The sequence below is a fragment of the Capsicum annuum genome, chromosome 12 (genome assembly GCF_002878395.1).
Source record: "Capsicum annuum cultivar UCD-10X-F1 chromosome 12, UCD10Xv1.1, whole genome shotgun sequence".
Lineage (NCBI taxonomy): Eukaryota > Viridiplantae > Streptophyta > Magnoliopsida > Solanales > Solanaceae > Capsicum > Capsicum annuum.
This window is the reverse complement of record NC_061122.1, coordinates 6,836,384-6,900,059: the sequence shown is the minus strand read 5'-3', so window position 1 is coordinate 6,900,059 and position 63,676 is coordinate 6,836,384. Positions and strand designations below refer to the sequence as shown.

General features: G+C 32.9%; 4 protein-coding genes, 1 long non-coding RNA gene, 2 other non-coding genes and 1 pseudogene across 23 annotated transcripts; 6 read left to right on the top strand and 2 right to left on the bottom strand.

Moving 5' to 3' along the window:
* The first annotated feature begins 6,255 nt into the window (after nucleotides 1-6,255).
* On the top strand, nucleotides 6,256-13,024 carry LOC107851147. The gene is made up of 3 exons (XM_016696073.2): nucleotides 6,256-7,168; nucleotides 10,271-10,381; nucleotides 12,501-13,024. Exons 1-3 carry the CDS (start codon nucleotides 6,536-6,538, stop codon nucleotides 12,702-12,704), a joined length of 948 nt encoding a protein of 315 aa, XP_016551559.1. The 5' UTR covers nucleotides 6,256-6,535; the 3' UTR covers nucleotides 12,705-13,024.
* Nucleotides 13,025-14,877: 1,853 nt separating this feature from the next.
* LOC107850617 lies at nucleotides 14,878-30,200 on the top strand. Of its 9 annotated transcripts, XM_016695267.2 has the most exons (16): nucleotides 15,000-15,138; nucleotides 17,783-17,965; nucleotides 20,078-20,222; nucleotides 20,477-20,542; nucleotides 20,616-20,664; nucleotides 21,455-21,594; nucleotides 25,951-26,052; nucleotides 26,352-26,432; nucleotides 26,541-26,644; nucleotides 27,208-27,289; nucleotides 27,922-28,014; nucleotides 28,461-28,525; nucleotides 28,666-28,678; nucleotides 28,764-28,844; nucleotides 29,215-29,323; nucleotides 29,468-30,200. In XM_016695267.2, the coding sequence occupies exons 2-16, from the start codon at nucleotides 17,952-17,954 to the stop codon at nucleotides 29,590-29,592; spliced, it is 1,269 nt and encodes a 422-aa protein (XP_016550753.1). In that variant the 5' UTR covers nucleotides 15,000-15,138; nucleotides 17,783-17,951; the 3' UTR covers nucleotides 29,593-30,200. The 9 variants fall into 9 exon arrangements, with proteins under 9 accessions (XP_016550755.1, XP_016550753.1, XP_047256623.1 ...); XM_047400667.1 differs by lacking the exon at nucleotides 15,000-15,138 and having other exon boundaries at nucleotides 15,629-17,965; nucleotides 20,135-20,222; XM_016695268.2 differs by lacking the exon at nucleotides 15,000-15,138 and having other exon boundaries at nucleotides 15,629-17,965; nucleotides 26,352-26,426.
* A 3,537-nt stretch (nucleotides 30,201-33,737) lies between these two features.
* LOC107850861 (F-box protein FBW2) lies at nucleotides 33,738-37,704 on the bottom strand. Of its 9 annotated transcripts, none has more exons than XM_016695654.2 (5): nucleotides 37,429-37,704; nucleotides 36,078-36,111; nucleotides 35,934-35,978; nucleotides 35,113-35,439; nucleotides 33,738-34,604 (listed from the first exon to the last, which is right to left on the bottom strand). In XM_016695654.2, exons 4-5 carry the CDS (start codon nucleotides 35,418-35,420, stop codon nucleotides 33,947-33,949), a joined length of 966 nt encoding a protein of 321 aa, XP_016551140.1. In that variant the 5' UTR covers nucleotides 35,421-35,439; nucleotides 35,934-35,978; nucleotides 36,078-36,111; nucleotides 37,429-37,704; the 3' UTR covers nucleotides 33,738-33,946. The 9 variants fall into 9 exon arrangements, with proteins under 9 accessions (XP_016551140.1, XP_016551141.1, XP_016551142.1 ...); XM_016695655.2 differs by having other exon boundaries at nucleotides 35,113-35,436; nucleotides 37,429-37,699; XM_016695656.2 differs by having other exon boundaries at nucleotides 36,078-36,127; nucleotides 37,429-37,647.
* A 12,963-nt stretch (nucleotides 37,705-50,667) lies between these two features.
* Nucleotides 50,668-51,636, top strand: LOC107849907. The gene is made up of 2 exons (XR_001668325.2): nucleotides 50,668-50,922; nucleotides 51,111-51,636. It is a non-coding gene; the product is annotated as an uncharacterized LOC107849907 (long non-coding RNA).
* Nucleotides 51,637-53,963: 2,327 nt separating this feature from the next.
* On the top strand, nucleotides 53,964-58,298 carry LOC107851695 (haloacid dehalogenase-like hydrolase domain-containing protein At4g39970). Its single transcript, XM_016696782.2, has 11 exons — nucleotides 53,964-54,403; nucleotides 55,675-55,768; nucleotides 56,043-56,087; nucleotides 56,193-56,243; nucleotides 56,433-56,507; nucleotides 56,598-56,631; nucleotides 57,238-57,293; nucleotides 57,386-57,445; nucleotides 57,712-57,771; nucleotides 57,846-57,892; nucleotides 57,995-58,298. The coding sequence occupies exons 1-11, from the start codon at nucleotides 54,033-54,035 to the stop codon at nucleotides 58,041-58,043; spliced, it is 942 nt and encodes a 313-aa protein (XP_016552268.1). The 5' UTR covers nucleotides 53,964-54,032; the 3' UTR covers nucleotides 58,044-58,298.
* Nucleotides 58,299-59,210: 912 nt separating this feature from the next.
* On the top strand, nucleotides 59,211-59,294 carry TRNAY-GUA. The gene is given in 2 exon segments: nucleotides 59,211-59,247; nucleotides 59,259-59,294. It is a non-coding gene; the product is annotated as a tRNA-Tyr (tRNA).
* A 904-nt stretch (nucleotides 59,295-60,198) lies between these two features.
* Nucleotides 60,199-63,676, bottom strand: part of LOC107849500 — a 6,919-nt pseudogene continuing 3,441 nt past the window's right edge.
* TRNAY-GUA lies at nucleotides 62,167-62,260 on the top strand. The gene is made up of 2 exons: nucleotides 62,167-62,203; nucleotides 62,225-62,260. It is a non-coding gene; the product is annotated as a tRNA-Tyr (tRNA).

Here is a 63,676-nt window from a genome sequence, read left to right as displayed (position 1 = left end):
TAGTGGTTCGATGAGACTACTGGGTTATTTTGTGGTCAAACGGGCGAAGCAATACTTTTTGCAACTTTCAGTGGGTTTTAGCCTACGATTGCGAGGGAAAGCTTAGGGATCGATCTCGGATTGGAACAAATATCGACCGAAGGCCCTCCGACTAGCTGTGGAACGGGTGAGTGTAGGCCGGTGGGGCCATTTTAATGGTCAAATGGGCAAAATGGTGCAAATATTTTTTTACGACTTTCAATGGGTGTTTGCCCACGATTGCATAGGTGGGGATGGGGACGAAGCTCGGTTTAGGGCAGAAATCGACTGATGGCCCCCGACGAGATGTGGAGTGGACCTAGGTGGTCCGATGCGGCTATTGGGGTCATCTTGGTGGTCCAACGGGCGGAACGGCTTAAATAGGCCTTTTTTGCAACTTTTGGTGGGTGTTAGCCCATGATTGCGGAGGTGGGATCGGGACCCGGGATCGATTTGGGGTGAAAATCAATTGGCAGCCCCCCGACGGGCTATGGAGTGGACTCGGGTGGTCCGGCAGGGCTGCTAGGGCCATTTTGGTAGTCAAATGGGCAAAATAGAGCAAAGAAACCATTTTTTATGACTTTCGATGGGTGTTAGCCCACTGTTATGGGGGTGGGACGAGGGCTCGGGCTCAGTTTGGGTTTTCCAAAAAAAAAAAATGATGGTGGATTATATATGTTTCTATCAGCAAGATGGCATAGGTATATCAATTTAATCAGAGATAGTACATAAAAATCCTCCTAAACCATTCAAGTTTTACAGTTTTCATGCTTAAACAAGAGTAATGGACACAACAACCTCCTATATTTTTGTGTATTTCAAATACATTCGAAATTTGGCCTGTGTATCTAGGGACTAGGATGGTTACTTCGGTATATCTTGTGATTAATATTAATTTTAGGAGGTTCCTTGTAATTAGGTGTCAAACCTCTTATATTTCTGATGTTTGTCCATAATACATCTACATTACCTTGCTCACACCTTTAAGTATGCAAATACATTTACCGTTCTATTATACATTTATATCCTTTAAATTTTGATGATATTTTTCAGTTTTCAACTAAATCATCAAAGTAAAGATGCTTTTACTCTAGATTTTTTTTGTTGTTGCCCCGATAAAATGCATTCATCAAGAAAACAATATTGTATGATTCAGGTGTATGGTGCTATATGAGCAAGATGTGTCGTCGAACTTTTATATTGTCGAACCAATGACATATAGTAGTGGAATCATTAGTGTATGTAAGGACTTGGTTCTATGTGAAAACTCGACAACACAGCTTGCGAGTTGCAACTATAGCACCATAACCTGGGTGGCACGATTTTGTCTATAAATGAATGCATTCTTTAAGAACTAGAGAGATGGAGGGGGTGAGGGGGGGGGGGGGGAATAGTTACGTGTGTTGAAACACGTGTCATGTATTTGCAAATAGGTGTAATGGATGTGTGAGAAGAAAATGTAAAAAAAAATTTATATAACGACATGTTTACTAATACTTACTAAAAATTTCAACTATTCTGCAAGAAAATAATGGAAAAGTTAACAGAAGGATGTTTGAAACTTAAGGGTTGTTTCTTGTTAAATGGAATACCATAAGTAGAGGTGGCATAGTTTGGCGAATCCGAAATTCAAACATTTTGGATATTTGATTTAGATTTTTGGATTATGAATTAGACTTCAGATTTTATTTTTGAAATATATGGATTTTAAATTGGATATTTGATATAGTACTGCATATTTTTGAATACCTGAAATCGAAAATTTTATACCTTATATATTTAGCCCTGCCTATATCAAATGTGCCCAATACTAATAGGTTCAATTTTTAAAGGTCCAATATATTATTACTCTATGACAATAAGTATTAAGTCCAATAAAGAATTGTTTGGCAGGGGCATCAGAGTGACCTCAATCATTTTTAATCATAAAAAATTGACCCTCGAAAGTTACAGATTTTAAGAAGCAAATTATTATGTCAATTCAGACTGTTAATTGTTATGGCCTGCGTTAAAGGTTCAAAATCAAACCAAAAAATCTTAAATATCCAAAATAATTAATCCAAAACCAAACTTAAAAATTCAATTCAATCAAAGTTTAACTGAATTAGATTGCAATTTCTTCAATCTAAAAATGGAAAATCAAAATCAAAATTTTCATATCCTATCTGAATGATCAGAACGATCCTTCTAACCATAAGAAGGTAATGAAAGCACAGATAAGAAAATAGAGATGATATTAGTTTAAAACTCATTTTTGAATGTTACAAAGTATTCAATAGGAAAAAATCTTAAATAATTAATATGTCAAAATGAAAAATGCAAACAAGTTTAGGGGGTTACTAATGACTTTAGCCACTTTTTCGGCTCATTTCTAGATGTTAGATTTGGGTATTTGATTTGCTGTTGTTGGTAGTGAAAGGATAACTAAATCTAGGAGTGGAAGACTAGGTGATATTTTTTTTATTTTTTTTTTGGGTGAAAATCATTTTTTCCCCTTAATTTTACTTTAAAAATTAAATTTTTCCTCAACTTTAAACAATAAACATTCTCCTCCCTTAAAATTTATGCAGATTGACCTGAAAAAATGGAAAGTGACAAGTAAAGAAGAATGTGCATATATATATATATATATTGCACGCACACTTAATGCATGTAAAATAAGAGATAAGGTATAAGGTATTCGTGAACTATACATGAAGTTGCTATAACACACTTAAACTTTAAAGGGAGCTTATTACCACCTAAACTCATTTTTATTGATCTGATTGACAAATATCAAAATATTTTTGTACTCCTTTTAGCCAAGTTAGCACGCAAAATGAGTACAAAAAAATTCCAATACTTGATCATTATGTCAACAAAAAGGAGCATAAAATATAAAAAAGATGAGTTTAGGCAATAGAGTCCCCGTAAAATTTACGTGTGTCATAACAACTTCGGGTATAGTTGAAGAGGAGGGGGAAGGGGGGACGAAAAATACTTGTGATTTATCTCAGTAAAATAACAATCATTAAAAAAAAAAATTATCTTTGTGACAAGTTCATTAAAAAGGTTAAATTAAAAAATTTAAATAAAAATATATAAACACTTGAATAAAGTAAATAATGTATACTATAAGAAAATATTGCAAATGCCAAGGTTAAAATAGACATTATCAAGGTAAAAGTGGGGAGGATGCTTATTATTCAAAGTAGAGGGGAAAATTTAATTTTTAAAGTAAACTTGAGGGGGGAAATGATTTTCACCCGTTATTTTTTTGATAAATGATTTCCAAATATTAGAAAAATAAAAAACTTATTTAAAAAAAAAAATTTCAATCAAACACATTAGAGAGAAGTGTTTTTCATTTTCTCACTTTATGTTCGCATATGCTTTAAACTTTGACTAATTTAAATTATCATCAGGTGCAACATAACGCCATGGTAGCATTAATTGTGCGACTCAAAGCAACATAACTCTACTAGCGAGCCCCTATGTGATAACTAGACTCAGAGCGAGACTCTCAGATTGACTTGGCGATTTTAGTGCCCAGTGAAACTCAGAAGAGAACCAATTCTTCCTTAATTAAGTCAAAGAAAAGATTCGTATTATTATGTTAAACAATCGAATTATCGACCACGTGAGTGCCTTAATGGTGTCACTCATAAATCAGCAAATCCATACATTTGAAGTCTTGAATTCACATAAAAAAAAAATCTTATTTTAAGAAAGGGAGGATAAATCACTCCTTATCATAAGTTATTAATACTAAAAATTACATATATGTATATATATACACAACGTAACTTTACCTTATTACATAAAATTCCATGTTGAAAAAGAAATTACAAAAATCTCAAAGTAATTACTTAAATCCCTTAAATTCACTCTTTCTCGATCTCTCATCCCCTCATACATATCAAAGTATCATATTTTGCTCCTGTTTTAGTGCACTGATTTCTGCTCCATATATGTGCTCCTTTATTTACGCCTATAATCAAGCTAATGTAATGTTAATACTCTCCTATCCCGCTCCTATTTGCGTCACTTTTATAATTGGAATTGAAGATGAACACTTTCAATTCATGTAATAAAGGAAATTGAATAATTCTTTTTTTATACTTATTATTGTGTAGCCAATGTAATGTTACAATAACACTATTTTTCTTTAATTATAATCTTTTAGATAACTAATGTATAAGGTGAATATTTTATATGTATAGTGTGATATTATACATTTTGAAAGATTATATTTTAATGTAAAAGTAATAATATATCAGGCATTATACATTAGTTATTTTTTGAAGACTAATGTATAATATAATTCTTCTGCTATATATTTCATTATGTTATTAAGAAGTTCTTATTACATTTAAGAGGCATTTTATGTATTATTTGGTATTATACGATTAGAAAGTATTAATATTAATAAGGTTACATTATAATTTCTGATAAGGAAACAGAAGTATACATATATAATGTTGATACTTAAATGTATAGTTGATTTATACATTTCAATGTCAAGTTGATTCATATTAAATATTAAATAAGTATATTGACAACTCTGGCGACAAGAATAGTGGTTGGATGAATAAGATTTCTCCTTTCTTACGTAAAAAGTTATGTTTGAGCCTTGAATTGGAAAAATTCTTGAAAATGAATATTTTCCCATTCAATAAGTTCTACACAATTCGACTTTCAAATCAATCAAACCAATAAATAATTCCTAATAGTTAAACAAAAAGACTATTAATCCTGACTTGATTCGTTTTCAAATACTTAATATAAATTTGTGTGGATGATGGAAATAAACAAATAAAAAGAAAGAAGATCTATAAATAAAGAAATTAAATGTTGGAACATTCATTAGAATGCAGAGTCTGAGAAAAATAAAAATATACCATTTATATTAGATGCAAATTTTCCTTTGCTTATTCAATTCTTCGTCAATATACAATTCTTTTACGAACTTTATCAATATTCAATTCTACCGCAATTGTAGCAATCAATTTCAAGAATGTTATACTTTCGAAATAATAATTGCATCACTTTTGTAGGATTGATAAATAATTATCGACTCCCAAATATCCGAATGACTCAACAATATGGGGATGTTCATATTGATATTTTTGAGAATTGAAGAAAGCAGTTGAGGGCCCTTTTTTTTTTCAGAATATAATTCAACAAGGAAGAAAATTTACTGTGATGTTTTAGATTTTTTTTGAATTTGAATTTCAATTACTATATTTAATCATACACTACATAATAATCCGTAATTAATGACGTTAATTAAGAAAGAGAAAGATAGTAGCAAATTTCTCTTTCTATAAATATAGACGAATCAGTTTTCTCATACATTCCAACAATGTATGAGGGACGACCTAATGCATAAATATATTTCTCAATTTCGGGAAAGAGAAAGATAACAGAGATTTTAAGTAATTAGCTTCACTAGGGAAGAGATTTATTTAGTTTATACTTAAAAACTTATTAAAGTTGAAGGTACTATAATGTCTTATTATGAAACTAGTCACCAATAGCCCGTGCAAGGCACGGACCCAACGAATATTTAAAAATAAAGTTATTTTAATTATTGAGATTTATAATATATTTTAAAAACATATAACAGTTTTTTAATAGATATTTTAAGTTGTTAACTATTATAATTTATAATACTTTTTGAGTAATTTTTCAATAATATATATCGCTCTCATTGTTTAAATCTTTGTGCATTGATAGTCAATTATATTTTTTAAATAATTTAAATTTCACATTATTGTAATGTATAATACTTTTTCTTCTATTCCAATTTAAGTGTCATGATGCTTAGATGAATATTATAATTAATTATGAGTGATATAGTAAAGTTACGTGTCTTAATAACTCACAACAACTAATTAAAAGTGATATAGAAAAAAATTACTATAAAAACTACCTGCGAAATTTTTTTGATTAACTTATCATTTTATTTCTATTTTATCTTTTTTATCAAATATTATTAATTGATACAATGCTTAAATGGTCATAATAATTAATTAGAAATGATATAGTAAAATTATGATTGAAACAGTAAAGCAGACACGTCTAATTAGAAGCGATATAATAAAATTACTATACAAAAATATTTATGAGAAAAAATTAAATGATCTCCTATAAAATGTTAAGTAAATTTAATATTAAATATTATTAATTTTTTTAATATACTTAGATGATTTTATAATAATTAATTAAAGATAATATAATAAAATTATGGAGAAAGGAGAGGCAGGAGAAGCAGGCGACGGAGAGGTATATAAAACATTTCACAAATCAGGTGCATTTTAACCCCTCAAAAACACACAAACTAACGTGAGCTCTGTGCGAACAATAAGCGTCCTCGTATTTTCAGAGTAGTCGTCTTCTCACCTACCTGAATTTTTTAGTTAATTTTCTCAACTGGGTTTTTCCCATAGCTATGAAATCATCAATCTTAAAAATTAAAATCCCAAAATATTGAAAAAAAATTTCACCTTTTTATCAGTTCTTGAAATTACAAATAATGTCAATCATAACCCAGAACATTTTCACAATTTCACACTCTAATATCAAGTCTTTTTACTTCAAGAACCCCAAAAAATCAACCCCATTAATCCTTAAACCCTTGAAAACCCATTTAATTTTCCCTACACAAAAACCCCATTTGGAAAAAATTGAGTTTTTACAATTTAAAGTTAAGGCCTTTAATTCTGAGGGAACTGTAAATGGTCAAAATTCAGCTGAGTATGAGTATGATTTTGATTTTGATGGTTTACTGACAGTTCTTGAGTTTTGTTGTTTGTTATCTTCAGCTGTTGTGGCGATTTGTTATGTTGTGAATTCTTGTTTTTTGGGGTCTATGAAGTGGTTAGGGAATAGGGTGTTGGCTGTTCAGTGTGTTGTGTTGGTTAGTGGAGTGATTATTGGTTCTGTGATTAGGAGAAGGCAATGGAAGAGGATTTGTATGAATACCTTTTCTAGGTCAGGGAGTGGTGGTGGTGGTTTAAGAGGGGTTAATTTGTTGGAAAGAATTGAGAAGGTAGAGGAAGATTTGAGGAGTTCAACTACGATTATTCGGGTTCTATCGAGACAGCTTGAGAAACTGGGAATTCGATTTCGGGTTACAAGAAAGACTCTCAAAGATCCTATTACTGAGGTAATAGTGTTATTTTACACTTTTGTTTGGATGGTTATCACGTATTGTTTCAAAATGTATCCTATTGTATTTTGTTTTTACCGAGGTAATAATGTTGTTTTACATTTTGTTTGGATGATTGTTACGTATTGCTTAAATATGTATCCTATTGTATTGTGTTGTGCTGTATTCTATCAGATTGTATTGTTTTAATGAATGCAATGTTTGGATGGATTGTATCGTTTTCCGTCATTGCGTAATGTCATATATCAATAGTTTGAATGATAAACCTACAAGAGAAGTCGGTTAGGAGCTAGAGCAGCTATTACAAAAAAGTAGGGAAAGGATAAAATGAAATTACTAAAGAAAAGTAAGTTGGGGATTTGTTTTGTTGTGAATTCTTCGTTTTTGGGGTCTAAGAAGTGGTTAGGAATAGGATGTTAGGTGTCCAGTGCGTTGTGTTGGTGAGTGGAGTGATTATTGGTTTTGTGATTAGGAGAAGGGAATGGAAGAGGATTTGTATGAGCAATTTTTTTAAGTGTGGGAGTGGTGGTGGTTTAAAAGGGGTTAATTTGTTGGAAAGAATTGAGAAGGTGGAGGAAGATTTGAGGAGTTCAGCTACGATTATTCAGGTTCTATCGAGACAGCTTGAGAAGCTGGGAATTCGATATCGTGTTACTAGAAAGACTCTTAAAGATCCCATTACTTAGGCAATAATGTTGTTTTAAGCATATGATGAGGTGAAATGGATTTGGAGCACGAATGGTTGTTACATATTGTATCATATTTGTATTGTGTTGTATTCTACCGTTATGTATTTTTTTTAATGAATACAATGTTTGGGTAGATTGTATCGTCATCGTTATATGATGTTATACATCAACAATTTGAATGATAAACCTACAAGAAAAGTAGGGTACGGATAGAGTTACTGTGAAAAAAGTAGGATAAAGGATAAAATAAGATGGTTGAATAATAAGAAAAGACAAAATTAGAAAAAAGAAGAGGTACCGAGGCGTTTACACCAAATTGGTCGTTCCACAAAATGAGACTGGTGATACAGTTAGTATTATCCTATAAATAGAGGGTGGCGATGTTGTTTCCCTGATGTCATCTCTAATAAGCATCGTGTGCATGCTAGAAAGTCCTTATTTAAATTTTGAATGATCATTAGATGATTGATTCATGAATCATGATTCGTTGTTGACACCAGTAGCTTCATTTTCAACCATGTCGATGTATTCATTCTATATCAATAACTGAAGTTTTGAAGTTAGGTTGCCACTAGCTTTTGATCTTTGATGTTGCTGCGCTCACATGTAATATACTAAGTGCAGCATATAAGTCTGAGTTTGGGTGGTTGTAAAATGCAAAGAAGTTTGTGGATCCTTGGTTTAAAGGTGGATGCTTTGGTTGGATTTATAAATGTTTGAACTGAATAATATATGGATTTGTGGAAAAATGAATCAGAGACCATACATTTGCAATTTTTCTATTTAATATGTATCATAAAATCTGATTATGTTGATCTCTTACTCATAAAGTTCTTTACTTTAATCTTTGTATGATATGATAACCTTATGAAAGAAGAAGAAATTTCCGTTATCTTTCCCAAAACGACCAATGTTGACCTCAGTGTCTGTCTGTCTGTTTGCTTGTGAAACTTACTTGTTAACCATGTGTATTTCTTTTTGTTTGTTTACTGAACTTTCTTTAGAAAAGGTAATGTAGTGTTGTTTGCTTACTGAACTTAATTGTAAGCCATCAAATTTTTAGGTGAAATATCCATTTATATTAGTATGCCTCACTTCTATGAAGTGTAGGACAAACAATTACCTGAACACTAGAGTGTACTTGGGAAACTTAAACCTGAGAAAATAACCAAGAGTGACTTGGCATATTCTAGTTGTTAAGCTGTAATAAGGATTCTGCGTTTTATCATAATGCCAACTTAACCTCTTTTTTTTCTTTTGCTAAGAGTTGCCTCATTTAAATTTTTGTGTGGAATGTATACAGAGAATTCATGTACTCCATCCCATCAAAAAGTGTGATTGAGGCATATTTGATTGATTATATATTCTATAACTTTATCCAACAAGCTTACATGGAGTGCTTACCTTTGAAAGCCCCCCTCCCTCTCTCTTGTTGACCATCAAAACCATAAAGTAGACATATCTCAGAGAGTTATGCCAGGATGAACCAAGTACAGACACTTGTTGAGAGGTGTCCCAAATTATACTCAAATGTCATTCCCAGACGAGGTCACCTTGCATTTAAGAGAGAGATAAAGCTCCTTCAGAAGGGACAGTTTTCTGCCTACCTTAATGGGTGAAGTGATGTGCTTTAGAGATCCCCCCTTTATACGACGAGGTGCAAAAGCAAAATGATCTATATAGAAGGGGTCACGTCACCTTTTCCGAATCTAACTTTATTCTCTAAAAAGAGGAAATATAGGGCCTTTTTGCTATTTGAGTGTTAGGATTCCATTCCATGTACATTTCAGCATTTTCTTGTTGTCAATTTCTTCTTTTTCTTGTAGTATATGTCATGCCTTTTCTTCTACTATTAATTTTTAAAAATAAGCAATTAGAGATCTTATAGATGAACTTGCACTAAGCCAGTGCATAATTCTTTATCAAAAAAAAAAAAAACAAGCCAGTGCATAATTACTTCTTCTACGATTATGTTTCTCTGCTACTTTTGACTAAATATCTTTCTTCTTATTTCTTCTTTTTTAGCTTGTTTCTTCTCCTAGTATATGACTGCTCTTGCTTTTCTTTTACCACTTCGGATTCTGAGCTACAAATGGTTCCTTTTTATTTTGTTTAATTGAAGTTGATGAATCTGGAATTTCATTGCAACTTGATATCATAAGTAACAAATTTTTAAGTCATAAGTATTTTTTGTATTTGGGTAAATTCTGCACTTCATCTTGAAAAGGTGTAGGTTTGACCTCTCACTTTTAGCTTAAAGCCTCGAGTGCCTTGTCGTTTTTGACGCTTTCATTTTTAACAGCACTGTTTTTTTTTTCTAAAATAACTTCTAACCATTTCTTGCAGATGATATCTTTGTGTGTTATCTTATACTCTAGCATTGTTGTGACTCCATTTTCTTTCTGTCCAGACTGCAACATTGGCCCAAAAGAACTCTGAGGCTACTCGAGCATTGGCATTGCAAGGTGAGCGTCTAGAGAAGGAGCTTGGTGAAATACAAAAGGTTCTTCTGGCAATGCAGGTAACTGCTGTTTAACTACTTTTCCAAGATTCACGTGCTTATTCCAATTTCCAAGGGGCATTCTTTTTACAAGAAAATTTTCCCCGGTGGATTTACATCTTCAAGATGATAAAGAGCGCTCCCATCAGACAATTCTTTTTCTAGGTTGTGTCTACCGTACAATGTGAGGGTTTACTTTTAGGTTCATTCTACATCTCCTTTATTGGCTGATTCTAAAGTTTAACCCATTTAGACGTCAACTCATGATATGCTCAACACAGTTTTGTGCATGATGAGAGTTAAGCTATCCGCATCGGTCGTGAGATGTGGATTTTGGTCTTGGAATATCCTCACCTTATGAGCTAGCTTTTGGGTTTAAGTCCAATGTCAATTTCTTTATATGGTACTGAGGCAGACCCATGAATTCTTGATTTACCCGAAATTGAGCCCCCATATTATGTTTCCATGCTTTAGTTGGCAAACGTGGGCATGGAAGGGGGGTGGGGGTGGGGGTGGGGGTGGGGTGTTAAGTTGTCCCACATCAGTTGTGGAATGTAGATTCAGTATATTTGGTCTTGGGAAATCCTCACCGTATGAGCTAGACATTTCTAAGGTTGAGTTAGGCCAAGGTTCATTTCTTTCTATTGATGTTTCGGACCATCTCATCTAAAAGCTGAAACTGTTAGTAAGAGCACACTTTGAAATAGTGTTTTAAAATGGAAGCATACTTTCAATTACTTAATTAATATTATGTGTCAACGCGCCCCTTCACATGTCAGCTTGATTATTTTTCCTGAGCCAAACACGTAAAACATTTTTCTTTTTGTCTTTTCTTTGGGGGTCTGCGGTGGTACCATCATGAAGTTTCTGACCATCTTATCTAAAAGTTCAAACCAGAAAAGGTCATCTGTTCATAGTTTGCTTAAAATCTGGAATCGTATATTTCGAGTCTGGTATCTGCAGTTTGGTAGGAAAATATTGGTGGAAGTTTTCCTGTTCATTGTTTGACTTGCATCCTTTTTCTCTTATCTTCTTGTCTTATCGGTCTTCCAATTGTTCCTGCATTCTTTTTCTGATTATTTGATTTCTCTATAAAAGCTTAGAAAAAGTTCTTTTATTGGAAAGGAAAAAAGAAGAATACAAGTGCTATTGAAGAGAGTTTTCATTTCTGCACCCTTCTTTTTGCTTATTAAGATGCTATGAATTGAAAGTTGCCACTACTTGGGAATATCAAAGGTGCACAAGAATATGTTTTAGCATAGCCTCTCAATATGATATCTTTTCATTGCTGTTGTAAAATTGGAATGAAATAGGTTTTCAGAAAGGTCTTGCTTTTATTTCATTCTCTCTTTCTTTTTCGTTTCATATTAGTTATTGTCGGGGAGGTGAGTGAAATTGGAAAAGGAGAGTTGAATCCCTAATTCGAATAAGATACGAAACGCGATGGAGAGGGTCAAAACCTTGAGCATGGGGTGTTAATGACCATTATTTTCAACTGTGTTCTTGATAGCTTTTTAAAATGGCGTGTTGAGCACGGACATGGCGCAACTTTAGCTTGCTGAGGACATAACCTTAGATAGGAGGGTATGGAGGTCGTGGATTAGGATAGAAGGTTAGTAGGTAGTGGAGCATTAGCTTGCTTTTTGATGGGATTAGGCTTACTGGTAGTCTAGAGCACCGTATCTGTTGTAGTATTAACCTTATTCATGTAGTTTCTTGCTGTTATTATCTGTTATCATTTGTTGTTTATTGTGTTTCGATGATCACACATTTTTGCTGACGTTACTGTTCCTTTCGAATGCTCTTCACTGCTTTCCTATAGTTACCATGTTTTCTTCATTGCCGTTTTCCTTTTTGTTACTTTTTTGATTTGCTACACTTGAGCCGAGGGTCCTTCAAAAACAACCTGTCTACCTCCAGTGGCAGGGGTAAGGTCTGCGTATGCTCTACTCCCACTTGTGGGATTTCACCGAGTATGTTGTTGCTTATTTGGGTGTTAATCTAGCATATGCACACTCTTGCCAACTTTAAAATGGCATATTGATGGTACAAGTATAGATATCTAATCAACTATGATTTGTTTTAGAAGTTGTGTTAGTTGTCTTCACCTGACTCCTATTTGTTATTTACTCATCTACAGGACCAGCAACACAAACAGCTCGAGTTAATTCTTGCAATTGGGAAAACTGGAAAGTTATTTGAGGACAAGCGAGGACCTAGTGAAGATCCAAATCAAAAAACAAATGATGCGTCTAATACAGCCGTTGATGGATTTCCACAGTTGGGAGTGAATCAAATCGAGGCTTTGAAGAGAGAACGAGAAACCAATACTGACAGAATCTAGTTTCTTTCAATATAGATGATTTAAGATTAAATCAAACGACGAAAAGATGCTATATGGTCACACACACATACGGTTGAAGATTGACGAACATTTGAGGGATCATATAATACACTGGTGCAGTTTTTTTTGGCCTGGTTTTTGTGAGCAACATCTCTGTAGGGGAGGGGAGGGACAGGAGAAAGATGAAACTCGATGTTCTTGTTCACGTTCATTTGACAACGAATCTTTGTGTATTATGAAACCTAATCGATCATTCTATCTACTGTAGTTCTGATGCTTGTTAAGAGAGTCATTAATTGTTAATTTTTGTTTTTGTTCTCGAGTGCTATTTTCTTCGTTAATGCAAACATGGTTCGAGAAATGGAAAGGTTTATTTTATAACGCTTTGGCGTGCTTTATTTAGTGTTTTGCGCTGCTTGTTTTCTTTTCTGAAACTATGAAATGTTTTCACGTGAGCTGAGGGTCTGACCTCTCAATGTAGGGGTAAGGTGTGCGGAAACTCTATCGACTCCACTTGCGGCAGCAATCTCAGATTGGATAAATGCAACAACACTCTTCTTGTTCATGGGGATTGATTTCAGCAGCTTAAACACCAGAAATTTATCAAACTTCTATGTTAAATTTAAGTGCAAACAACATAAATTCCGACAGTTTGGAGCTTAATTACTGAAAATTTTGATATTTTGCATAATTACTGAAAAATCTCGATTCTGAATCTGTAGAGATACATAATTAACTCCCTATACATTCAATGAAGATATATTTTTTCCTTTATAACGATACATATTAGCTCACGGTATATTTTTTCTAATTTTAGATTTGTCGAGATATATAATATATTCAATTAAGATACAGTTTTTCTTAGTAAAAATACATAATTAGCTTTCAATATATTTTTTTGATTCTGAATTTGTCGAGATACATAATTAGCTTTCGATATATTCAACAAAAATATATAATTAATTAAAATTATTATAATTATTTTATAAGGATGAAAATTTATGTAAATATGATAAATTAAGGGGTTTGTTTATGTTATTTTTTCAATTATTATTTTGACAAACTTAAAAAGAAACAAAAGAAACAGCTCAGAAGTGACAAACTTTGGAGAGTACTTGTAACCTTATTACATCAACTAGTCCGCTTACGCCGTACTAAGAAAGATCCAATTTTAATCCTTAAAAATTTTACGTTATGTATAATTCTATCATTTAATTAAAATTTTTATTTGTTTGGTTGATAAAATTTTAGGTTAGCCATATATTATTATATTTAGATTGATGAAATTTATATAACAATATTTTATGTTGTTTAAATTTCTGTGGCATTGATAGTCAATTATATTTTTCTTAAATAATCTAAATTTGTAATTATTGTGATATATAATATTTTTTCTTCTATTCTACTAATTAATAGTGACATAGTAAAATTATTATAGTAAATACTTGTGAAATTCTTTTGTAAGTGAGACGCCAACTTAATTTAAAACATTAAAAAATAATTTATCATTTTATACCTATTTTGTTCTTTTTACTAAATATTATTAATTTTTTAATAAGACTTATAAAAATATTAAAAAATAATTTATTATTTTATGTCTATTTTTTAATTAAATATTATTGATTTTTTAATATTTAAATGACTTACAAAATTAATTAGGAGTGAAATAGTAAAATTATCATTGAAATAGATAAAACAGTCATGTCATAAATGTCTATTTTAAATTTTTTAATATATAAATAGTTTATAAAAATTAATTAAAGATAATATAGTAAAATCACGATTGCAGACGAAAGAGGAGGACTTTGAATTAGAAGGGACAAATAAGTTTCTCAATTAAGTAAGATTCCTTTAAATTTTAAAAATTAGGTAAAGAGACAAAAAAAAAAAATTTCACTTGTTTTTTTCAAATATTTTCGTTGCAACAACTTTACGTAATTGTCGAATAACTTTGACAGCTTTGCGAAGTTATTTAACAACTGTTAAAGTTATTTGACAACTACATAAAATTGTTTGATAATTATTAAAGTTGTTCGACAACTGCATAAAGTTGTTCAATAACTGCTTGAAATTGTTGAGACAATTAATGCATATATCGAATAAATGTCCCAATTGTTCAAGTGATTTTATTTTTTTAATTTAATAAGATTATAGGATCCACTTATTTTTTTTGTTTTAATTGAAGACTTGGGAGGATTTATGGAATCATTTTTCTCGGAAAGAGGCATGTTGATTATTAGCAGCTTGCTTCAGCCGCTGTAGTAGAAAGTACTTTACAGATTCGTACAAACACTCGTTGCCACAAAGAATGGAAGGATTGAGGAAGCTAGAAAATGTACAGAAAATTATACAAATAATGGAATCACATGCTATCATTACTGACACCCACACTGCCACCTCTCTTCGTTTTCTTGCTGATCTAACCCTTCTTTTGGTAACTAAACAGACATTTCTTTCCTTTTTTGATTCTTGAATTATTTTTTACTGTTCAAATTTTCAGTATGTATCTATGTATATTTCAGTATGGCGTAGCCACATGTAGCAAAGGGTGGCTAGTAGAACACCCTTTGTGATTTTTTTTACAATCGTAGTGTCTCAAAATTGTATGAAGTAATATTGATTAAAAATTATCTTCTACCAATATTCACAATGCCAGCTCTCTTCATTGTCTAGCAGATTTTTTTCCTTCTTTTGGTAACTAAATATTCATTCTTTTTTTTAATTCTTGAATTAGTTTTTAACTGCTCCAGTTTTCAGTATGTGTGTAGATTTTAGTGTGGTGTAGCCACGTCTAGCAAAGGGTGACCAGTCAAACACTCTCTATTGAAAAATTATACTATGTATATTGATCAAAAACTAGTTTTTTATATGTATACATTAAATCTGGAACACCTTTTAACGAATTTCATGGTTTGTTACAGTTCTGCTGGAATTAACTCACAAAAGAAAGATCTGGTTCGAGGGTTGCCTAATCTTAAAGCCAAAATACCAGGTTGTAGAACTTGTCAATTTGGTAAGCAAGCAAGACTTCCTTTCAAGAAAGCAACCTGGAGAGCCACTAAAAAGCTAAAAATTAATTCACACAGATCTGACTGGTCCTCACCGAACTCAAAGGAGTTTAATATTTGGTTTTAATTGTTATAGATCTTGAAAGGTTGTTGTTGTGTTCTTGTTGTTCATTACAACGTTCACCTCTTGTTAAAACCGAAAATACAACACTAAAATAGCCTTAATCGATTGTGTTGGTATCTAGAGTTCTTGGCCGTGATTGGCCTTGTTGTTGTTGGAGGTAGACGTTTGGAGTGTTGTGTTCTTGGTGATTGTTGAAGTTGTTATTGATGTTCTTCACAACCTTCAGTGCTATTTGAACTTAGTTTAATGAATAAATTGTAGCTCATGTATTACGAGTTGGTTTTTAGTACGAATGTAAGTTTGAGAAAGAAAAATAAACAAAAGTCAAATTAAGCAACCAGCCATAGAAGCTACTGAGGCCGTAACTTGAGTCCAACAGAACTTGATCTCTCCTGCTGCTCCTGCATCACAAATAGATATCAAATCAAACATCAATTAGAGAACAAATCCCAATATAGAAACATTAAAAGCAACAAACCTCAGGAACATGGGGCTGAGGGGAAGGATGATAGGCTGCCGGAATGTTCAAATCAAAAGGCGAAGGCTGAAAAGCTAGAGTGTTCGACTCCAAAAGACTAGCATCCTGCACAAAACATTTTTCAACATCAAATTGCAAAAAAATAAAGAGAAACTTAAATGAAAATAAGTCATCTATCAAAAAAACAAAGGGAATACCTGCAAGTCCAAGGAGGGGCAAGTTTCCCTCATAGAATAGTATTGAGACTTAGCTTTTAAATACTGATCGAACACAATATCATAATAAGCTGCAAGTTCTGCTTCTGTAGTAAAAGTAGCAATAACAGCTTTCGCATTGCTTATGTCCAAAGGGGAGCATCACCTATAGATTTGGATTTCCCTTTGAAGGACAAAGGAGGAGCATCACCAGTAACTTTGTACTTACCTTTGTCCTTCAAAGTAGGAGCATCACCAATCACAATGAATGTCCATTTGCCTTGGACACATTTACCTTTGTCCTTAGCACCAACATCGATAGGCTCAGAAGAAACGGTGTCTTTGCCAAAACTAAACAAGTGCTTCAACTGACTTTCATAGATTTCATTTTTTCACCAATGTCAAAAATGGTTCATGAATAATATTCGAGAAAATCATCACACCGAAATGATGCTCATTTGGAATGGACTATCATTTCCTTATTTAGACGATCAAGATCACGTAAAGCCATATGAGAGATAGTCTTTATATGACCTTGGCCAAAGAAAGGGGTCAAGGGACACCCAGTATCATCCAAGGAACAGGCAACACATGCACTGGCTTTTGTCTGGAATAAAATAAGAGTAATATGACAAACTAAAAAGTGTTGAATGTTAAGGTAAACCTACTCAGTTATATAATAACCTTAAAACACATCTCAAACTTGCATTCGTATTAAAAACCAACTTGTAATACATGAGCAGTCAATTTTGACAATTTATTCATTAAACTAAGTTCAAATAAAACGAAAGGTTGTGAAGAACATCAATAACAACTTCACCAAGAACACAACACTCCAAACGTCCACCTCCAACAACAATTCACGGCCAAGACCTCTAGATACCAACACAATCGACTAAGGCTATTTTCGATTTTAACTAGAGGTGAGACTAAGGCTATTGTAGTGTTGTATTTTCGATTTTAACAAGAGGTGAAGGCTGTGATGAACAACAAGAACACAACAACCTTTCAAAATCTATAACAATTAAAACCAAATATTAAACTCTCTTTGAGTTCGGTGAGGACCAGTCAGATCTGTGTGAATTAATTTTAGCTTTTCAGTGGCTCTCCAAGTTGCTTTCTTGAAAGAAAGTCTTGCTTGCTTACCAAATTGACAAGTTCTGCAACCTGGTATTTCGGCTTTAAGATTAGGCAACCCTCGAACCATATCTTTCTTTTGTGAGTTAATTCCAGCAGCATGGTTGAAATGTCCGAAACTTATGTATTGATCTTAGTTGCAGAATAAGTTTTTTGTTCATGATCTAAAAGTTCTAATATAAAGCTCCTTCCATTCATCATAACCTTGAATAAGTTTCTCCTATCTTCATCCTTGATTTGACTGTAATTGGAGTCAAAGAGAAGTTTGAAACCATTCTCAAGCATCTGGCCAACACTTAACAGACTATGACTAATATTAGGTACAAAAAACACATCTTTGATTAGTTTTATACTTGAGGAGCATTTCATTTCCACAGTACCTTTGCCTTCAACAGAAATATAGTCTCCATTACCAACTTGTACTTTGGAAATTACTAAAGTATCCAATTCCTTGAAGAGATCATGATCCCATGTGGTTTGTGCAACCACTGTCAATAAGCCACTTGTCACTCGAGCAGCTAGTTGTCAAACATGTCGCTACAAAGAGCTGCTCTTCATCTTCCTGATTAACTATCTGTGCAGCATTAGTTTGCTGATTGTTGTTCTTGCAAACCTTCTGATGATGTCTCATCTGCTGACATTTCTCATACTGTTGGTCTGGCCTTTTCCAACATTTGAACGGTGGATGATCCTTCTTTCCTCCATGTTTGCAAGGAGGAAAATCATGTTTCGCTCCCCTATTGATCCCAGGAGAATGAGGACCTGAGTTTTCCTTGTTGTTCCACTTCTTCTTTCCTTGGTCTCCCTGGTTTGATTGAACTTTTGCAGGTAGTGCACCCTCAACAGATCCTTCGGACCTTATAAGTCTTCTTTGTTCTTATGCCTGCAAAGCATTCAGTAGTTCTGCCAAACTAATCTGTGACAAATCCTTAGAATTTTCCAGTGCGGAAGTAGTTGTTTCAAACCTTTCGGGGATTGTTACTAGAATTTTTTGAACCAATCTAGGATCAGGAAATTCAGAGCCAAGTAATCTTACATTGTTGGCAATGTTGAGTAATCTATTAGAATACCCTTTGATTGTCTGTGAATCCTTCATGTTCGGAAGTTCAAATCCTCGGATCAGGTTAAGAGTACGCATACCTTTGATCTGTTCATCTCCTTCATATTCTTTCTTTAGGAAATTTCAGACCTCAAAAGTTGATTTCAATGTCATAATCCTGACAGATTTCAGATGAGACTGCAGCGAATAACGTTGCTCTAGCCTTTGATTTTCTTGTTTTCTTTTCCTTGTGATTCCTCATCTGCGCCATGGTTGGGTTTTCAGGCAAGGGAGAAACTTCGTAGTCCTCCTCAACAGTTTTCCACAAATCGTTTGCCACCATATGTGCCTCCATTCTTGCTGCCCAGACATGATAGCCTTCACCTTTGAAGACAGGTGGTGCTAGTGCAGTGAAAGAAGTCTCTGAATCCATAGAAGAAAAAACAAGAAGAGAAAGATATGTTTCCCTCAAATGTAGGTCTCTCAAGAAGAGAGCTCTTGATACCAATTTGTTAGAGTTGTAAGGTTAACTTCAACTCTTTGAAGTGAAAACAAAGAAAGAAAGAAGAGAACAAACAATTTACTGCAAAAAGATTGATTTTTCATTAATTTGAAGTGGTGCTTAAATACTAAAGAAATGCAATAACTAAAACCTATAATTAAGCCACTACTTTGTACATGATTCTATGGTCAGCAATATCCAAAACAACTAAACCACTGACATCTAAAAATCAGCCACTAAACTAAACTAACAGAATGTGGCTTAAAAAACTGGATAATGTCCAACATGGCTAAAACAGCTGGATAATGTCCAGCAACTGCTTCAACTTAGGCAATTAATCAACAGGAAGTTTCAAAGTGAATAAAGGAAGGGGCTTTGATGTGGTTATTTGTGCTGAGTTGAAATTTGAACTTAACTCCATCCCTTTTGAGTTTTCATTAATTTTTGTTGTTGTTAGTCATTGAACACTTACTCGTAGGATCACCAAAGCCTGCTCCTTTAGCGAGGCTTGGTTTTACTAATTTGATCTCAAGTAAAGGGAAACAATGTTTTAGAGGTCCTCCTTTGATGGAGATCCTTTCTTATCTGACAACTGGAGACTAAGTTATAGCGGACTAACCAGCATCCAACATATCCCTTCTAGTGAATATTAGTCGTCACAGTTTGAGTTCTTGCTTTCAATGCAACTTTTTGCTTGTCAAGCTTTCTCTCCTACACAAGGTAAGTGAATTAATAATCAAGATCATTTTGTAGCTTAGTGCCCATTTCATAGAAGAAGAGCAAATGAGGTTATGATTTCAATTCTAGTTGGATGCAGAGCGACCCTGTATTTGTGTATATATATTCTTCCCCTAAATGTGGTTAACTTGGTAGATATCATTGACTTTGTAGCTCTTTGAAGGAAGAGTGCTTTCTGTACGTTGTTTGTAAACTACTAAATTGTTATAGAGCAAGGATAACTGATGCATACTGTAACCAATTCAAGATCTACATAATGATAATTGCCAATTGCGAAAGCAATATGAAGACTCTGAAGGTGAGATAACAAGCCACCTCCATCTTAATTCTCTTCGATATATTTCAATGCTGATTAGTGATTATTCGGTGGTACATTCAATTGGTTGTGTGTCTCTTTTTTTGATCCTTTGTACTGCTTTTAAGTTGGTTCTGTTAGTTGGTTGGTGTGTTTCTCCTTCTGTAACTATATTGGTATTTGCACATCAGCATGTAGACTAAGAGTTGTTCGCTACTTTCTAGCCGCTTTCTAATGTCATTCATATATCAATGAAGGTATCGCCATGCTGTGAACTTGACATTGATGCCAAGTGCCAATTGATTATTGACCATGTGCCAAAGGTTTGCGTTAGATTTAAAAGCCCTTTCAATTGTGTGGAGGATGCAATGAACATACATATTGTTTCTTTGGCAGTTTTCACATGCGTTCTTTGAGGAAGCACTGCAGTGCACTAGCGAGCAAGGTGTGTTCCACAAAAACGGAGTCATGCACAATAGATTTTCTTTGATTCGTCTTCACTCCATTTCATCCCTTGAGATTTTGTTCCTTTAATTTGTGTAATTGTCTTTTCCTTGGAAGTTTGATAAAAAACTTGTTTTGACTAGATCCTGAAAATTACTGATCCAAAAAAAGGCAAAGAAAATAAAAATTCAAAAGATCCGAGCGTTTTGTTAACATCTTACTTGCTAAATGATGTACTTTTATGGAAATGTGCTGGCTTTTAATGCCTTTTATTTGGTGATCGCCTACAAAACATGAAACATAGCTTGTTCAAACATGGGATTAGTTTGTTGTTTTATTTCTTTACAATTACCAGGTGCTACTTGTATAAGTCAATCTTTGACCTTCGCTCTGTTTCTCCCCATAATTTTCAAGAAGTAGGTAGTGTCTTACAGAAGCATGAGGTTTCTATCTTGGTCGATTTATGAAATTAACATTAATAATTCACTAATGAAATGAGCGCAAAGGAGAAAAATAGTAGGAGTTAGGCGAGGAGGGTTGACAATATCTTTGCATTAAAATATGATGAGCCAAAATACCACAAGCATGTCGTGTCAGCTGGAGGCATTGTTTTTTTTTTTTTTTTTTGAGAAGGTAACATTAGAGGCATTTCAATAGTAATAAAAACATGTGATTTTCCAGTCCCGGAATATTCATGTGAGAAGTGTATTGTTTTTCCCGGAATTAGCTTGCTTTTTCTTTTTACGCGAGCAGAGAGAATTAGCTTATTTTCACCTTTAACTTTCTTGCAGGTGTTGAAGAAATGGTAAGTACTAGCCCACTTGATTGTGGTGATAAGATTATACCTGATCCATCCAAAGTAAGATCCGACGATTTGCCAATGATTGGACTTGAAGCCATGCAACGAGCTAATTCTACATTAGAAGATTTTGTGAGTATTTATTTTCCTTGAGGATCTTAACGATTGCTGTTTATCATGCCATGTTTGGTCTCTAGACGTCTTTCTGTACATTGCTGGCAAACAACCCAAAATTCTGAAGATAAAACTCACAATTGACCATAGGATTTTGCTTTCTTGTTCGTATGTTGGGGAACCATCGTAAACAGCTTGTCGGCAAGTTGATGTTCGATTATAGAGTGAACATCTCATCAGTCTAGGACTAAGTAGTTTGTATGTTGGAGCATGAGAGTGACCTCTGATCATGTCCCAATAGCTCTGCTTTGTGGACACTGGGAGCAATCTAAATCCTACTTCAAGTTTGAAAATTGGTGGCTGAATCAAGAAGGTTTTGTTGAAAAAGTCAAGAATTGGTGGAGTGAATTTGAATTTTATGGGAAGCCAGACTACATCTTAGCATGTAAACTCAAAGCTCTCAAAGGGAAATTGAAACAATGGAGTAGACAAGAACAAGGGAATTTGAAATTACAAAAGAACATTAGAGCCTTGACAGAGGAGGAAATTGCCAAGAAAGCAACACTGTTTATGGAGTATGAGGGGTGTTTGAAGTTATATACAGAACCTGAAGACTGGAGACCTTCTCAAAATATTAGAAATCATCCTACCATCACAGAGGATAAGAAAGAGGCACTGCAGGCGCATTTAAGGAGTAAGAAGTTTTTGAGTGCTTAAAGATGTGTGCTATTGACAAAGCCCCTGGCCCTGATGGTTACACAATGGGGTTCTATCTATCATGCTGGGAGATAATTAAACAAGACATTATGAAGGTTTTTCACAATTTCCATTCAACTGGGATGTTTGAAAAAAGCTATAATGCAACATACATAGCACTGATTTCTAAGAAGATAGGAGCAAAGGAGCTCAAAGATTTTAGACCCATCAGTTTAATTGGAAGTTTTTACAAGTTGATCTCCAAGGTATTAACAAAAAGGCTGAAGAAAGTTGTGGATAAGTTAGTAAACAAGCAGCAAATGGCTTTTATCAGAGGCAGACAGATAATGGATGCAGTGCTCATAGCTAATGAAGCAATTGATTCTAGAATGTCCCATAGTAAACCTGGTATATTATGCAAACTTGATATCGAGAAAGCATATGACCACGTGAATTGGGATTCTATTCTAAGTATGCTGAGACAAATAGGGTTTGGTGAGAGATGGATCAGGCGGATCAAGTTTTGTATGTCAACTGTGAAGATTTCTGTGCTTATCAATGGTTCACCTGAAGTTTTTTTCAATGCACACCGAGGGATTAGGCAGGGAGACCTTATCTCCCTTCTTGTTCATCATAGCTATGAAAGGGCTAAATAACATGCTGAATATAGCCAAGGAAGTAGGAAGAATCCAAGGATTTAAAGTTAGCAAGTAGTGGGAAACAGTGTGGAAATCACACATCTGCAGTATGCTGATGATACACTAATTTTTTGTGGAGCTGAGGAGGAGCAACTGATGATCTTAAGACTTATACTGGTTTACTTTGAAGCCGTATCTGGGCTCCATATAAATTGGAACAAAAGCCACTTGTACCTAATTAATGTGGTTCCAGAGATGGATCATCTTTCTCGGATTTTGGGAGGAATGGTGAGAAATTTGCCATCAGTATACTTGGGCATGCCTTTGGGTGCAAAATCAAGATCCATAAACATTTGGAACCCAATTCTAGAGAAGTGTGAAAAGAAATTAGCTAGATGGAGATCCCAATATCTTTGGGAGGTAGACTAACCCTGATAAATTCAGTTTTAGATGCTCTTCCTACATATATGTTATCTATCTTTCATATACCTCAGTCAGTAATTCAGATGTTGGACAAAATCAGAAGAAACTTCTTATGGCAAGGCAATAAGGAAAGGAAAGGCTTTCACTTAGTCAAATGGAAGAATATCATTAGAAGCAAGAAACAAGGTGGCTTAGGTATCAAAAACCTCAAAAACCAGAGCAAAGCTTTGAAGATGAAGTGGCTCTGGAGGTATCATCAGGAGGATCAAGCACTTTGGTGTAGGGTGATCAAGAGCAAGTATGAGGAACTGAACAAATGGATGACTAAAGAGGTAAATGCTCCATATGGTGTCAGCCTGTGGAAGTCAATCAGAATCTTCTGGCCTTTCCTCAATAATCAGTCAACTGTCAAGGTCCTAAATGGTAGAAAAACTAATTTTTGGGCTGACAAATGGATGGGTGCTGAGAGCCTCAAAGATTTCTTTCCTGACATCTTTGTTTTGGCTCAACATCAACAAAATACAATTGCTGATATGTGGTTGCAACAAGGATGGAATTTGGTCCTGAGAAGAAATCTAAATGACTGGGAAATTCATAGAATAATCGAACTTTACAAACTACTGGAGAGTTTTCAAGGAACATAGGCTGGTGAGGATTATTTATGGTGGCATGGGCACGACAAAGGTAAATACAGGGTAAAGGAAGGGTATAAACAGACAAGTCTTAGTGACACAAATATTAGTGATAATCAAGACCTCAAATGGCCTTGGAAACATCTCTGGAGAGTCAAAGTGCCACATAAAGTGGCATGCTTTTCTTGGTTGTTAGCCAATGAAGCAGTTTTGACATTGGATAATGTGGCTAAGAGAGGTATCTCTCTATGCAATAGGTGCTCCTTATGTGGAAAGGATACAGAGATAGTGAGACACCTTTTCCTGCACTGCAATTTCACTGTCCAGCTGTGGCAGATTTTCCTAAATCTCAGAGGCATTTCCTGGAGTATGCCTAGTAAAATTGATGAGACTCTTTTCAGTTGGGAGGAAGCTGGAGTTGGGGTTACTAACAAAGAAAGATGGAGGATGATCCCTGCTTTTATATGGTGGACTATATGGAGAGAGAGAAATGATAGATGTTTTGAGAATAGGAACAACAGCCTACAGGAAGTCAAGCTTAAATGTATTTTGTTGTTTTGCTTTTGGTGTACCACTGTTTACTCCAATGAGACTGAGTCAATCATAGATGTATTAGGGTCCATCTAGATTTTGGTTTTGCTCTGGGGAAGATTATACTTCTTTCTCATATTTGTAAAAATGGTTTTTCAGTACTACCTTAGTACTGATTTAAATACAAATGTTACCAATGTCAAAAAAAAAAAAAATGTTGGAGCATGTTTTTTCTTTTAATATTACTCCACCACTACTTATGATATCGTATCAATTGTAGTTTTCATCTCCGAACAAGTTATGTTGCTTAGGATTTGGCTAATTGTACTTATGATAAGGTGATTTGGTAGTTTTCAAACTCATCTTTGTTACCATCTTCATTGTAGCAATAAGAAGTGGGTAAATGAAAAGGTTGGTGGCTTTAACTGGGTGCATGTTGTGTTGGTGAACGATAAAGCAAATGAGTCTTCGTCAAACAAGATTTGTCCTATTTGTGATAAATGTCTGATGATACTCTAGATGAAGGTTATCTTCTTACTAAGTATCCTACATTCATATTGGTTAAAATGGGACAAAGATTGATAAGGACAGCTGACTAAAATACCGCAGGCATTAATGCTGAATTGGAGGAATTGTCTGAAGCTGCTGGAAAAAATTAGTGCTGATATATATTAACATTACCAACGATAAATCGAACCAATAAAATATTACCTTTTGTGAAAGAAAAAAGAAAAAGATAGACAGAACCAGCTAAAAACCTTATAAGTACTCATTATTTTCTTATACCTTCTCCAGCAGACCTGTGGCAGGTACTATAATAAAAAGAAAATTTAACTATGAAATAAAGAAGATCCGCCTAGATGAAAGGAGGTTTGGTATCATTCATCTGGTCATGCACTTTTGCATCCATAGGCAGGATGACTGTCGTGAGTCATCTTGATGACATCACATTCCTTAACCACCGGAGCACTTGAACTTTGGTCATAGAGTTGCTCTACCCCGTAAACTATTATTGATAAGCCAACAGAATGGCTTATCGCTTTTGGTGACCACCTTTTAAGCATATATTGAAAGAAACTCTCTTCTTTCTTTGTGCTAGGTCCTTCTATCTTGGAATAAGTGAGATTGATCTTATGTTCTTAACCTTTGTAGTACCTGTTGGCGTTTTTTTAATTTCCTTCTAGCTTGTAAGAACTTGGAATGGTGTAATGTCTTGACTACTATAATTCTTAACTTCCACTCTTGAGTTAAACTTTTGCATTTCGGTTTTCCAAATTTGACTTAATATCTCAAACATCTTGTTGTAAATTCATCTGTTGTCCTTACCCTGATATTGGAAATTTATGCATATGCTGACTTGCATCAAGTATTGGTGTTGGCCGACCAAATTTTCTGTTTTTCGTTGTTCTAGGACCTTGTAGAAATAATAAGCTGATGTTGGTTTCGTGTGCCAGTGCAGGTCCTATTTTATGTTTCACAAGATGGATCCTCACCAGCCGCAGTCTATATTCAAATACCTACCGATACTTTCATTCACTGAAAGTTACATTTATCAGGTAAGGTCACAAGGATACTGACAGGCTGCCGATCATTGTGGTTTGAAGCATTTGTATAAAAGCTTGTAAAACGTAACACATCATGGAATTTCGTCAAATTACTCGTTGATCTCAACAGGAGATACTTTCCTTATTAACAACTGTAACTTCTTTCCTCTGCTGTTCACCCCTTTTTCTCCCCCTTCTTTGCTTTGTTTGGGTTAAAGCTCACTAGGGTAAATTTATTTCTTTTCTCTTTGGGTAGCTAAGAAGGGGAATATTCCAACCTCTTCCTAATCAGTATACCTTTCTTGATGCAGTTAGATAATTTAAATGAGAAACTGCTGCAGCCATCAGTGGGGAAGGATCGATCGTCATATTTTGAATTCAGTGTGGTATTGGTACAGGCACATAAGGATTCTCATTAATAGTATTTAGGAGCATTTCAGTTATTACTTGCTTATTAGTTGAAACCAATTCCTTGTTTCTGTGTGTTCCGTTTCGTACAGGAAGCAAAACAAAGCTGTGAATGTACATCTGTGAGAATGATGACCAATGACCCATTTAGCCCTCTTTGTATTTTACTTCAGCAGCATGGGCTTTTGACAGCCAGGTCTAACTTCTTATAGTTATTTCCTTCTGTTTGTGAAGCTCCAAACCGTGCTGGGATTATTTTTCTCCCTAGGAACATTTTAATAAGTCTTTGCTTACTTCGCTTTCACTGACAACTTCCCAGAAAATCTTTTGGAGACCATTTCACTCGGAATATCTATCTGACTTCTTTCTTTTACCGTTGTCTTTGTTACATCCATTGTTCTGTTTACATTTCTTTTAATAAGTCATTCATTTGACCTTTCTTACTCACCGGCGTACTCCTCCCTAAAGAACTTCTAGAAGAAGGTGCTTGCGTAGGAATGACAAAGAAAGAGGCAGAATCTGTCTACAATACATCTTCTTTTTCTCTCTTTTCCTTTCTCTTTGTCTCCTTGTTTCGTGTGTATGCTCATTGAAGTTTGATTTCTTGTTTCGTGTGTATGCGAAGTTTGATTTCTGTTTCTGTGCTAAAGCTAGTCCTTTTCTAGGGTAAAATACTCTATAGATACTTGCTGGCCGACTTTCCATTGTGTGGGTTGATACTTACGCCGTGACATTTAAGTGTTTATTTGCTTTGTTTAGGATAAGAGAAGAGTTTAGTAGTGGAGTAGAATATTGGTCTCTGGAAAGAAAGCTGTGTCGTGCCCTTGGGAGTAAACAAGAGGTATGGATTCCTTATGCTGAACAAATTGAGATCTACTATTCCTTTCTGATTAAGATTTACTGGGATATAATCTTCTTGGATCTAATTATGTCAATGCCATGAACCTCGTGGTCCTTTTGGTTATGGTCTTTTGTTTACTTGATTTTCATTAGGTTGTAAGAGTAATAATCCTATATTTTTGTGTCGATGTTTGGGTGAACTATATTTTGGTTGATGAAGTACAACACAGGAATTAAGGGCCCAAAAGGAATCCTTAGAACGAAATATACAATAAACAAACTCGTTTGCTGAATTTCTGCTGTATAAAATACCTAGTGGGTTCTAGCATAGTGTCAGCAAAGTTCTTTCTACGATCTCTGTGTCCCACAACTGGAAATGTTATGGGATAGATATTGTCTTGATAAGTGTACTAGTCAATGAAGTCATGATCTTTTCATGTGTTTTGGAGTATTAAAAAGGCAGTTTCAGTACGTGTTTATTTAGAACTGAAATGCTCTAGTGCCTGACATGCATTTGATTCTTACGTCTCAAGATTAGCTATGATGTATTATCTTTCCTTTAACTGTGACTCATCTTCTCCGAGCCCCTATCTTATTTCCATGGATGATTTTAATCAATGATTCTTTGAATAGATTTCTGTTGAAGATGTGATGACGGCAATTCATCTGAAGTCCTTTGATTATCGGGTGCTGAATCTTCTGTTGTATCAACTGAGAGGTGAAAAGGTATACGTCATTAGAAATAGTGGTCATGTGCTTCTTTAACATTTTGCTTTGACTCGAAACTTTGTACCTTTATCTTTAAAGTGTAACTTCAGTATAATTTTCCTTTCTTCTCTGTAAATGGAAGTATAATAAGATGTGATAAAAATGTTTATACTTTACGATATTTGTATATTCTTTGGTTCTTGCGATGTCAGCCTGTCACTGTACATTGGGTCACGGATCTTGGTTATATGAAAAGGACTAGAGTTACTCGTTGTGAAGTTGACTCCATGCATATCATTCATAGTAGAATTTTTTATTGAGTAGTGCAGTAATCAATTGTTTTATGTTGTAATTTCCGAACATAATTTTCTCAGCAATTAGTTGGCAAGGCTTTTATCGATATGCGTTAATTATTTTATGTTATGATTTCATGTTCATGTGTTTCTTTTGAAACTGTTCTTAAGGTCAATGATATGCATATGGAATTTTTGTCAACGTCAGAGTTGCTTGTGGAGATATCCGATGACTTGTAAGTAACTGGTGAATTATGTTAATTACTTCCATTCTGATAGCGAAAATTCTTTGTGCTTCCCAACTAATGTGGGTTCTCTGATTTTCTTGATGTGATAAATCTGGATATCTTACTAATGTATGACCGGATGATGCCAGGTTTGATTATGAGGTGAATCATTTAATTTTCAATGATTTGTTTACCCTCTTAAGGCATTCATGCGGAAAGATGAACTGTTCCTTTTTAATTTTCATAGGATGATGTGTTAGAGAATAGTTTCAATATTCTGCGCATGTTCAGTGGAATTTATGGGGCTTCGGCAGCACCAGCTATGCTGGTAAGTAACTGTGTTTGTTCTGATAAATGCTTTGAACATTTGCCGGTTTGAGTCTTCACAGAAAAAATACTATTTGAATGGTCATATACGTTGCTTTTTCGTCTTATATCATTTGTTCTTCCAAAAAGGAATTTAGTACAGATTGAAAACTGGTTGAACACCTGCAAGCCGCCTATTTGTTGATACGTGAGTTGAGATGAGATCTTTAGGTTTGCACTTGCACAGGGTGGTTGAATCCATTTCTAGTTATCTAATATATGGCGAAATAAGGCTTCAACAAAATGTTGCAATAAGTAATTGAAACGTGAGGGAAAGAATGCGCTAGATTTGTTTTTTCTTGATGTAGAAGCTAACTAGAAGTGAATTCCAGGCAAAAGTTATCACTGAAGCTGAAGAGAAGTATGATAGTTTGTTGAAAGCTCTCGATCCCGACCTCTCTCAGAGCTGTCAGAAGAGATGCGAAGAAGCTACTAAAGAAGGTAATATTTTGGCCCGTAGATTTTTTAACGAGTCCTTCAACTATTTGATCCTTCACGGCTTCACCTATGATCTTTCTTATCAGTATTTTGCTCTATTCCTTTATAATTCTTCCAAATTTTAGCTAGCTTCCTTTTAATTATTAGGCGGGAAGACGTCAGGTCCATCTCTTGGAACATGGAGTATACCTCCTGTTATTGAAGATGAGGATCATTATCGATCCAATATTTTGAATTCGAAGCCATCCACTATACCAGAATGGAATACCTGAGGAAAAATTCTGGATCCAGAATTTTGAGATACTATCAGATAGGCTTTTACAACACAACTTATTTCTTCTCATTCCTAATTTGCTGTTGCCCATCATAAAAAGCCTCCCTATGTCTCTTGATCCCTCATTCCGTCCGAGGAGGGGCTCACATCTGATTAGCTAGTTGGGTAGTATTATTGAAGCTTGTTACGTTATGTTCTACAGCTAAACAACAGCAAACTCAATGTAATCTCAAGACCAGGGAAGATGTTCAACAACTATTTATTGAAAAAGAAAAAACACTAGATGATTTCTTCCTCCCTTCTGCGTAAGCCTTGGCCGCAGAGTCACCAAGTTCCTGTACTAGTGGAAGGTAACATGTTACCGGTAGATTAGTCAAGGTGCACGACAAGCTGACCTGAACACCACCAGAAAAAGAATATTTATCAAAAAGGTGAAAAGTTTGCTAATTCATGTTCTGAAATTAGGAGTGGATATTCCGAAGAATTTTACTTTTAAGGGTTGTTTTTTTATACCCTCTTGTGACTGGTGTTACAACATGTATTGCAGTAGATTATTTATTTCCCGAAGAATGGAAATTATGGAGGACACGAATGTTGCCTTTTGCCCTTCGGTTTTTGTTACTATCTGTTGTTTCCTATATTCGTTTCAGAATGTTTGTCTCGGTTTCTACAGTATTTTGCCATGGTTTCTTCACTTCCGTTATTTCCTTTTCTCGCCTGCTTTGATATGCTTTTTTCTTGAGCCAAGGGTCTTATCGGAAACAACCTCTCTACCTCCCAAGATCCCACTTGCAAGATCACTCGGGTATGTTGTTGTTGTTTTATATGTATTTGGGAACAAATGACAGCATCCACATGTGAGTGAAGATGTAAAATTTATGTTTGTATGCAAAATATTCTTCAAGATCTGACATGAATTGGCATTTCATCAAGAAAGCATCTTCAGCTTCTGCTACACACTGCAATAGTAGTAGTAGCCAAGAAGAAAAAACAAATCTTTTTTTTTTTTGTGGGGGGGCATTTTTACTGTTGTCTTCTTCTATGAGTCAATAAAAAGGAATCTTTTTTTCACTTTTTTCTAAAATGGTTGGCCACCCAATTCTGTAAAATTCCTGTTTTTTTTGTTTGACTTCTATGGGCGCTCTGTGATCAAAATAATTCATGATACATATTTTGATTTTTGATTATGGTTTCACATTTGGTTTTGTTTTCCACTGAGTATCTGATACTTGCATTGCAATCGATTAGATTTGAAGTCGTGCCGGAAAGTTTCACAATGAGTGTAAAACGCTTTCTAATAAAAGTTATTTTACATAGCTCGAATTCGAGTTCGAGCTCTCTGATTGGGTACTTAACACAGCTTTGTTGGGAAGGGGGGTTAATTTCAATTCAACATTAGTGTGTTGAAATTTAAAACTTTTCATAGAAATTTGTTGATTATTTCTTTTTTGTGAAGCAAATCGACCTCGATTCTTGAATAACTCTACATCACTTTTATTGGATCACAAGATTCCATTTTTCTGCATCAATAATTTTAAGTAATTTAGATAGTCTATTCTAATATAGATATTAGTGGTTGCTTTTGCGACTTGAACGTGTAACTTATCAGTCACACAAAGATAATTTTATCTCGCTCTCTCTTTCAATTCCATAAAAGGGAGACGAAAATTAGAAAAGAAATACTTATTCACATTAAAAAACAAATAAAGTAAATTATGAATACATGAAGGAAATAAATTAATAAATGAACTTCCATCCTTTTCCCTTTCCTTTATTTTCCAACAAGGTAAAATTTGTTGGTTAAAGAGATTATCAAATGAATTTAAGAAAAATAAAGTGATTGTTCATTCCATATTGGTCATTGTCAATTGCTCATAAAGAGCATTTTACATGTTTTTAGGTCCAGAAAATTAGGCCTTTTGTTTTCTCTTGAATTTGAAATCAATGAAATAACTAAAATATACGTAAATTGATTCGAACACCATAGAGATATTAACTGAAAAACACATATGTTCCAAAAGGAGGAGAGAATAAAGTGAGTCCAAGAATAAATCAATTAGCACAATGTGATAGTTAACTACTCAATCTTAGAATTTAGACCTCTCCACCAAATTTATATTCCATTCCCTAAATTGGAAATTCACTTTTTCCTCAAAAAAAGAAAAAAAATCATTTTGTTCTTTTATTTATTTCCCATCAATCATTCTTATTATAAGATGACAAATAATATCATTCAATCAATCAATAATTAACCATGTCTTAATCCTTAATTGATCAGGGTAGGTTATATGAGCTCTTTTTATTATTTTTTTCTATTTTTAGAAGATTAATCGAAATTCCATAATATTTATGTTGATCGTCAACTTATTGCAGTATTCCTTCATCATCCATGATATACGAATCTCATCTAGATCGAGTTAAATAGGGTATGTCAAACATAAGCCTCAAGGGTTGGCTTCAATTGGCAAAGGTTGAGTCCATCATCCTCGAGTTTCAAAAATTACAGCTGACTCAAATAAATTGACTCCAGATGAATTTCTCGATCGTCGAAAAAGAGTGTCTTAATATAATAAAATGTTTAAAGATTTGATGCATATGATTGAGTTCCTAAGTGAAAAAAAAGTCAAGCCACACTTCAATAAGATGTAAGATTGTTTTGTGGTCCATTAAGTAAACATTAAAAAAAAAGAAAGTAGACATGCTTTTTGAACACAAAGTCAAATGAATTATTTTTCATGTTTGTTGCTTTAAGGTGTCTCTTTTGAGGGACCATGAAAATAACTTTGAGATAGTATCAATATTTGGTTTGGGATTATTCTAGCTTTATATTCACTCTTCCACTTTGTCAATCTTTGCTTTTTTTTTTCCTTTTGTTTCTCTCAAGTTGTTGGAATTTGGAGGAAAATTACTATCTCTACATTGCAATCTTTGCTTTCACTACCAAAGTTGGATTTTAACTTTCTCTTCGTTTTTCCTTTTGGGTTGGGATTAGTTGAGCAACCTCTTTTTTCCCTTTTGCTCCTTTTTTACCAACTTAATATAGCCTTCTTTTATGTGCTTTATTGGTTTCCAAAGCAAGTTACTTTTGTCGGGGTCTATCGAAAACAGTCTCTCTACTACATATGAGATAATGGTATGAACCACATACGTTGTACCCCCGACCCCACTTTATAAGAATACACTGGGTATACACTTACTTTTGTCGGGGTCTATCGAAAACAGTCTCTCTACTACATATGAGATAATGGTATGAACCACATACGTTGTACCCCCGACCCCACTTTATAAGAATACACTGGGTATACACTGGGTATGTTGTTGTTGCTGTTTTTGTTGTAAAGCGAGGTACCTTTGGCCTATGTTGCTCGGATATTTCAAAATGTTGTGCTAATATCATACCCTTTTTCTTTTTGATAACCTATGTTGCTCGGACTGTTCAAAAAATTCAACGGATGCGTGTCGGATCTTGAAAAAGTAGCGCATTTTTGGAGGATCAGACATGGGTGCGGCAACATTTTTGAAAAATCCGGGCAACTTAGTTGATAACTGTGGTATTCAAGCCAAATTGCACGCATTTCGACAAATTTCATGGAATACGTATCACCTCCCACCAGCACCATGTATCAAATAACTAGATCCACCAAAGCTAGGATAGATGAGAAGAAACACCCATACCTTACCCTAAAAAAATACACTATTTTTGAAGGATCTGACACGTGCCTTGTCAACGTTTTAAGTACACTATTTTTGAAGGATCAGACACGTGCCTAGTCAATGTTTTTGAAGGGATGGAGCAAAATAGATTTTGGCCCAAGCCAAGCTAATCACAGTTGAGAATCCCACACAGAGGGACCAGAAATCAAGTTCCTTTGGCTAATGTATGCGGCCATTGATGAAGAAAAGATGAACTTCAAACACAGGTGATTACTGGAGTTGACTATAAATAGGTGAAAAATGGACTTGTGACATTGAAAATAACTATGGCTAAAATTGCGATAGAAAAAGGAAGATCGATAGCAGAACACCTTGCACCGTATCAAAGAGTAACATGAGTTCAACGATAACAAAGAACTGTTTCATATGGATACATCGGAACACAACAAAGAGAAAACTGAAAAGTACTATATGGTTGAACTGAATCAATTGATACAATGACAACTTTTTATTATATGATTCCAGGAAGTACATATAATTCGACGAGAAAAGGACACAGAAATCACATTTACATCTTAGAAAGCAAGCAAACTTTCATTTAGATAGTAGCGTATAAGCTGAGTCATTAGCAGATAGAAGAAAGTAGTATATATGAAAACTTCTGGAAATTGAATCAGCAGAACTTTGTTCATCAAACCTCAAGGAGATTGGGGCCAATCGTATCCAGCATCCACAGCATTTAAGTCATCGTAAAACCACATTTCCACATCCTCCAAACGTTCCTCGTCTTCCCAGTACCCATCGGACACCTCATCATCGTCAAAGTCATCGTCAATGTCGCCTGCCACGAAGTCCCACGGTATATAGCCAGAAGAACCTGAATAATCCGAGCAATTATCCCAGCCATTCTTATCATAGTAATCCACGACAAGGGGTCCAACAACCTTTAGCTTGTGGAATTTCTTGACAAAGTTCTCATCAAGATTCACATTCCAACAACCCCTTACGTCCAACAGCTCGAGCTGCTTACAGTTTTGAAGAACCTCCGATACACTCAATGTATCAACCAGCATGTAAGCAATTTCCAGTTGTTTGAGCTTAGGCATTGTCGTAGCTATTGCAAGGGCTTCATCATCTTGCGAGAGCTTGTCAATAACCTCGAGTGGATGCATTGTTCGACGCAAACCAGTCAGGCATTTACAGTGCTTCCCTATGGCTTCCAGGGCTCTCGCCCCTATTTTTATGCAGTAGCTTACATCCAAAAACGTAATGTTGGAAAATGTTCCTGCAACCTGTTCCACTACGGAATCGCTTAATTCACACTTTGGCAACCGCAATGTCTGCAAAGATTTGGCACTAACAACCAAAACAGAGAAGTTTATGCTCACTTCATGTAAATATTTACTTGCTATGGGAGGGGATAATAAACATAATGACATGTTCTTTATTGCTATACGACAAGTCTACCGAAAGGGAGGCGATAATAAACATAACGACGTGTTCTTTATTGCTATACGACAAGCCTACTGAAGAGGAGGAAAGGGAGGGGGGATGATAAACATAACGACATGCTCTTTATTGTCATACGACACGTCTACTGAATTCCAACTACATCATCGACAAAAGCAATAAAACTTCCCTATTTTCCTCTTTTTCTATTAGATGTACTATTGATATCATCCAAGGACTTGGCTTCCTTATAGAGATTTGTATCTAGTACATTGAATCAGTAAATTTATACAACACGAGTTGAAAGAATTTGAACTTCTAAAAAATGCATCATTACGATTTACGTGAGCCATAGTATCTTAAACTGATGTCTAGATTCAATGATAAATAGATAAGATAACGATGATATACTAACTTGTTCGCAATGAATTCGAAGCTCGATTTGTCCGAGAGACCAGAGACACAGAGTTTGCGGAGGGAACCGCAGCTTCTTGGAATAAGCAAGCGAAGCATCCGATCAAGGTTTTCAGGGCAGCGATTTTTGCTCCATTCCTCAATGTCAATCTCTTGCCAACAATAAGGCCCCTTTACTGCTTTTTCCCATGACTTGCAAACCCTTGGAACTACAGTTAACAACTCTTGAAGTGAAAGGTTTCTAAATATTAGCCCGAGCGCATCGGGTAACAATTCGTCCCACTGCCTGAACTCGAATTCTTCCTCCATTTGAATTCTTATTTCTCTGCTGTAATAATAATGAAAAACATTCAGAACAGAAGTTTCACAGCTCACGAAGAAAAAAAGATCCATTCATGTTATTCCAAATTCTCATATTTAAAAGACTCGGCCAAAAACTAAATAGAATTCATGCAAGTTCATGTGGATTAGATTTATACTCTTGTTTGGTTGCCGGTATAAATTTATACCTCCAACCAAACAGAATATAAATCTAATCCCAAATATAGTTCGCATACCAAACGATCCCTTAACAGACTGGAATAGTTATATGATATCAACACAAAATCATTCTAAACATAGTAAAAAAGATGAAAAAGTAGTGAAAAGTTAGCAACCTAATACAGAACCAGAGGTAAAATCAAATTGGTGACACAAACAACAAAAAGTCACAAACTTTTCAAGAGAAACATGGTAAAACGGAAGCTCGGTACACTAGAGCTCCCGATATGTGTGGGGTCCACGGAAGGACCTGACGCAAGGGTCTACGGTAGGCAGCCTTACCCTGCATTTCTACAAGAGGTTGTTTCCACGGCTTGAACCGGTGACCTATAATTATGGAAAAATCAAACACTAAGAACGAAAACAAGATATACATCAAGTATCAAGAACAAAGAAAAGAGAAAATGGCAAAGATATGGAACCTACCTTTACACAACCATATTGCCGCCACCAAAACAACCTACAGATTCAAATGGCTACACAGATCAGCATCACTCAAAATTAACCAATTCTATTTTGAGGTAATGCTCAAATCAGGATATAAACATCTAAATAAACACAGAAAACCAAAGACATTTTGGAAATCTTTGTAACAACACACAAACAAAGAAAGGACATTTGCTTTACATCAACAAATAATTACTTCCCAAAAAGGTAAAATCTTTCAATAAATGTCATTTCAAAACTAAACAAACACCCTTATGAAACTTCTAAATAACCCCATAAAAAATAGTTTTGGAAATCTCAAAAAAAAAAAAAAAAATACTGCACCAGCAGTAATCACTTTTTCAAAAGGCATGATCTTTCAAGAAAAGTCATTACAAAACTTCCCAAACACCCTTATGAAAAATCTAAATAAGCTCAGAAACCAAATACATTCTGGAAATCCCTACATACACAAATCAAGAAAGGAAAAAAAAAAAATTACACCAGCACAACAATTAGCTTCTCAAAAGGTTCAATCTTTCAAGAAAAGTCATTTCAAAACTTCCCAAACACCCTTATGAAAAAACTTGCAGCAGTATATTTCAATACACTAATCAAGAAAGGAAAGGTTATTACACCAGCACAACAATCAGTTTCCCAAATGATAAAATCATTCTAGAAAAATCATTTGAAATCTTCCCAAACACCCTTATGAAAACCTCAATACACAAATCAAGAAAGGAAACAAATTTACAACAAGCACAACAATTAGTTCCCCAAAAGGTAAAACCTTTCAAGAAAAGTCATTTCAAAACTTCCCAAACACCCTTACAGAAATAACTGCAGCAACACAAATCAAGAAATGATTTTTTCTACACCAACACAAACAATTAGTTTCCAAAAAGGTAAAATCTTTCAAGAAAAGTCACTTCAAAAATTTCCCAAACACCCTTATTGCTGCAGCTCATATGAGAGATGTAACGTTCAACACACAAAACAGTCGAGAAATATAAAATTTACACCATCACAACAATCACTCCCCCACAAAAAAAAAAAGATAAAATTTTACAAGGAAACTAATTTCAAGAAAATTCCCAAACACCCTTGCTGCAGCTCACATTAGATACGACATTCACAACACAAACCAATCAAGAAACAGATAAATTTTGGAAATCTCAAAAGTTAAAATCCTTCAAGAAAAGTCATTTCAGAAACTTCCCAAACACCTGAAAGAAGCTTAGCTTAGCTAAAAAAAATTCAAGAAAAGTCATTTCAACACAAAATGTGTTGAGAAAATGTAAATACATTAGAAAAACATTCAAGAACCCCATGTCAGAAAAAGAAAGAATACCTCAAGACATTGGATCTGTGAAAAAAACCAGCGGTTTATCCGCCTAAAATGCAGGGTAGTATATATGAAGAGTTTCAGTTAAGTAGCTCAGTTCCCCTTTTTAGCTTTTTTGTGTTGTGGGGTTCTTAACTTTATAGAGAGAGGGAGAGAGAGGAGAGGGAGAGAAGCTAAACTAGCTAACTAGTGTGAAACAAAAGAAACAACAAGTGAAACAAAAAGGAAACAACAATTTGATTACATATACTCAAATTATAGAGAGATAAGCACGCACTATTTGTTCCAATTATTATGAAAACTAGTGAACTTATATTATAAACTTATGACAATTAGAAATTTATATAAAATACAAAATAAAGATAATTCATGGAGAAAATATATAAATAAATAATATAACATTATTTTTATAATCTTAATTAATTATTAAAAGTGGAAGAAAAAATACAAAATAAATGCATAATCCTCTGAGTCATCGTCAACATTCACTCCCACAAGCCAATCTCCATCTCATTCTCTCGATCAAACTGAAACATGAATATAATAAGAACCAAGTCTTAAAAAGCTAATGTGATCATTTATATAAAATTTTATAATGTCTCTATGTGTAGGATTATAACATGAAGTACCAATTAATGTCATAAATATGACTATTAATTATTTTATAATTATGATAATAGAAAGCTATGAGTTTAATGAAAATAAAGACAGTAAAATTTTGCACTAAAGAAATTTAAATCTCATAACCGTCCAGATTGCAACTGTTGTTAGAATTGATTGTTTCAACTGATCCACTCTCTTGGAAGAACGTGATTTTTGAGAACATAATAACAATCATAAATGAAGTTTTGTTTGGTAATATAAGTAATTAAAAATAATTAAGCGAAAAGAGAAAAAAAGGTAAGAAAATTAAAGATAAATGGCAAGTAAAAGAGAGAATATATAAATGGCAATTTCTATTACATATTAGGCTTTATTAAAATTTATCTAACTAAGAAATTAGATTCGAGGAGTAAAAGTAAAAAGTAAATAAATGTCATTTTAAAACAACTAATACACACACAAAACACTTAACCTATTAATACTTGTACATTGAGGCTAAGAAATTATATAATAAAATATAAATTTATATTAGAACTAAATAATACTTCATCTTTTCCTTGAATCACAATTCAAATATTTTAGCGTTGGACTCTTGTTCTCGAAGGATATACATCTTGTATTTGAAAAAATAAATGACAAAAAAAGATTATATATTTATAAATCATAAGAACTTATCGAATGTTATACTTATAATAATCTCAAAACTCATATCGAATGTTATACTTATAATAATCTCAAAACTCAAATGTGATATGATCATTGCACGGTGAATATTCTACCCGTCAATAAACTTTCTTCTTCTTAATTGATTGTCTGCACATATATGACTTGAAAATTAAAACTTCACTATCAGTGAATATTATGATAAATAAATCAAAATAATGATATTTCAAATTCTTTATAGCAATTGCCACTGATGTAATTTATCTTGTAATCGACATTTCCTGCCAAAACCAAATGACACAATTTTTCTTCTCAGAAATATCAAATTAAATCAAATTAATTAAAATATCAGACAACTACAAAAGTTCTTCTCATTGCCCATTTTGCTTATAGATGTCAAGAAAAAGAAAAAGGGCATCCAGCCTACCCCTTTTGAGCACTAAGTAATAATGAAAAGACATAAGTTATAAAAAACTATACAATTAAGAAATTAAAGCTTCTCATTTAATTGAGTAATTATCTAAGCAGTAATGAATTTATTTTTCAAATAAGATAAACAAAAAGAGAAAAAAAGAGCAAAAAGATAAATAGTAATAGAAGCCATATAAAGGTGTCACATCACCTTCTCTATGTTTCTCCTTTATTATTATATTTAGATTGTTACGCCACACTTCAATTTTCACTGAGTTTTATTATTTTAAATTCAATTTTAATATATTTTTATTTTTATACTAATATAATAACTTTACTACATAAAATGAGGCTCACATCAAATATATCGCATTAGCTTAAAAAATAGGTTAAAGGTGTCATATCAGCTAAAAATAATGATAAAAATATGTTAAAAATTTAATTCAAAAATAATAAAATTTTCGTAAAGTTGGAATGTGTAGCAAATTTAGTGTACTAGATGCTTTACTCGATTATAAATAAACAAATAAAGAGTTAATGGTTAAAAATACACTTCTTAGATCTTTTTTGAGTTTCATATTTGAATTATTGAAGGTGTAAGTTATTTTACTCTAATAATCATCAACTAACCTATTTATCAAAGCACATATGAATTGTTCTCTAGTCCACAACCGGTGAAGGAAGAAAAATCTGTGGCCAATTTTCTACCGCTTAGTGCGCTAATAGTGGAACGGAAAGTTAGTCTCACGGCCGTCGACTTTGGGGATATCTTGGGAAACCAAAAACAATTATTCTCTCTGTTTCAAAAAGAATAACCTAATTTGATTTCACATAGAATTTAAGAAAATATAAAAGATTTTGATATGTTGATCTTAAACACGTCATCTAAAAAGTTAAAATTAAAATATTATAAGAAAAAATCATTTTTTAAAAGAATTTAATTTTTTATTTTTTTTTTAAAAACAGATGGAGTATTAATTGCTCACTTTCAAACAAATAAAGAGTTGATATTCAAAAATATATTTAAAGTGTTTCAGCTTTTTAAGTTTTATATTTGAACTACAGAATATGCGAGTTTTCTACTTGAATTATTGTCAATTATTTATCAAAATAGATATAAATTATTTAATTATTCAATTTTTCTTATCTAAAAATTACGGTATGAATCTCAAATAAATAATAATTAAGATGTTTTTAATGAATAGTTGATGTAGAAAAATCACTCGTTTGATAGTTCAAATATAAATCTCTTAAAATCGAAGCACCTTAAATATATTTTTCTCCCTTCACTCATAAATAAATAAATATGTGAAGGTGAAAAAAAGATTGGGAAATATATAATAATTTCTATGGTGTATATTGGAATTTGAGGAAATATCCTTCAGCGGGTCAAGTCATTTTCACTTTGATAAGATACAAAATTAAATACTATTGACAAGTGTAACATCAATAATAAATATAATAGTTTAAAATTTTAGTTGAGTTGAGTAAAATAGTTAGTCTAATTGACATATTATTTTCTTAGATTTTACTTGCAAAATCACTTCGAATATTATGTTATTGATGGTGATCTTACATTTTTTCTAAAATATTATTTTAAAATTAATTTGAACATAAAATTGTTACAATGTTACTTTGGAATTTGCTTACTCACCTCCTCCTTTAAATATCTAGTTAAATACTATTGACTAATGTGTCATCAATAATAAATGTAATTTTAAAGAGTTACTAGTAAGTAGAAAAGTCCCACATTGAATTTAACGTCTAAATTGATTTTACATACTAAAATTTAAAATAATTATATAAAATATTACTCTCTTTCTCTATGTTGTCTCAATTTATGTAGCATATTACTTAAATCTATCTCAAAAAAGTATTATCTTCTTATAATTGAAAATAACTTAACTATAAAATTATCTTTTTATTCCTGCCATATAAATAGTAATGCTTATTTTATACCATAAAAATTTTTAATTATATTATTTATTAAATTTATTTATAAATTGATATAAAAAAATATTATAAAACCAAATATATTAGAGCATGTTATAAGGTAAAAAGAGCATAGTACTAGTAAGATTTACTTCTTCCCCCTCCTTTATTTTTGCCCTTTCTTGTGTTTGGCCACATTGTATGAGTACAACTATTTTAGCATATATATGGAATAATTTTTTTATTCTAACTTTTGTTAGTTAAAAGAATCAATTACTAAGTTTTTTTTTTTTTTTGGCTCTATCCTAATTTGATTAGGTACAGGTGTAAAATAACATATTTTTAAAATAAATTAAAATTATTCAAGTTATGATTTGTCTAATTTAAATTAGGTGTTTGTCATAAATTTCAAATATTTTTTGTTTTATTTGAAATTTATGAAGTTACAACTGTTTGGTTATAACCTTGTCTTTTTATGAAGGAGAGAAGAAACCATTTTTTTTTCATGTTTGGAGCATTTTTCCACCTTCAAATATATATAAAAAAATTATACTAATACATATATTGTCAAAAAAATATTCTTCAATATATAATTTTCAAATTATCATTTCAGAGTTTACCATACCAAAATTTGATTTATCATATAACCAATTACTGAATTAACAAATCAAATATAATTTGATTTACAATATCAAATTAAAAATACCATAAAGACACATTTTTTTCTTCACTTCATTAATGAGTATAGAGTACCCTTTTATGTCTTTTTCTTTTGTTTATTATGAAAATTCTATGTGTTGGTTTGTGTATTGAGTGTGGAAGTGAGTTAAGAAAGTGTATGGAAGAAAGAGTACTTATGGTTACTGTTAATAAAGCTGAAGCATTCATTGATGGTGACTCTAAAAGCTACTTCTTCAGTCTCATTTCATGTGTCCTCACTTACTCAAAAACAAAATTTAAGAAATAAATGATGAATTCGTAAAGTTTATAAAATTATCTCTTTTAAAATTTATTTTTAAATTATATTTCTTTTTTTTTTTGTAAGTTATGCATAAAAATTTTAATGACATCCAAAAAATTCCATTAACTTTTTTTGGAAAGTGTATAACTCACAAAAATTGTGAGTTATTCTTTTTGTTTTAACATAACTCACAATTTTTGTGAATTTTTGTGAGTTATGTACATAACTTATAAAAATTGTGTGTTATTCATTTTTTTTAATATAACTCACAAAAATTATGGGTTATCCATTTTTTTATGTATATAACTCATAAAAATTGTGAGTTATTCATTACGTTTTCCTTCGATTATAACTAAAAAAAAAATTATTTATAAAAATAAAAAAAAAAAAAAACAGTTATGTATATATCTGATAAACATCACATTTTAAGTGAGTTATGAAAAAAAAAATATATAAAACTCAAAAAAAGCAAGTTTTTTTTTTTTTTGGTCAAACTCACATTTTAAGTGAATTAGGCTCAATCAAAAAAAATGTAAAACTTACAAAAGAAGTGACTTATCCTTTTGTTTTGACACTAACGTAAAAAAAAGTGTAAAGCAATAGGTAATTTTACATTTTGATTGAAATGCTTTTATGTTGACACTTTTAAAATTTTTTAATATTAAATTTATAATATTTAATTAAGTTTATATATTCAATTTAATTAGTTAAATTTATGTTTTGACATTTTTTAAAATCTTAAATATTAGATTTATAATATTTAATTATGTTTATATATTCAATTTAATTAGTTATATACATAACTCGTTTTTTTAGTTATAGCAAAAAAAGGAAACTCACTTTTTCTTGTGAGTTTTATATTTTTTTCTATAACTCATTTAAAATGTGATGTTTGAGTTATAACAAACGTAATGAATAACTCACAATTTTTGTAGTCGTTTTATTTTCTTAATTATAAATTATAATTATATAATACATATTATTACCTTATATATTAAATCACTTATCATGCCAGCACGGACATGATTGAGTGGTTGAGAGGTGGGTCTCCCGGATCTCCCATGTGGGAGACCTACAATTCTAGTTTTCGTCTGACGTTTATTCATGAGTTCGCCGTATAAAACTTGTTTAGTGTGGTTTATATTTCCTCAATAATTTACAAGTTATTACTATATAATAACCAAAATACATAAAGTGCATGATGAACTGAAACTGTTTGATGTGAACATCAAGTGTCTAACATATGTTTTTGGCACAAATAAATACATGATACAATATTTGCACATATACTTATATCCATTTAAAGGTAGAAAAACTATGAATTTTATTATCAAATATTTTTATCTATAGTTTTTTGTAATTTGAGAACATACATGTTACAAATCAGATTTATAGTGAAACGAATATGATTTTTTTTATGTTTAATAAAAGATCTCAGGTAATCGAAGTTTTCAGTACGAATATTGACTTTAAAATCAATAATAGATAAGTGTATATTGTGTACTCACAAAACTGATGCATCAGAAAATTTCTATACTTTTTGTAGGCTGTCTTCTCATGGTACAACCCTATTCCAATTAATTGATACTACCTATTATCCACAGTAAAAATGGCATCACTGTCAAAAATACATATTTAAATTTGAAACTTCATTTAAAATTTTAGTATGTTTGGATTTTCCATTTATTCTCCTCCTTAGTGAAATTATTGCTTCATACTATAATATTCCAACGACATTTTTTGCTAAAAGAATATGTTTATTAACAAATCTTATTTCATTTATTTAGTAAAAACAAAGGTTTTTGATAAGCAGGTTGGAAAATGGGCATCCAGTAGTTAGACATAAATTAACCCATTAGTAGGTTGAGGGGTGGGGGTTCGGGGGTGGGGAGTGATGGGTGCTTTGAAGAATCCCGACACTTTGCATAATTACTAAAAAAATTCGATTTTGGATCTGTCGAGATACATAATTAGCTCCCGGTACATTAAATAAAGATATATTGCTTCCTTTGTAAAGATACATAATTAGCTCCCGAATTTTTTTTTTTCAATTTTAGGTCTGTCAAGATACATAATACATATACATAATTAGCTCCCAAAATATTTTTCCGATTTTGGATCTATCGAGACATATAATTTAGCTCCTCGATACATCCAGCGAAAGATACATAATTAATTGAGATTTTTGTAATTACTTTGTAAGGATGGAATTTATATAAATATGATAAGTTAAAGTGTATGTTTACGTTATTTTTCCTATTAAAAACATATAGGCCCATTCATAATCTGTGGAATGGGTTGGGCTCTTAACTTCTCTAGGCCCAATACAGATGTGGATCCATTTAGTGTACCAAAAGTTCAGCCCATAAATCAAGGAAGGCCCACAGATTATCTTGCCCACCCTTATTCACATGCTGCATAGCAAAGAATTGATGAAATGACTTACCACAAATGATTTTTATTGGCAAAAAAAAGGGGAAAAGGACACTAATGGCCGGCCGAAATTAATTCAACGAAAATGGTCATGGAATTCAAATTTCATTTTTTAATTATTTTAATTTATTGTCTTATTTTTATATATATATATATATATATATATATCTTATATAGATACATATTCTATATAGCAATTATATCGTTTTTATACAATTATATTTAATTATTATTTTTAAACAAAAAAAAATATTTTTCAGTTTAAAAATTTGTAGCAAAAAAAAATTGAAATCTTTTTAGAAAAGGGTCGAATGGCCCAAGTTGAAAACTATATCAATATTATATATGGACTAGATCAATATGGTATCTAGACTACTGCATGGGCCTAAATGACCTAAATTAGAAAATGACAACAACAACAACAACAAATCCAGTGTATTCTCACATAGTGGGTCTGGAGAGGATGAAATGTACACAGTCCATACCACTACCTCCGGAGAAGTAGAGAGGTTGTTTTCGGTAGACCCCCGACTCAAAACAAAAAATAATAATCAAAGTCGTAATAACACATGAAACAAAAAGAAATAACAGAAATAAGACACCCACAAAGCAATACACTGACAAACCAAGGTACCCACCACCCCCATACTCTCCTACTATCAGTTCCAACCTTTGAACATAATCCTAAGACAACCAGCCCGGCTAATACCTCAAAACTTTCCTAACTACTGGCTACGACTTCCCCACATACACTAGCCTTCTAATTTAATTCGCGTCCTCTATACCTTCATTCTCGGTAAGCTGTAATTGTTTCATGTCATGTCTAATCACCTCTCTCCAATATTTCTTCGGTCTACCCCTATCCCTCCTGAAACCATCCAAAGCTAGCCTCTCACATTTACGAACTGGGGTATTCGTGCCCCTCCTTATCACATGTTTGAACCATCTCAACCTAACTTTTCGCATTTTGTCCTCCACCAAAGTCACTTTCACCTTCTCCCGGATATTCTCATTTATAACCCTATCACTCCTAGTAAGCCCGCACATCCAATGAAACATCCGTATTTTCGTCACCTTCAACTTTTGAATGTGGGAGTTCTTGACAGGCCAGCACTCTGCTCCATACAACATGGTTGGACAAGCTGTCACTCAGTAGAATTTGCCTTTAAACTTGGCCAACACCTTCTTATCACACAACAGTCCAAAAACGAGCCTCCACTTCATCTATCCTACCCCAATATGGTGGGAGACATCTTCGTCAATCTCTCTATTCCCCTGAATCATAGACTCGAGATACTTAAAATTATTTTTTTTAACTTAGGAATCCAACCTTACAACCATTTTGTTCTCCTGCCTCAAGTCACTAAACTTGCATTCCATATATTATGTCTTAACCTTACTCAACCTGAACCCTTTTGACTATGATGTGGAAATAAAATAGCCATATCAAATTTGAGCTATTTGTTTTTAAAATTATGATGTGGTGTCTTTTCTTCCCAAAAAGATAATAATAATTCCAATCAATATGTTACAATTCTTTGTGATTCGTCTAAAGTGTCACATAGTATACCCTTCTTAAAAAATTTATAGGCCTAAAACCGGTCGTTCTTATTGATTCACCCTCTATCATGAGTGTCACATGAAAAACAAAATAATTTATACATAGATATAGTTGACCTAGAATTAGTGGAGTCGGAATATATGTATTATGATATGTCCTATATATGGATTTTGGAATCGTACGTGAAATACATAGGCATAATTTAGTAGTATTATTTATTTATTTATTTATTTATTTATTTATTTATTTATATATAGGGCAATTTCATTGTGTTGTCTTGTCGTTGATATTTGGTAGTATGTCTTTGTGGGTTGTTTGCATTTTGCACAGGATTAATTTGGTTGGAAAATAAGTTATCTTGGTGATTAGTTATTTCGTGATTAATTATCTACCTTCAAGAAGGGATAAAAGTAACACTATAATTACTGAATAACTATTCTTGGGATGAGTTATCTCATGATTTTTCTTTTTTCATTCGATGTTTGGTGCTCGCATTGGAGCCCCAATTAATCCGAATCGTGCGTTGCAGGGCCCATTAAGGTGACAGCGCTTCCAACAGAGTTATCCCATGAATTTTATTCCAACCAAATATGGGAGTAACTCATTCTACAATTAATCCCGAGATTAGTTATTTCATATCCCTCCTGTCAAACGACTCCTTAGTTTATGCATGTTTTTTTTAGTTGTACCTTAACATCTTAAGTATATTTTTTTATATGTAATTTACCTTTTAATCTATTTTGTTGTAGCAAATCTATATTATAGTCTATTTTAAGAGGGATAAAATTGGAATTAAATAAAAAGAGCTCTAAAACAAGACAACTAAACAACTAATAAACGTTAGTGTAAACTTATTCCATATTGGAGTATTAAGTTATTTTCATAATATTGATGAGGACAAATTATATGTATTTAAAAATTTGTAATAACATAATAAAAAAGAATATACTGATATGTAATTTATTAATGACGTGCCTTAAAATATATATCCATACATTGTTTATGAACTAACTATGATTTGATCATTTGATAAGAGTAAACCAATAAAAAATTGTTAATTCAATAATTCAACAATAATAAACTAATAATATTTTTATCAATTCGATTTAGGAGTGAATTTGACTTTTGCACACCACTAAAGAGTAGAAAAAGTTTTGATAATCTTTACAAATTATAGGATATTATGAGAAAAAAAGTACTGTAGCATCAAATTTTGTGGACTCTAAAGAATACAATTTCTGTTAGAGTTCTTGGAGGCTACTTTACCATAAATCTAGTTTAGAGGGGCAAATATTCCCGTATCTCCAAGATCTCCAAAGTCCCAGTAAAAAATCACGAAATATTCATAAAGAGATCAAGATCTTAGAAATTCATCGAATGTTCATAAAAAAAAAAAAAACCTCAAATAAAATACATCAAGAAGATCCTCAAAGTCTTTTTCTTGATAATTAAATACATCAAAAAGATCAACAAAGCCTCCTTTCAAGGAGATTAAATTCAAATATTCCTACGTTCGAGAAATACGTCACTAACGACCCTCGAATTACGGAGAAATCCATATCAAATTCAAATATTTCTACTTTCGAGAAATAAGCTACTGACGACCTCGGATTACGGAGAAAATCAAAAGAGAAGAATCAAGTGAGCATAGAGTTGTACTCACAATCATTTATCAATAAAAATTCTTATTTCTACCTATTTTGTTTATGATTGAATTTATATTTTATGAATTAAATTATGTGTAAAACCCCAAAAAATTCCAATTACATATCCAAACAAATTTTAATTTCAAATAACCATGATTTTAAATAACTAATTACCAACCAATATACTCCAAGGTACTCATGTGTGATCATACACATTTTAGAGGAAAACAAGATGAAAAGATAAGTCTATAGCAAAAGTTGTCCTTTCCAAGACATGAAGTCATAAGTCAATATAAAATTGACACTACTCTAAAAGCTACTATCACTTTAAATTAAATTCTTAGGGTTTAGGTTTTTCAGAATTATAGCTAGGTTTAGGATTTTAGGTTACTATATAGTAGCATGTCATAAATCATTCTGTCATCTTTATGTATATATGTCAATTATTACTCCCCCTCCTCTCTAGATTACTATAAGTGGTCGTTTGGTACATCGGACAAGCATAAATAATTGTGAGCTAAAAATATTATACTGCCTTTTCTTATTTAGTAAGTAATTACTAATCTTGAAATAAGTTATAGTATTAAAATTTGCATCAAAATAAGCTATCCTATTCTTGCTAAAGGGTGAAAAATAGCATTGGGATAAAACAAATAAAAAAAAAAAACTCGAATTCGAGGATATCACAATATTATATAATTTTTGAACCTTGATGGGTTTCTCAATGGACCATATGTGATCCCACAAACTCTTTTTTCTATTAAATAAGATGGGGGTAATTCTTTAAATTATGCACTGTGTTAGAGCTTGTTTGGATTGATTTTGAAATAAATGACTTATAAGTCAAAAGTCATAAATTGGTACTAATTTACTTTTGACTTATGAGCACTTATTTTAATTTAAAAATAAATACTTAAAATCACTTTTTTACTTTGTCAAACACCAACTAATTTCAACATAATTTCTCTTCTAACCAAAGTCCAAACTACCCCTAATTTTATGGACCATTTTTTTTATTTTTTTTTATTTTTTTAAAAAATGGTAAGTAGAGTACTATTGTCTGTAATTTTGCAGAAAGTGACCACATAAAAAAATAATAATTGTAGTAGTAGCCTAACTCCTTTATTGACTGATCAAAAATCCCTTTTTAGGGAAGAGGATGTTGACACTTCTCTTTGAACTGTCACTATTTTATGGTCACTCTTTTGCAAGTGTTGCAACTCTCAATATTTTTTCATGTTTTGTGTCTTTAATTTAAAATGCTTTTTTTTTTTTTTCGTTTTCTATACTGTGTTCGATCCTTATATTGAAATCTGATTAAATCGATTTCACACTGAAAAGTCCCATTATAGAGATAAAACGCAACTTTACACTCAGAGTTCGAACTCAAACCTTTGATTAAGAATGAAAAAATACTTGGCATTTCACCATAATCTTTGCTTGTTATTTGAAGTGCTCTTTTGAAAAAATCTTTGTTTGAATATTATATGGAAGAGAGAAAAGGTAAAGGATTTAACATTTACCTCACCTTATATTTTTCTTTCAAACCATAAAAAGGAACAAAAATTGATGACTTTATTTATTACTTTCTCCTTTCTAATTTTCTTTTTATATATACTTCCTTCACACCCATTCCTTACTTTTTATGGTTAAGTGATAACATTTGCACTTTATTGGATGGTTTGGCGGGTGAGATAAAAATATTAATTTTCAAATAAAATTAGAGATTATTTTATTTTGGTTTTAGTTATAAAATAGTAATTAATTTTGGAATTATTTGATTTCACTATTTGTATTAAAATGGTGAAATTAACTATCACATATAAAAAGTGGCGTAAAATTTCAAATCTTGATTCTGTCTGGTATCTTCTTGAAATTATGTCTATGAAATGCTTTTTGACAAATTAAGTAGGTGTTTAGCCATGAATATTATTCACATTATTTTGAATTACGTTTCCCTTTATTTTGAAATATATACTTATTTGGCCATAAATATTTTTGGAATACGATTTCACTATTATTTGAGTTTTTGAAAAATAACCCAAGAAGTGTTTTCACTATTTTTGTATTCACCTTTTGTACTTTTTTTTTAAAAAAAAATCTAAACTTTTTATTTTCATAAAACAACCCAATTTCATAAAACTCTAAATTTTTTAAATTTACTTTCACTTTTAATTTTTTTTAACTTCAAAAATACCCTATTTCTAAAATATTGCACAACTTTCACTCTATTTTCAACTTCAAAAGTATCAAAGAAAGTAAATATGTTTTTGATTTTTATGGCCCAACGCTACCTTAAGTTTAGAAAATATATTGTTCACACAAGTATCTATTCTCATATCGTTTAAAATTGTGATTATATTTTAAATATATTACAAATTTTGATTATATTTTAAGTACCACTCATAAAGGTCGCTATTGATACAAAGTACTCTCTCCAAACTTTACGTGTGAAACAATATTAGATACGTTTTGTAAGTATTAATTTATCTATCACCTTCAAATTTATTCTCTAAGTTAAGAATCTATTAAAAATAATCTCTCTACTTTCTCGATAATAATAATAAGATTTGCATCAACACGGGTTGTGGTACAGTGGATGAAAACTCTGCTGGGAGCGCTGCCATCTTAATAGGCCCTGCAATGCGCGATCCGGATTAGTCAGGACTCTAGTGCTGACACCGAATACTTGATGAAAAACAAAAAAAGAAAAGATTTTCATATACTTTACTCTTCCAGGCCGAGCAATAAAAGTAAAACTATAGCAAATATATGTTATTATTATTATATTAATCTATATGTATCTATCATTATCTAAGTGAAGCCCTCAATATTGAAAAAGCTTAATGCATTGACATAAAAAGCTATTCCACTTTTTTTCTGCACCAATTTTCCATCTATTTCTGTCTCTCCTTTTTCCATGACTTGTTCCTTTCACTCTTTCTGTTTTTTTCTACCTCACTCAAAATATTAAAAAAAAAAATTAATTTTTTTTTATATAGTATATTGCTACTAGTTTCTTCTTCTTTCTTCCATTTCATTTCTTCCCTTTTCTCTTTTCCTACTACTCATTCTTTTACTTCTAAGACTTTGATATTTTTTGTTAATGTGAAATTTTGTATCTATAAATAGAAAGAAAAAATGCTACCATGATCTTGAGTAACATTGCAATTTTCTCATTATTTTTTTCTACCAAATCTAGAATTATTGTCCTTATTTTCTTCCTTTTTATTCTTCTTTCTCCTTCATATTGTTTGTATCATAAACCTAAACTCCAAGATTCTATTAAGGTAAAGTCTATTTCATTTTCTTTAATTCTCTCCTCAAAACAATTTTTTTAATGAACATGTTTTTTAATATAGTGTCCCTACATAGATCCTAGTTATTTTGGAATAATATTATCATACTATCTTTAGTTGACTTGCATGTGTTTTTAATTATTATATTTTTGTTTTTGCTTTTTTTTTTTTTTTTTTAGGGTTTGTTAATGGAAGAGAAAACAAGGTTGGGATCAATACCACCAAGTTGTTACAACAAGTGTAACCAATGTCACCCATGCATGGCAGTGCAAGTGCCTACAACACCAAGTCACAATCGAGTTGAGTCGAATCGAGTCAAAAATATCAATCGAGCTGAGTCGAATCGAGCTAAAAATATGCCCATACAGTATTTTGAATCATCATCACCATCAATTGGAGCCAATAGGTACTCAAATTACAAGCCACTTGGATGGAAATGTAGATGTGATGACCACTTTTACAATCCTTAGTTAGGTCTCGAATTTTTTATAAAATAATCGTAATATTCAGATCAGTTTGTGATTTATAATTAACACGTGGATGGTATGTAATTTTTTTTTTTTTTTTAGGAATTTTTGTGTAAATAAATTTGGTCCCTATTGGGATACTATGTAGAGTAATGACATATTTAATGAGGCTGTTAGAAGCATTTATGTATGATATCAATACACTGATGTTGTACATAACCTTTTTCACAGTGTTGAATTTAATGTTGTATCTTTTCAACAAAATATGATTTTTAATTTTTATTTTTTTTAAAAATATTTCATATTTAATTTTGTGTTTTAGTGGACATATAGACATAAAGATTGTGATTTTTTTAATAGTAGTATTTATTTTCAAGTTGAAAATGATATTTGATAATCGAAGTTGTGTCTGAACGTGAATATAAATTAAAACGATTTTGAAATTTTTTGTTAGTGACTTGGGGTGAAAATAACTTTTTAGAGTTTTTCGAATATCAATTATTTGAATTTATTTTGGTACAAGATATGCTATGCTTTTGAATTCTGATTTTTATTCCTTTGGTTGTAATAGTACTTTCTTTCTTATCCTCTTGGGATTCTTTTGCTATCTTTCATTAATTCTCATCATATTTTATGTTTTTTTTTTTTTTTGAAAAAACAAAGTTACATGATCTTGCCTCTTGTTGTTTGAATAAACCTTCTATTTCAATTGGTATTTTTTCACAAAAAGTGAACATAAGAAAAAAAATATACTAAGAAATACCAAGAAAACCTCTAGTTATGTGCATGAAAAAGACAAAGTTGTGTAGTCAATTCACATGACGTTTCATAAGAAAAGAAAAGAATATTTTTTTTTTGTAAGTCTCAAACAAAGATAATAGGTCAAATTTGGAACGGTTTTTTTCTTTCAATTTTTAAAAAGAAAATTTCTAAAAATTCATCAATAAATGACGAACTTCATTATATAAATAATAGCAAAAGGCTTAGGCAATGCTTAAAAAATATATAAATAATCTTTACAATTGATTAAAGATTTTGAAAAGCATTTTCTTTAGAAAATCATGTTGCTTAAAAATAAATAAATAACTTCCCTAATAGAACCAGGAAAAGCAAGCATCATGCCACTCCCACCGTCCATTTATTTGTCTAAAGATTATATACAAACGATTCTACAATATCAAACACAGAGATAAATAAGTATGAAGTTCATTCATCTTCTTGTTTTCACAATACAAGAAGTAGCTAAGCTAAGCTAATTTTATGGACTAATTTATCTCATACGAAAGACGGCATAACATAACCTATATTGAATGAGCTAAGGTGAGATATCTCAAGATTAAAATTGGTATTAAATGTATATCATGTTTGATTGCTGATGTAAATTGGTTTCGAAATAAATTTACATACCGTCAACCAAACATGATACAAATCTAATACCAAATTTAATCTTGTGATATTTATCCCACATAACAAACTAACCCCTTAATACCTCCACTTCTTACTATTCACAACAATCTCATCAATAATTTCAAGGAAAAATATAATGGACAAATATATATCAAATATTAACTTAAAATCACTGTAGGAATTCGTACATTTAAAAAACTTGAATCTAGTTCTGCAAATCTTTATGGATGTTCCCAAATTTCAGATAAAATTTGTAATTTAGAGCAAATTCATGCAACTCCAATTGAATTAACAATATGTATAAACTTAAATTTAAAAATTTAAAACTTTAGACTGTGCTATTAAAGTAAAGGTACAAAATAAACTTGGTGCAAACATTCCAAAGTAAATCCAGACTTCGTTTACAAAATAGGTTACTTGTGCAAACATACCAATGTCCGCCTATTTACGAAAATTTTAAAGTGTGCTATTAAATAAAGTTATGAAATAGGCTACTTATGCAAACATCCCAAAGAAAATCCTCCATTTGCCAACAACCACACTAATCACATCCCTGCCATAACCAAAAAGGGAAAAAAGCATTTGATACAACAGAACAATACTATTGTCGAAGTACCAGGAAACAATGTATAGACTGTGCTATTAAGTGAAGGTACAAATAGGCTATTTATGCAAAATATGTTGTTTATGCAAAATAGGCTATTTGTGCAAACATCCCAAAGAAAATCCCAACACCCACACAAAATCAAATCCCTCGCCGTAACCAACAAATAGCTTTAGGGAAAGCAATTATTACATAACAACAAACCTATAGTAGAAATACCAGAAACAACAGATGTACTGTGCTATTAAGTAAAAGCACAAACTTGTGAGAATATAGGTTATTTGTGCAAAGATAGTCTATTTGTGCAAGCATCCCAAAGAAAATCCTCCAACAACCATCACAAATCAACTGTTTTATTAAGTAAAAGTACAAATTAGGCTATTTATGCAAACATCGCAAAGCAAATCCACATCATTCCCCAACAACCACACGACTCACATTCGCCATCATAACAAAAAATAAACTGCACTATAAAAGTAAAGGCACAACATTAGGCTACTTATGCAAAAAAAAAGGCTATTTGTGCAAACAAATCCCGCATTCATTAACAACCACACAAATCAAATCCCCCGCCATAATCAACAAACCTTCACAAAAATCAGTTACTCCCAAAGTCTACAACAATGGCTTCCATCACAATTCCTCTCTCTCCACCAAATCCACACTCACTTTCCTCTCGCAATTCATTCTTCTCCTCTCCTTCATTTACAAAACTACTACGATCTCCTCCATCTTTCTACTTTTCATTTGATCGTAAATCATCGCTATCTGTTTCAGCTTCTTCTTCGACGAGAGCGTTAGAAGCTTTGATATTTGATTGTGATGGAGTGATTTTGGAGTCTGAACATCTGCATCGACAAGCGTATAACGATGCCTTCTCTCATTTCAATGTGCGTTGTCCTAATGATGATGATAATGGAAAGCTGAATTGGAGTCTCGAGTTTTATGATGTGCTGCAGAATCAAATTGGCGGTGGAAAACCTAAAATGCGATGGTATTATCAATCTTTCATTTATACTTTGTCACATTTTGCTGCTTCTCGAGAGTCAAACTGTATAGACTTTGATCAAAATTTTAACATGATCGTATTAATACGAGAATGATTGCAAATTGTGTAATCATATTTGTACCGTTTTTGAATTATTTGAATCAATCTAATTCAATTTAGGTCTGATTATACTGATTATACTACCTCTGAGGGTAGGGTTAAGGTATGAATACACTCTATCCTCTCCAAAAGCTACTAACTTTGTGAGATTATATTCTGGGGCGGACCTAGGTACAATTCTGTGGTGCATCAGCACCCGTTAAATCCAATCAAGAATAGGTATAATTATATAAGAAATATATAAAAATTGGTGCAGGAGTCAAAAACGCATCCCGAAAACTAAGAAGATAGCTGTGTGCTATAATTTCTAAGCGGAACCTTAAAAGCTTTGGGTTTCAATGTGTGTGTTTGAACCTCCCTGAGACACCCACGATCCTGAATTCTGGGTCCACCACTGATTATATTGGGTATGTTGTTGTAATTTAGCTCTGATTATTAGTGAAGTGAAACCTAACAAGTAAAAATTAACAGAGGGAGTGCTAAGCTCTCACTTTGTTGTAGATTTTGAAGTTGAAACTTGAAAACTTGAGTTTATGAACTTGTGTTTCATATGCATTTTCTTTGGAAAAGGTTTGAACTTGTGCAAGCGAAAGTGAAAATTTTCTAAAAAAAACTGGTAACTTGAAATTTTTTTGATGACAGATTTTTAAAATATGATCCAAATTCTATGGCCACACAAACATTTGAAGATAAATTTTCAAAATTCGATACAAATTGTATGGCAAGATTCTAGCTAAATGTTATTCTCCCTCTAATTGCCTAGAATTTTAGAGAGTTTAGCGTATAAAAGGATTTTACGGGTTGGATATGAATGGTTAAAAAGCTGAGTTAATATATATTTTTTGTCTTGAATAATATTTTTGAGTGGAATAACTAAACATAAGTGAGTTATGAGTTTTCTGCTACAAAAGAAAGAAAAGTGACTTCATTTACTTATTTCCAATAGTTGAGTGATCGTTTAAGCAATGAACTCTAATTTTATAAGATGCTAATTGTTCAGTTTATAAGAAGTGATAATCACAATGTCACGATCGGGCATGAACTTCTTTGTAGGTTCACAATGACTAGGTCCATAAACAGTGGCTTTTTAGATGAAGTTTATTCGACTTCTGTAACGTTGTCATATACTGATGAAGTGTTTTGAATTGTCTTGATAGGTATTTTAAGGAGCATGGATGGCCAACTTCAACAATCTTTCAGAATCCTCCGGAGGATGACAATGATAGAGCCAAGCTGATTGATACCCTTCAAGTACTATATCCCAATTTTCGTTTCACTACGCGATTTGACATTTTGAGTCTTATGAAGTTATATATTAGTGTCTTAGGTATTGATTTCTGTTTATTAATATGGTACAATTTACTTGATATCATTAGCTTGTCAGTCTTATGAAGGGTGAACTATGCAATTGCTTTATTTGCTTTGTTGTTATTACTAGTATCTTTTAGAAATGTTTTAAGTTCTTTCCGATGATTTTCTTTTCTGTGACAATGTCCTTGGCATCTTTCCGTTTTCCTTTTTTTAGGACTGGAAAACTGAGAGATACAAAGAGATAATCAAATCTGGAACTGTAAGATAACTTATCTATATTCATCATTGTTGCTGTTTAAATCACTTGAATTCTGTAGCATATCCAATTTTCTTTTAAGAACCAATTTGGTGTTTCATTTGGCAGGTTAAGCCGAGATCGGGAGTTTTAAGATTGATGGATGAGGCCAAGGCTGCTGTAAGAAAGATATTTACCTTATGCTACAGTTCTTACTTTATAACGACACCTAATTTTTGTTATTCTGTCTATAGAAGATAATTTTGAGGGGCTGCTAGAATAATAATCTTTTAAAGTGGATTGATGTAATTTGAGATTGCTGTTATCTGTTCAAAGAGAATCTCATATGCCTTTTCTGTTGTATTCCAGGGCAAGAAGCTCGCTGTCTGCTCCGCTGCAACCAAAAGTTCAGTTATACTGTGTCTTGAGAATCTTATAGGACTTGTAAGTCTTCTGCTTTTTGGAAGCATGTTTCTTTTCGGTTCTTTTTCTTGTAGAACATGGTTAATCGTTTGTGCAAATTTCTTCTTTTAGGATCGGTTCCATGGTCTTGATTGCTTCCTTGCAGGTATCTTTGTCTGGACTACTTCTAATGGTTTATACTATGCCTTTCATAACTAGTTGATAAGTACAGAGAAGCAGAACTACCTCGTGAACAGGATAATAATTTTCCCCGTAACAAGATGTTTCCAACAATCCTATCAACCCTTGTCCTTCATTCATACAGAAAATATCGAGATGTTAAAAGTCAATTTACTTCTCACTGGATACGGTTGAAATCAGTCGCAGCTTATGAAGCTTATTACAAGTTTTTGTTGGCTAGTTACGTTTGATTCTGTAGGAAATGACTATCTGCAAGTTAGGATAAGCAACTAACTACTATGCATTCAAATTAGTCACTTTCTACATAACTCCGAAATTACTTACAAGTATCTTATGTGAGAAGTTAACAAAGCTTGTCCGTTATATTATACTGGCCCCAAGGCATCCTTTACTAGTGTAGGCTAGTAAATGAAACCTGTTACGAGGGTCAGGAAGCCGGAGAATTTTGTTTCGTTGACTATCTTATAAGATTACATGATTTCGGTCAGTAGGATACTAACTTTCAGTGCTATATGTGTTCAGCACGGGACTCTTTGAATTTGGTAATATATTTTCGTTTTGTGATTTCCAGGTGATGATGTAAAAGAAAAAAAGCCTGATCCTTCAATATACATTACAGCTGCCAAGGTGATTAGTATTTTACATAATATATGAACTTGCATGCTGTGTATTATGACATCTACCATATTTCTTTTGACTTTCGGTTTGATTTTTGGCAGAAACTTGGTGTCTCGGAAAGCAATTGTTTGGTGGTGGAGGATAGTGTCATCGGGCTACAGGTTCATCTCCCAATGTTCTTATATTTTAACGGTATTTTGAGAGGCTTGAGCGTAGTTCAAAGTAGTCATTTTGATCTTATAAAATGTGGTAGCGACTAGAGAGGTTCGCTAATCTACTTTTCACTAGTTGTAACAGAACCTATTTGTAGTTCAGCGTCATCAGAATACCATTGCCTTCTCGTGAAACTAGTTTCATCATCTTAATCAGCTTATGTGTTTGCCAGAGGAACATTGTTCATTGTAACTGTGCTTAACCAATTTCTCAGGCTGCAACTGGCGCTGGGATGTCGTGTGTGATAACCTACACTTCATCTACTGCGGATCAGGTAACGTATGGTCTCCTTTCAAAGATCTCAATACCATCGACTCCCATGCTTAACGTAAATTGATATTATTACAGGATTTCAAAGAAGCCATAGCAATCTATCCTGACTTGAGTGATGTTAGGTATGAATGAATGTATATGCTGGTCATTGTAGTACAATACTTAACAAACTTTTAGGACTGATGATGTATGACTAGTTTACGTTACTTGTTGCCTCCGTGCAGATTTAGCGATTTAGAGTCACTTCTTCAAGCTGTTGTGGTCGCGAAATAGGGTAGAGGGATGAGTCCATTATACTAGAGTTTCGAAGCTGAAACAGCAGATTTCTCGGCATCCGAAAAGAAGATGTTGGCAAAGCTATTTCAAGATCCTGAATGTGTAGTTGGAGGTTCTTGTGCTGCTTGTATTCTTTTTGTTCTAAAATAAATGTTCATAACTATTCATTTTGTGTAAACTAACAGTTATCACGTTCCATTCATAATACTTAAAACTCTGTATATGTCAATATAATGTAATCCTATTTGCCAATTCCAAGCATTTCTGCTCGTAACTGATAAAGTTGTTGTGATGTGACTAGAAGGTCATGGTTTCAAACTGTGGAAACAATCCTTTATAGAAATGTAAAGGTGAGAATGTGTACAATAAACCCTTGTGGTCCGACTTTTTATCGGACCTCACGCATAACGAAAGCTTTAGTGCATCGAACTTTTTTTTTTAAGCACTTTAGTTCGTCATTCACTCGGTTTCCAATTTAATTTATATACATTGATAATTCAAATACTATTAAAACTTGTAAGTGCAATTTAAAGGTATTCTTTTCTTTTTTTAAGCTATCATATCAGACTTGGATAAAAGAGTTATCTATTAATGTAAGTCAACTTAGATTTATAGTGCAAAATAAAAATAAAAATAAAAATACACGTTTAGTGAACAAATTATAAACCCTATATTATCTAGTTTTTTTCTATATATAAAAAAGATCAATTTATCTCACCAAAAAATAAAACTTCTTGTTTGCTTTAATAGAAGTTAGAAAATGAAAATTGTACCTAAGTGCATCCTTTCCAATCATCTTGTACTAGAACTCTTAATGCTTTAAGTTCACATCAGATATGAACCGAATCGTCTCCCTATAGTCTGAATCTAACTCATGAAGGTCCTCTTAATACTTTATCGTCTAGATCAGATATGAACTGAACCGTCTCACAGTATGACTCATAAAATTCCTTTTAATGCTTGAACGTCTACACTGATATGAACCGAACTGTCTCATGATATTCTGAATTTAATTCATGTACCATTTTCACACGACAATAACCAAACGTTTGTAACATACTACAACCACAGGTGGCGAAAAGCTGACATTAGATGTAAAACGTTTGAGCTCTAAGGGAAAAGTATCCCATATTAAATATAATTAATTGTGTAGACACAACAAGACCGACCTTAGCTCAGTTGGTAGAGCGGAAGACTGTAGTTGGTGCTGTAATCTTTAGGTCGCTGGTTCGAATCCGGCAGGTCGGATTGAATTGTTTTCTTTCTTTCCTTTTTCTTTTTTATGAAACAGAAAGGACATGACGTAGTTTCAACTCATCAAGACTATGATTTTAGATAACACCAATTTGTGTAGAAGACGTAGTTTCAACTCATCAAGACTATGATTTTAGATAACACCAATTTGTGTAGAAGGTCAGTGGGTAATAGATGAGGTTATGGAGAACACCTATTTGTGTAGAAGGTCAGTGGGTAATAGAGTGTTGTCTCGCTTCTCTTTCCATAAAGGAAGCCGTAGACTCGTAGTACTACTTACGTAGTCTCATGACGTAGCTCCTACTTATCGAGAATATAACTTTAGATAAGGTTATGGAAGGCACCGATTTGCATAGAAGGTTAGTGGGTAACAGAGTGTCGTATCGCTTCTCCCTCCATACAGGTAGTCGTAGATTCGTAGCACTACTTATGTAGTCTCATGACAACTTATCGAGAATATGACTTTAGATGAGGTTATGGAGGACACCAATTTGCGTAGAAGGTTAGTAGGTAATAGAGTGTCGTATGACTTCTCCTCCCATACCGGTAGTCGTAGTATTAGTTTCTTGCCCTCTTTATGTTACTACTATTTATTGTTTCTTACATTTCGATTATCGTATTATTTTGTGGTAGTTACTAACCGAATGTTTTCTCATATTTTCTATAGTATTCTTCTATGGCTCCTTCACCTGGCGTTATTTTTTTCTCCGAACTGCTTTAAATTATGTTCCTTGAGCCAAGGGTATATCGAAAATAATCTCTCAACTTCCAAGGCAAGAGTACTAAGGTCTGCGTACACACTGCCCTCCTCAACTCATTGGGTGTGTCATTGTTTTACACTAACAATGTAATTTGACATGTTAAAGCAGGTTATTTATCCTATTTTTCAACTAGGATATTTGTATTATGTTTTTTCATAACAGTATGAACAAAATGAATATGGTGAAAGTGAAACATCCATAAATTGTTTGATTACAATTGTCTTAACAAAAATAAACTAAATAAGCCTAGAATGAAAAAAGTATATACTCTAGAATCATTTTTTTCCTGGTAATTTGCCTCAATCTCTTGGCTATATAACTTCATCGCATTATTTCTCACTTGATTCTTGCAACCTCTCAGGGCCTATTCTTGAATCTCTTTCGAATTTCACCCACATAGAGTATTCGTTCATTAAAGGTAACTCCCTGAACGGAACAATACCATCTTGGATATTCGCCCTCCCATCACTAAGTTATCTAGACCGAGTTTTAACCAATTGTAGAGTCCTCTACTTAGTGTAACATTGTTCTTATTCGTCAATGTAGTAGTATTATATGAAAAAAGGTTGACATCCACATTGCCACGAAAACTATTTGGTTAAAGATCAAGTTGCGTTAGGTTCATAAGGTTTAGAATTGACTCGATAAGAGGACCTTGCAACTTAAAACTCTTAGCGTAACTAACTTAGTGATGGTAGGGAGAATATCCAGGATCGTATTGTTCAGTTCAGGGAAGTACCTTCAAAGAACAAATACTCTGTGCAGGTGTTCATGAATAGGTCCGAGGAGATTGCCAGAATCAATTGACAAATAATGCAATGAAGATATTAGCCAAGAGATTCAGCCAAATTACCCGAAAAATTTCCTCCAGAGTACTGTCGATCTTCACTTGTCTTGGTCTAGCTTGTCGATATTGCCATTACTGTTTTCCTTTGTATGAGGGCGAGAATCAAGAAGGACTTCAAGTGTTTGTAAAGCTCCTTTGGTTTCTCCATGATAATTGCATGCCCTACATCCTTTATTATAACTAGTTGTGCGTTCTCGCCTAGATGCCTGCACCATCAAAGCAAGTTCAGACAAAACGCTAAACTAGTCGTTTAATTCTTGACTCTTGAGCTAATCTAGTTTCGCAGGATTGACCTTTTTAATCTGTGAGCCAACTCTAGTGGGAATATCTGATCATATATTCTCCCCATATAATCAATGTGGGCTACATAAATGAGGTGGATATCAGTAAGAGAACTAATATCAATCGATGATTGATAAACTTTAAGCGATAGATAAGAGACCATAGTTTATATGAACCTGAGTAATCTTAGGAAGATCAGCGAACTTTCTGTTGTTGTGTAATGCTTCGATCAACTCCTTTCTTTCTTGATGATTAACTGTGCACATAACCTGCAACAACAAGAAACAAAACGTATTTAAATACCAACTTCAGGTTAAACAAATGTGACATGTAGTCAAACTTCTCCTACTGATGAGAAGCCAAACGTAAACAAGAGTTGGATGGAAGTCTACTTGAAGCATATTCTAAATCGTACAACATCTTCCTCTACATTCTATGAAAATTCTGCTGGTTGAAAGCGTTAAAATTTAACCGACACTTTTCATGCACACAAGCCAGCAATAACCACTTAAGTACATTAGATGTGGAAGTGCATGCAATAGTAGTTGTATTTCTAGTCTATTGCAAAATAACAGTTCATAGTCCATGTCTAAATTATCATCGACAAGATGACCAGTTTCTATTTTCTCACCATTAAGATCCACTGTTTAAAGTCATCTCCAAAACTATATAGGAGTCAAGACTACAAACAACAACATACCCGGTGTAATCCCGCAAGAGGGGGGAGGGGGGGTTGTAGAGTGTACATAGACCTTACTCTGTCTTGGGAGGTTCCAATAGACCCTTGGCTCAAGTAAAAAGCATATCAAAGCAGATTGAAAAAGAAATAACGGATGTGAACGGATGATAGCAAAATACTAGGACTCCAAACTGAACTCCTTACATTTAGCAATAGCTTTGAGTGGAAACTCATTCTTGGAACGAAACAAGATAGATATTTTTTTCAAAACCATAGCAATCAAAGAACCAACAGAAACCGACCTTAGCTCAGTTGGTAGAGCGGAGGACTGTAGTTGGGGGTAAACCTATGAGATATCCTTAGGTTGCTGGTACGAACCCGGCAGGTCGGATTGATTCTTTTGCCATCTTTCTTTTTTATATACAAGTATTTTAATGTGGAGAAGAGGGACATACCAAATAATAACTGCTACATGAAAAGAGTTTACCACCATTTTCTTTAGTTATAGCAAACTTATAAAAAATAGTCTTAGTGTCAGTAGTGTGAGATCCCCTGCAATTTCCAATTTCTTAATCCAGGCAGAGGCTTAAACTTTCAATAAGAAACGCAGACACACAACAACTAGTTTCTCTATACGAATCATTTTTTTACTACATATCATTTTTCAAATTTTAAGACTATATACTGCATATGATACTTAAGAAAGAGAAACCGGTGACTGGGGGTGGAGGGGAAGGAAAGAGTTTATATAGAAACATCAAAGAAGCAAGTCTTTAAAAAACATCAAAGAAGCAAGTTGCTTCAGTTATAACAGAATTACTGAACTCAATCACCCCACCCCACCCCACCCCACCCTACTATATAAGAGGGTAATTCAACATAATCTCCCTCTTTCTTCTCTTCCAAGTCCCACCAAGACTCTTTCCTCCAAGTCCCACCAAGAAAAAAAAAAAAAAAAAAAAAAAGGATTACTGCTCTGCTTTTCAAGAAACCCTCTGTTTTTTCAAGAAACTGATCTTACTTCTCCTCTCCAAGAAACTGATCTTACTTCTCCTCTCCTTTCATCCATGGCAAGAAGTGAAAGAGAGAATAGAGAGAAAACAGAGAAACACAAAAACCACTACAAAAAACAGGAAAGGCGAAACCTAAAAGAGGGAATGAGATACAAAGTGAAAGAGAGAATAGAGAGAAAATCAAAAGGAAAACGTAAAAGAGAGGAGGAGACACAAGAGAAACAACTCTCTTGCCCTTCCTGTATGCATTCAAGAAAAGGCTGCAGTGAGAATTGCTTTATGAAGAAGCATTTTCCAGAAAAAGATGATTATGATGCTGTAGGGCAAGTCTTTTGTGGACCCGAACATATCAAAAAACTTCTGAAGAAATGCACAAACACCAAAGAGGCAGCAAGATGCATGATAGAGGAAGGAAGAGCACGAATGAATGATGTTGAGGGTGGCTCATGGAGGCTCGTAGAAAATCTCAGACAACAGCTTGAAGAAATTCACAATATGCCGTATGAAATTCTCTTCCTTTTTATATATATATATATATTTCTTGAATTGTATGTGCAGTGACAAGATGGATTCGATAAAACAGCAGATGTTAAATTTCTTGTTCACTCACCATGCAGTAAGCCATTTGTTTTCTTGGTGGTTGGTGTTACTAACACCAACAAAATTGCTCTTATTCATGTCTCTTGATTTATCCTGTTCACTTTTCTTGTGTGCTCTTTTATCCTTTTCCTTCACTTTTCTCTTTGTTTTTTTTTTTTTTTTTGGTAAATAAATTGTGTTTATTACCAAAGAGC

Excerpts from the sequence above, each read along its gene's own strand:
- LOC107851695 (XM_016696782.2), top strand. The coding sequence starts at position 54,033 with ATGGCTTCCATCACAATTCCTCTCTCTCCACCAAATCCACACTCACTT. Across the intron at positions 55,769-56,042 it reads AGCTGATTGATACCCTTCAA|GACTGGAAAACTGAGAGATA; the intron begins GTACTATATCCC and ends TCCTTTTTTTAG. Across the intron at positions 56,244-56,432 it reads TGGATGAGGCCAAGGCTGCT|GGCAAGAAGCTCGCTGTCTG; the intron begins GTAAGAAAGATA and ends GTTGTATTCCAG.
- LOC107851147 (XM_016696073.2), top strand. The coding sequence starts at position 6,536 with ATGTCAATCATAACCCAGAACATTTTCACAATTTCACACTCTAATATC. Across the intron at positions 7,169-10,270 it reads TCAAAGATCCTATTACTGAG|ACTGCAACATTGGCCCAAAA; the intron begins GTAATAGTGTTA and ends CTTTCTGTCCAG. Across the intron at positions 10,382-12,500 it reads AGGTTCTTCTGGCAATGCAG|GACCAGCAACACAAACAGCT; the intron begins GTAACTGCTGTT and ends ACTCATCTACAG.
- LOC107850617 (XM_016695267.2), top strand. Across the intron at positions 20,223-20,476 it reads GCAATATGAAGACTCTGAAG|GTATCGCCATGCTGTGAACT; the intron begins GTGAGATAACAA and ends ATATCAATGAAG. Across the intron at positions 28,015-28,460 it reads ATCAACTGAGAGGTGAAAAG|GTCAATGATATGCATATGGA; the intron begins GTATACGTCATT and ends ACTGTTCTTAAG.
- LOC107850861 (XM_016695654.2), bottom strand. The coding sequence starts at position 35,420 with ATGGAGGAAGAATTCGAGTTCAGGCAGTGGGACGAATTGTTACCCGAT. Across the intron at positions 34,605-35,112 it reads TTCGAATTCATTGCGAACAA|TGCCAAATCTTTGCAGACAT; the intron begins GTTAGTATATCA and ends TTTGGTTGTTAG.